The following is a 72,089-nucleotide window of genomic DNA, read 5'->3' on the forward strand; positions in this document are numbered from 1 at the left end:
ACTGAAGGAGTTAATTATGTGACTAAAGAGATAGTTTAATTTCTAGAGGACTAATATTTCAAACTTAGTTGTTAATTGAGTAAAGCTATTGTGGTGACCGATGTTTTGTGTAGGAAACCTTTATATTTATCTTCCCTTATGATTAGAGAGATGAATCCTTTTGGCTCAAATTAGAGATTTAAGTTTGGCTTATAAGGTTACCTTTAGTAGTGTAAGACTAAGTATGACTTGAGTAACGAATGGATTGTTGAAGAAAATTGGAGAAGCATAATTAGTTGATTCATTTTGGTGACAAGATATAAGGCTATAGGATAAGGTGATGGATAAGAGTATGACTTGGGTGTAGATGGAGTGGTGAAATTAGAGGACTGATATGAATACCGAGTGTACTTACGCTTAGGTGCTTAATCTTTAGAGATGATCATAGAAGTAAAACCAATATTGTGGCAGATGCCTTGATTATGATGACCTCTGGTATATTATTTTTGATGATTTAAGGGTTGGATTTTATTGAAGAATTTAGAGACTAATGCTTTGTGTGTAAGATTATCCTTAGGAGCATTGAATTAATTATGTTGAAAGTGACTAGTGAATTAATGGATGAGATTAGAGAAGCCTAGGAGTTAGAGCCTTTCTTAGAGAACCAAGTGGAAAAGATTGGTAGGAGTATAGACAACTTTTCTGAGTAGAATCGATGTTGTTTGAGGTGCAAGAACAAATTTGGGTACTTAGTAACCTTCAATTAAGAAAGATGATTTTAGAGGAGGACATTCATTTAGGAGCTACTGAGGTGTATCGAGACCTTAGGAGGATGTATCAGAGTGGTGCAGCGGAAGCATGATGGCCTAAGGTGAAGAGAGGAGTAGAGGAATTGTATACTCGTGATTAGTATGCTAGAAGTCTTTAGGAATTTTTGTAGCATTTAGACGTCCTATTTTGGAAGTGAGATGGTGAGGGGATAGACCTTAATTGTAGGTTTGTCTGAGACGCTTAAGAGATTGATTCTATTTGGGTTTTAGTGGATAGACTCGCCAAGTTTACCTGTCTTACCCTTAGATATTCTTTGGTGAAATTGATAGAGTTGTACATCAATAAGGTAGTGAGGTTGCATAAGAATTAGAAAGTAAGAAGCGAGGAGTCTACCATTACAAAAATTTCGGGGACGAAATTTCTTAAAGGAGGGGAGTATTGTAACAGCCCAATTTTCACTAGGCCAAGGGCCCAATTAGGGTGGATCAGTAGCCCGGAACGGGCCGTTCCAAATGACTAAATATACCTATGTTTGATTGCCCAGAACGGGCCGTTCCAAAAGTGGAACGGGCCGTTCCAAATGATGAAAATGAACCCATTTTTAAGTAGTAGAACAGGCCGTTCCAAAGTAGAAAATTTTCCTATTTGGGTTGTTCCAGAACGGGCCGTTCCCAAAGTGAAACGGGCCGTTCCGGAATAAGAAAAATGCTTAAAATATTTTAGTTGGAACGGGCCGTTCTAGTGGAAAATTTTGTGTATACTTGAAGGTTCCGGAACGGGCCGTTCCGCTTTCAGTACAGGCCATTCCGGTAGGTGAGCCAGAATTCCTATAAATATACCCTCATTTCTCTCATTTTCACACACCTTCTCTTCCTTCTCTCTTATGCTCTTCTTTCCTCTTCTTCTCTCTGAAGACCAAGAGGAACTCAGAGGATGAGGTTCTGTCCCAGTTTTAGTCCCGGTCCTTGTTTAAGGAAAGAAAGGAGGAGGTTATTCCATAGTTCCTATTTATCCAAGTACGGGGGAAAAGGGGATTATTTATATGTAGGGTTACATGAGGGAATTGGGTAGAGGAAGAGCCCTTAGGGTTATGAATAATTTTATAATTATTTCTGTTTGGAGAATTAATTGTCTTATGTGATTCTATATATATTTAGGACTACGAATATATGTTTAATTTGTAAAAATGATGTTCTGGGAGAGAGAACGAAATTATAGAAAAGTGCCTGTAAGTTAGGTTGTGAAAATTGGATGATTTCTGTTTGAGGAATTGAATATCTCATTAGATTTTGTATGTGTTGAGGATTATAAATATGCTAATAATTTGTAAGAATGATGATCTGGGAAAGAGAACGAAATTGTAGAAAAGTGCTTGTGAGCTAGGTTTTGGGACAATTGGGGATTTTACTATTTATGTTAAAATTATATTAAATTAATTCTATTATTTATTATATTAATTTATGAATGTTATTATTATATTATTTAATAAGAATTGATGATCTAGATGTGAATTGCTTGAGGGATGTGTAAACCCTTATTTTGTTAAACTTATCTGTTGAGTATGTGATATGGAATTGTGTATGTGATATGAAATCGTGATATGAGATGAGATGTTGTATGGACATGATTAAGAATGTGATTGCGATGTGTTTCCTCACACTAATGACTAGGGATGGCACGGCCCCTGGGTAAGTGGTGCTACAGGGAGGGCGTGACCCTAGCATGGTGTGGGATGAGTAAGATAGTTAACACACACCACTTATGTCGATTATGGAAGCCCTGGCATAGGGTTAATTGCAAGAGACTGTATGGATTGTAATGTGATTGTGGTTCCTCACACTCATGCTTCAGGGACGAGCGTACTCCTGAATGATCAGGGATGATATGAACCCTGGGTAGGTGATGCTTCAGGGACGAGCGTACTCCTGGATGATCAGGGATGATACGAACCCTAGTATGGTGTGGGTTGAGTGAGGCAATTAACCCGTATCACTTGTGTCAGATGTGGCGAGGTCTTGGCATAGTGTTCATTGTAAGATTGGCTTGAATTATGGATGTGGAAATGATATTGTTAATTGTAAAATTGTGTGGATTTTGATGGATTGATAAATTATGATACATGCTTGTATATATATGAATTATGATTTCATTATGATGTGGTTGTATGTACTTTGCATGTAGATATTTTCTTTTCTCACCGTATAAATTGTGGATGTTTTAGGTGAGGAAGATCTGGTTACGAGTGACATCTAGAATGCCAACAGTTGAATTGTGGGTATGCTCTGATATTGTGACATCGGGGCAGAGGATTTTTAGGACATAGATTTTATATGGATTTGGAATTGTAAATATGATTTTGAAAACAATTTGTAAACTTTCAAGTTTTATTTTCAATTATTATGTTGGTTATTGATAAATGAATATGAAGGTTTTATGTGATCCCTTTTACCAACGTTAAAAATTTTATTCTTTAGTTTATTTATATGATTATATTTATATATGTGTTGAGGTAGTAAGGGTGTCACATCAATGGGCAACAAACATCAAAATGCACCAATTCAAGCAACTCTGGCTTCCTTAAGGGAGGATGCTTATTAAAGGATACTCTAGTTTGTTTACCAGCCATGCAATGAAAAAATTTCTCCAACTCTGCACTTTTCAATCCCAAAAACACATTCTTTTTAGCCAAGCAATTAAGCCCTTTTTCACTGATATGACCAAGCCTTCGGTGCCACAAAGATGCCTCCATATACATAGCATTCACACTGTCCTTAGCAACCAAAGCTTTAGTCCAATACAATTTAGAATTTTTCTCCCCTCTATCCACAACCAAGTTACCTTTAATAAGTTTCCACTTTCTAGAACCAAAGTGGTTATCATAACCACCATCATCAAGAATCTGCACAGAGATCAAATTAAAACGAACATCAGGAGCATGTTTGACTCCTCTAAGCAACAACTGCATTCCCATGTTGGTTTGCAAGCAAACATCACCAACACCAATCACTTTAGACACACCATCATTACCCATCTTCAACACTCCAAAATCACTAGAAGTGTAAGATGTGAAGAACTCCTTCCTTAGTGTAACATGCAGTGTAGCACCACTATCAATAATCCACATGCTCTCATCTAATACAAGATTAATTAACCCATGGTCACTAAGAATAACAAGATCACCACAAGTAGTAGTAGCAACACAATCATCATCATCATGATCCTTCTCTTTCTGCTTACCCTTGCCTTTATTCTCCTTTTTTCATAGAAAACAATTCTTTTGGATATGCTCAGGTTTATTATAATAATAACACTCCACATTCTTGTATGTTGACTTGGAATTACTCTTGCTCTTCTCTCTACCACCCTTCGGTTCCTTTTTCTGACTTCTTCCCTTATTTTCTGTGATAAGTACCTCAGACTGAGATGAAGAACCCTGTGCCTTCCTTCTCATCTCTTCATTAAGAGCACCACTCTTTGCCGCTTGCAAAGAAACAACACCATTAGGGACCGAGTTGGTAATAGAAACTCGAAATGTCTCCCAAGACTCAGGTAATAAAGTATTTAGTAGCCATAGTCCCAAAACTTCATCATCAAATTTGATACCCATTTCGGATAGCTGATCTAGGAGCCCTTGAAATTCATTCAAGTGATCTGAAATGGAAGAACTCTCCTTGTACCTCAAACTCATTAGACAATTCAACAAATACAATTTATTATTCCCTGATTTAGAAGCATACAAGGACTCAATCTTCTCCCATAAACCTCTAGCATGTGTCTCATTTGCAATGTGATTATAAACATTGTCTTCTACAAATTTTCGAATAAAACCACAAACCTGTTGGTGCTCAAAGTCCCTTTCTTCTTCAGACATAGAATCTGGTTTTTGAGTAGCAAAGACGGGAAGATGCATTTTCTTCACAAATAACAAGTTTTTCATCTTGCCCTTCCACAAATGATAATTTGTACCATTCAAAGGAACCATTTTTGTACCACTTGTTGAGTACCAAGGGTTACCACACATATACACATGTCTCCACATTGGTGAGATATTGTCCGCTTTGGGCCCAAGCTCTCACGGTTTTTCTTTTGGACATCACCCAAAAGGCCTCTTAACCAATGAAGACAATTGTGTGTATATAAACCCATGACCATCCTCTTGTTTGAACGATGTGGGATTTTGCTTGCATCCCAACAAATCTAGTTCGTGTTTTTTCCCCTAACTTCCAACTTGCCAATTTATCTAACCATTTCTCCTCATTATCTCCTTCACAGACCTTTAACAAATCACACCACCAAATACAAGCTTATTGGTAGTAGTCCCTGAGCAAAGATTACAATACCCACCATACTTGGACATTAGCACTTTTCCCCCACAATGTATCTACTTGATGGAAGAGATTCTATTTCCACTTCACCAAAAGAATTGCATTGAACGCAATAATGTTTTTTAACCCTGAAACCTCCATAGATTTTTGGGTGAATTACTTTGTAATAGCTAATCCACAATATCTTTTCTTCACCTTTTTTACATCCTCATAAAAATCTCCTTTAAACTGACATTATTTGTCTTCTAATCAAATTTGACATTTTGAAGAAGGATAGGTAAAAAAGGCAAAAAAGTTATAACTAAGTTAATCAAGCATACCCTCCTAACCATAGATAAGGATTTATTTTCCATGAGGATATTCTTTTCTTAATTTTATGAATAATAAGCTTTAGGCCTTTTCCTTTATTGTGTTCGCACCGATGAAAATGCCTAAACAAGTAAAAGGTAGCTAAATCAATTTGCATCTCAAAAGGTGTGCAAAACTCTACAATAAATTCGTTTCGACTCCAATTGTCTCAAAGTTGTTCTTGAATTTTTTTGTTTACTTTTAACTCGGATACCACTTTAAAGCACCTAAGAATATTTTCTTATAGCAATTACATTGTCAAGGCTAGGTTCCCCCATAAATATTGTCTCATTCACATATTGTAAGATGTTGATGTCAACTTGGTCCTTGCCAATCTTCATACCTTCAAACAATTCTTTTAGCATTACCTTCCTCATCATACTTGTTATACCTTCAACAACAATATTAAAAAGGAAAGGCGTTAAAGGGTCACTCTATCTTAGACATCTTTGCATCTTAATTGAATTCTTTTATTTGGCTTCCATTGACTAAAATTGAAATATGGGTTAACTTAAGGTATACCTCAATCCATTATATCCATTTGCTAATGAACCCCAACCTCTAAAGCATATATGAAGGAAATTCTAGCAAATTGAGTTATATGCCTTTTCATAATCTACTTTAAAAAAGATATAACTTTTATTTCTTCTCTTTGCCTCATTAATAGCTTCATTTGCCACCATCACTATGCAAGAGGCTCCACCCTTCTAAAAATGCATTTTGTTTATTGGCAATAACAGAGGGTAATACCTTCTTTAGTTTGTTTACTAAAATTTTAGATAAGATTTTATACATGTAACCCACTAATGAAATAGACCTATAATCTCCTAGATGTTGTGCATCATCCTTCTTTAAGATAAGAATGATAAAAGTTGATTTTATACCCCTCAACAATTTTTCTTTAGCATGAAATTCCTTCACAAATATAATTATATCCCCCTTCTTGGTATTCCAAAATGCCTTTAGAAATTTGAAGTTGAAAGCATCTGGCCTTGGGGCTCTTTGAACTACCACATTCCTAAATTGCTTGCTTAACTTCCTTTTCCTCAATGTTAGAGATAAAATTATTATTTTGCAACTCAGAAGTTTGTCTAAAATGTACTCCATTCAAATTTGGCCTTTCCCAATGTTGCTCCTGAAATTTGTTTTGAAAAAATAATTTTTCATGACTATTTACCTCTTTTGGCTCATCCACCCAAGAACCGTGGATAAATAGCCCCCTTAGCACATTTTTCTTTCTTTTCCAATTCACCATAAGGTGAAAAAATTTGTATTTAAGTCTGTCCTTTTAGCCATCTCAGTCTAGACTTTTTAGATAAGATAAACTCATTACAGATAATTACCTTTTGAAATTCCTATTGTAGATCTATTTTCGTTTGGGTTTCTGCCTCAACTAACCCTGTCATCTCTTCTTTTTTATCCAACTCATTTATCCCTTCCACAATTTTAGTATGAATTTTTGTTGGCTTCCAAATTGTTAGATTTATGAGATTTTCCTTGGAGTTAAATTGAATAACTATGATGACAATGATTTAGGTCAAGAAATCAATGTGCAACAACTTGATGACATGGCTCTTCCAAAATCAAGTTTTTGAGTTCATAATTAAAGTTTGAGATATTCATGACAAATTTCAAAAAGGAATGTTAGATTTATCAGATTTTCCTTCATTTGAATTTTGACTTTTGAATAAAATTTATATAGGATATTTGTTATTATTACAGTTTTATCTTTTATATTTTATTTTCAATTAGTCAATATAATTTCAACATATAAAGTTGTTGGTAAATGAAATTTGTTAAAAATTTAAAATTGATTGTAAGCTTATACATAAACATCCTCTTCTATGAATTTTTATCGTATTTTTCATTTTTAATTTTAATTTTAATTTTTCTACAAGATCTAATTTTTCTACATTTTTCACAAAATATTTTCAACACAAACTTTACTGAATTACATTCTCTTATCTTGTGCTCAAGTTGTTTCAGCTTTTCTTCAAGAACATATGCGCCCCAATTTGGATGTTCAAACCCTTCCAGTTTCATTCCACAAACATCAAAAATTCTTTTTTCTCGAACATAAATGTTCATCACAATCGAACAATGATCTAATATGTTTCTATTTTGCACAAATTGTGTGCTTCCAAGACACTATATGAATCAATCCCTTGAGACCATAATCCTGTCAATTATGCTCTTTCTCTCCCATTTGGCCTATACTAGGCGAAGATCCTACCTTTCACAGGGACATCATCAAGTTTCATATAAGAATGAAATTATTAAACTCTTGTGTCAATTGCACCATAATTACCTCTATTTTAGCATTGTTGAAATCACCCAACAGGCACCCTAAGTTTAATGCTGCTTCTTTCTTCTTTTTTTTTTTTTTTAATTTAATTCCGCATTCTCTTTTGAGATCTGTCACTGTGTGTGCATTCACATTGACTATAACAATTCTGACTCATCTATCCTTCCATTCGCCCTCCATCCCTAGATATCCTCTTCCAACAAATTGAGTTGTTACTTCAAATTTGTCCTTGTTCCACACAGAGTGAGAACCAACATCCATTCTAAATTGCAGTCCAACCATTATTGTTAAGGATGAGAATCGGTCAAATTTTAAATATACAAGTTAAACTTATTTTATAAAATTAAAATCTAAATTTAACATTTTTTAGATCTGACCTGATTTTTTTAAAAGTATAGTTTAATCTATTAGTCTATTTTACTTTAATAATGTTAAATAGATAAAAAAAAATTAATTTTAAATAAGCTAACAAATCTATTTTTAATACACGTGTGAATCTTTTTTATTTAATTTTTGTGATAAAAATAATTTACTTTATTATTATTAAAATTTAGAGTTAAAAAAAAATTAATGCAAGAGAGACAACTCATGTACACCTATGTATATTAACATATACTCAATCTAATGAAAGAAAATAATCTTATAATTTTTAAAAAATATTTCTTATATTCCATTTGGAATACTATAAATAAACAATCATGAAGATGAAAGAAAGAGCATACGATCGATTTTCTATTTTTTATTTCTTGATTTCGTAGAATAGAGAATGCAATACGTTTAATAAAGTAAGTGAAAATGTCAAAAAAATATTTATAATTTATTTTTTTATATTACAAATTTATTTATTTATTTATTTTGTTAATAATGTAATACATATTATTTTTTATTACATTATATAGATAAATAGATTAATTTATCATGTATAATAAATTTTATTTAGGTATAACCTTTTTAAATAAATATTTTTTTTAGAAAAAATCTAAACTTAATCTTTTTATTAAATAAGTCATGTCAAATTTTAAACAAATCAAGCGATAATTTTTTTAAGCTCAAAATACCTCCAAATCTAAATATACAATCATATAATGATGTTCTCTACAATGGTAATCTGGACGAGTGCACATCCATGGAGGCAATTAGTTTCTCAAATGTCATAGAGACAATATATAATGGCTGAATTAATCTATAGAACCTAAAAATATACATGTTTGTAGCAAATACTTTGACAAAAGTCATATGACTCGCTTGTTAAGTCAACTCAACATCTCAATCTTAAATCCTAGAATCGGTCCAACATATCTTTAGAGTTAAAATAAATTATAAGATGAGGCTTTGTGAATTTAAAATTGAGAGTAAATTTTGGTTAAAAATAATTTATTTAACTAAAATTAATATTTAATTGATTTTTAAATGAGTCAAGGAAATAAAAATAATAATAGAAATCTTACAATATATACAGGTGTCACTTATCTATGTTTTAATCCATGTTTTTCATTCACGAATGTACTACTTAGCCCTTGACTATCACTTCACACATTGGCTAGTATAAGATTAACTTTTGTTTCTCATATCACAAACTACCAACTTATTCTCACCATACCTCTTTAGTGTTCCAAATTTACACAAATCAAAGATGAGTCGGGTGTCATTGATGGTATATCCATCTTGCAAGAGCGTAATGTATAAAACTGTACAACATATTCTGTTTCTTATATATGTTCTCATGATAAGTAGTTATCTTTCATATACTAGTTGTCATGTCTATTATATATCTTATGTTCTCCTTGCATCTTATGTGTCTTATCTATTTAAATATATGGATGCTACTCTTGACTTAACAAAATATGAAATTCTTTTGTAAATCACACCATTCAACTTTAGAACTTGATTAGATTCTTATTTTCTCATTTTTCTTAAGATATAAATTTAATATATAATATTATTCTATAAAAATTTCCTTATATTAGTAATGAAAAACACACTTTGTATCTTCCTAAAAAAATAAATATTTTTTTAAAATAAGTGATAGTTATTATTTTTAAAAAATTATTATTATTTTACATATACATTCTTTTTTTATTTTATCCTCAAATACATATTGGTGAAAAAAAATAAAATATAATTTGTCTTTAAAAATTAGACACTAAAAAGGAATATAACTCTTTATATATTGTTATAGATTCAAAATTCTTTTATTTTATGAATGGATTTATCACTCTAAAGTCTAAACCTATCCACCCCAAAAGATAAAAGGATAAATCATCTATTGTGAGCTAGCATGAAGTAGCAAACACCACATGTGTAAGGAGCCTATACTTGACAACGAAACCTAACTAAGAAGGGCTCGAATAAGATGGTTGAGTCAGCTTAGCCTTGGACAACACAACAACAAATTCTGTAGATGCTATAAAATGGAAGAATTTATGATCATGATGGCTACGTAGCATTTTAGGAGGTTGTCATTTGAGAGTTCCCCATCACGATCTCAATTTCAACAAGTTCCACGATGTTGTTCGACTTGGAAAATAAAGCTACCCAAAAACCTTTCATTTTATTGTTCGGATAAATCTAACACAATGACACGAAGGCTCAGAAAGTGTGTTGTTTTGTATGTTACATCTGTACAACAAAAATAAAGATTCGTGAGGAAGGGCCATTATTTCTTTGGAGATTTTGACCATTTGGTATCGTCTAAAATTTGTTCCATCATCTCCGAAAGCCAATAAATGGTTGGGCTATAACTTGCCTAAGAACTACGTAGGTTGATAAGACGTGAATCGTTGTCAATTGTCGATAAGGAATATTTGACTTAATTGGATGAATTTTGATTCCCTTTTCTATGCTAAAATCATTAACAATTTGAAAAGTGAAAAGTAAAACAAAAAGTTGAATATAGAAGCGGAATCATATTGGGACTAATGATGGGCTCTCATTTTGGGACTCGGATTCTCCCTCTAAGATGGCAGTTATCTATTAACATCTCACTTTCCCTCTTTTTCCTTTTCGAATATATTTCATATATTAATATTATTTAACATATATAAATTCTATATTACTAGTTTTATTCGATTCAATCATCAGAGTTTATCAAAATAAATTTTCTTTTAAGTTTGAACTTTAGAATTCTTTAAATATCTAACACCAAAACCTTTAATCAATGACATTAATAAACAAATATTTATTTTGGTATCCACATTTTTTTTATCCTTTTATCTTTTAATTAATTTGTTGAATTATCTTTTTACTCTTTAATTAAATTGTTTAACTATTCCAGTATTTTGAAATTAATCACACAATTCACTTTTATAATGATGAGGCATAGAGTGCCCAATTTCACTAATTAATAATATCCAGAAAGAGAACTCAAATATAATAACACAAATCATGTGTTTAAGGGAAAAAGTGGCATATATATCAACTAAATTTTTTTTCACATATATTATACTGAGGTTATTTAAAAGAAAAAAAATACTAAGATTACTTTTATTAGTTTTATAAATAAAACTAGCAGATCATTTATCATTTTATTTTAATTTTTTTTGTTTTGAAAAGATATTATTATTATTATTATTATTATTATTATTATTATTATTATTATTATTATTATTATCAATTACTAATTTGAGAATGTAAATGTAAAAAATAATTTCTTTTAATTATCCAATAACAACCATATTTAGCATATCAACTTCTGATGGAATAATTATAATAATTTATTTCACACTTTTTTGTTATTTATTTTATATTAACGGTAAAAGAGTACAAACTGGATAATAAGAATAAATTAAATTTTTGGTTCTTATATTTTATATTCTTTTGTCTAGTTCTTACATGATTTTTTAAATACATTTTGGTTTCAATAAAAAAAAATTATTTACAAATCGGATTGTCATTCGTTGAGGTTATGCTTATATATATGTTATTTTTTTTCATATAGGAACAACAACAAAAATATCTTAGGTGTGAAGGCCCAAATTTAGAGTTATTTTTATATTAAAAAGAAAATGAAACATAATATGTTTTTAGCTAAAAAGAAAATCATTGTTGAATGTAGGAATTGAATATAACAGGTCAGACTAATATTTACAATTCAATTTAAAAAATAATTTTTAAAATACTCTGATTTCTATTTTAAAGTTGAGTCTAACTACTAGTTAAGATTATCCTAATTGCTAAAAAGAAGGAGTTGAAGTAGATGCATAAAGATTTAGTTTCAATCTTCATTCCCATCTTTTGTAATCTTTTTATATGCGATAAAGAAAAAAGTTCAATCTCGTGCAAACAATTATTTATATTTATTGACAATTACTCTAAATAAAAGTGAATTAGATTTTGGTACTGTTGATATTATCATATTACACCTAAAATATGATAATATGATCGTTATCTTGATTTTGGCATGGATGATTACTTGATATAATCAAACATAGATTAACCGATGAAGAACAATTCACATGAAATATGATCCATTTAATGAATATACTGATTGGTCATTTTCTCAAGTTCCGAAGTTCAATCTGATTGAATCTAAAAGTTGTCTTTACCATGGTTAATTGTCTAGTGTAGAAGCTAATATTGATTAATAAAATAATATTGCATGATCTTATTAATTTTTTTTTAATAAGATATTAGTACAAAGCCTTGATTTTAGTCTATTACAACTCTAATTTGTTTCACGTATGATTAATGAAGTCGTTTGTGCTAATTTAGAAAAGAAGGAAACAATATTGCAAATAGGAATAATGAAACTTATCAAAAATGTCATTGTGTTATGGAAACCACTGCCTTGAAAGCAAAATCTGGCTAAATCCTGAATAATCCAAAATGTCGACTGCTTCCCAAGGTTAACCCAACGAGCCCATGAACACTTGCAATTGTGGTCTTAGGCTAAGGAAACCACAAAACAATTGCCCAAACAAAATGTGTATAAAGAACAAGGATAAGAGAGAAAAAAATATCATAAGAAAGAGAACACATAGCAAGGAGATTTGAGAACGAATACATTAATCATAGTATTAAAACACAAACAAAAAATTTAATAAAAAATTCCAATCAAAAAATGTATTTGATTCAATATTCATAAAATTGTGAAACACAATCACAATTTCACAATTTTCGTGAAATTCAAGAACAATGAGCAATTGATTTAATTGATTTAGATTATTTTAAGTCTAGATCTAAATCTAAAATTAATCTTTAAATATGTTCTGGATCTGATTAAAACAAAATTCATAATTATGAAAATGAAAATTAGATCTAAAGCGGAGAAGAAAATTTATATGGTAAAATTAAAATTGAAACTTAAATTTTACTACAATTCATGGAATCTTGAATAGATTCAACAAACAGGTCATACATATCCATCAAATTGTTTCAATTTTTCTCATCTTAACACCAAGAATCACATCAGCATTTCCTAAACCTTTCATATAAGAAAGTTAAGATAGAAACAATTTGATTTCATTTGCTACAACCATATTTGTCCAAAAAATCAACATGTCATCAACATAAAAACATATCACACATTCTTATCCAATCAATTTAGAGTATACATAAGAATCAGATGAATTCACAACATAATCATTGCTCGTTAAAGTTTGGTCATATAATGATTTTTTTTCTTCAATTTACACACTTTAATCTCTTGACCCTCAACCAGGTAGCCCTCAAGTTATTCCATATAAATTTCTTCTTTCAAGTCACTATTAAGGAAAAAAAATTTCACATCCATTTGATGTGCAATTAGTTGGTTTTACATGACAAGACAACAAAAGAATTATGGAGGGGGTGTAGATTTCGTAGAGAAACAACAATGAAGCCAAGTAATTTGCTTATGCACTTGAGTTTAGTAATTAAGCATGGTAGCTGGGGAGGTTTAGCATATAGGGAATATGAAACATCTCAATTTTTAAAAATTAAAAAAATATATTGTTTAAATAAAAAATTATATTATAAACTTAGTTAATTTAATTAATTGAATTTATAATATAAATAAATTATTTTATTAAATAATTTTTGAAACTTTGTATAAAAGGCCGATTTGTACCTTAATTCTTGGAGTTATTTTGGACTTATTTTGATGTTTATTTTTCCTTTTATGGTAAAGAGTTTTATTTATTTTTTTTGTGAACCCTTATACAATGAAGATTAATTTAGATGTTTTAATATATCTTTTTAATTAAACACATTTTATTATTAACCGTTTTAAAAAATATATTTTGGGATAAAAGAGTGTCAAAAAATATTTATAATTGTAGCTTCCTCCATAATTAATGTATATTTATTCACTTAGGAATCAATCTATATCACATTTTTGTAATACATTAATTAATTGTTCAAAATTTATTAAAAATTATAAAGTTTTGTGAAGTTTATTTTTTAAATAAAAGGTAATTTTTAATTTTATTTTATAGCTTTTTAATAAATTTGAACAGGTAAAATAAAATGAAATGGAATGTAGGAGAAAGTAAACATGTTTGAGGAAGGGTGAGGATGAAAAGAAATCCATTGAGAGCGGAATGGTGAAGTGGAAGATGAAGAGTGGTGAACTAGTGAGAAACAAACAGTGAAATGAGAAATGAGAAATGAGAAATGAGAAATAGATAGGGGAGGCATACATCAGTGGCAGCGTGGTCGACAGTGTTTGGCGTGGAGAGGTAAGGCCTTGCAATGTTCAAGGGCGTTGAGGAGGTGGGGGTCTCTGAACCCAATAAGGAATTGGGCCAGGCCCTCAAGAAAGAGGGCGGCCTGGTAAACACTGGTGGCGCTCATGATGTCAAGAAGGACGTTTCTTCTGAGCCGGTTGGCGTAGAGGAAAGCGCTAACCACCTCTTCCATGTGCTCCTTAAAGTCGGCGCCCAGGGCCACCTTCGCGGCGTCCTTGCGGTGGCGGGAGCGGAACCAATCGGGTACGACGCGGTCCACGAAGGCGTCTTCGGCGCGCTTGAGGCGGTCGGAGAGGGTCGGGACGATGAGGCGGAGGCCGCAGTCGATCTGGTCCATGCGGGCGGTGAGGGAGTCGGAGGGGTTGCGCCAGGCGAGGGCGACCTGCCAGGGGCGGTGGTGGGAGGAGGAGGCGTCGGTGTCGGTGTCGGTGTCGGTGTCGGAGGGGGAGTCTTCGCGGAGGAAGGAGCGGGCGAGGTGGGTGAAGAGGAGGGGGTGGAGGTCGCCGAGCCAGAGGAGGGGCTTCTCGAGGGAGTTGCGCCACTCTTGGGAGAGGAGTTGGAAGGGGTCTGAGGTGGTGGCGGCGTCCAGGGCGTAGTAGTACGATTGGAAGTGCTGGTGGACCATCTCCACGTGGGTCGAAAGGATCGTCGGGGACTCGCCGCCTATCGACCGCCGGAGAAGGGGGAGGAGGTTGTTCTTTAGCGTGCTTACCCACTCCACGTAGTACTCCTTGAACGGACGCGACTGCTTCTGCCGGCTGAACACTCCTTTCAGCATCTTCTTTCTTTTATCTTTTATCTTTTTCCCTTCTTGGACTCTTCTTTTGCTCAACACGCCACTGCTTCAACGGTTGGACTCCCACTCAGACTGTAAAATACCTATTAGTTTTATTTATTTATACATCTGCCTAACTCAACCGTTAGCCTGTAAAATAGATACATTATATTTAGATCTTACCGTATTATTACTATTGGTTTTCTCATTTATTCTACATTAAACCCTTATATTCCTCGACTCTCAAGACATGGGAAAAAAAATATTTTTATCCTTTTAACTTCCTTTACACTTTCCTTTCTTAAAAGCATTCTCATTTTTAACCAAACATTTTATTTTTAGAATAAATTTAAATATTTTTAAATTAAGTTTAAATATGTTCAAACTATCTTCAATTAGGTCAATTTTTAGATTATTACTTATTATTTTTTTTATTTTAAATACTTGATTAATTTTTTTTAATTTAATGACGTTAGTCTCCTTCCGTTAAGTAATGACGTGGCTGACGGACTGCCACATCATTACCCAATAATGCCCACCACGTTTAGGGTTTGGGTTGCCACCCAACAATGTTAACCGCTCCATCAAGTTCACCACCTTCCTCTCCAAGCTCATCGCGCTCTATGACACGTTAGCACAGGACCTCATCTTCAAGTACCAGCTCCCTGGCGAGGACCTCGACACGCTCATCTTCATCACCAACAACGACGACCTCGAACACATGATGCACGAGTACGACTGCTGCTACCGCCTTAAACTTTAAAACCATCAGAATGAGACTTTTCCTCTTCGCACTTTCCACAAATTCTAAGTCTTCTTTCTCCTTCGATTGCGACCTTGTCAAAACCTCTCCCCTTCCTCCTTCCAACATCGATTACCTCTTTGGCCTCGACAAGGTCGTTGCTCCTCCTCCCATCGCACATTCCTTCATCGACGTCAAGTTCCATGATCCTATTCCGAAGCCCGTCGCGCCGTCGTCGGAGTATCACCCCGCGCTCCCGCTCTACCTTCACCTCTCATTTCCGATCCCAACGTCAATACACTCAAAATTCACCAACAAGTGTATCAGGAGCATTAGGCTACGTGGCTGTTAGGTGACAACCTTTAGATGACGTGGTAGACACTGTTGGATGATGACATGACAGTCCGTCAGCCACGTCATCACTTAACAAAAAGAGACTAACGTCAGGTACTAAATTAAGAAAAAAATTAATCAGGTATTTAAAATAAAAATAAAAATTTAATAAGTAATAATTTGAAAACCAACCTAAATAAAAGTAATTTAAACCAACCTAAGAATTTTAATACAAATTTTAATTTCCTTTTAATATCACATCTTTAAAAAAAATTATTTAACCATAGTAATGTGTCTGACAGTTTTTAAATATGTAACATTTGCAACTTCTTTGACATGTCCATCCAAATCCAAATTTGTAAATGGGTCATCAAGAAAATGCAGATACTACAACTCCAACTCTAAATGCGATTAAACGTCATTCAAGTTAACATAATCTGGGTGTTATTTCTTATCTAACTTCTACATACATCATAGTTCACATATAAATTGAGTTGATTTCTTATTTGACTGCTACATGGATAACAATGCAAAACTAGTACAAGTTAATGCATGTTCGAATTTGTTCATTTTATATTTTTTTTAAATACAAACGAAATTAATGTGAAACCTGTTCAGGTTGAATGATCAAAAGTCCGAAAAAATTCAAATAATTAGAAAATTTATAGGATATCAAGGTTTGAAGAATGCACTTAAAAGAAAAAACATAATATGGAAAAAGGAATATGTGCAGGTCCAGGGAATTTATCGCTCTGGATCTTTAGTGTTGCCCCATAACATGAACTTAAATCACCGCTAGTTTGATAGCGGGAGAGAATTTCATATTTAAAAGAATTAATTATTTGCAATTCTAGAAGTGGAGCTCATACAAACAGGGTAACAATATTTACAAGAAATGCACCTAATATGGTCGGTCATTAACTGATGAAAGAAAAAGACAATGAGCTCCAACGGTGACCAAAAAAAAAAAAACAATTTTACAACAGTTTGCTATTTACTCTGTCCTACTATACCTCAAGATTTGATGGAGATTTTCACGACAGAATTAATGCTGCAAGTTCAAGAAAGCCCGTAGGATTTTTTCTGCGATCAACGCTCTTACAGAGAAGCCTACTTTAATAGCATGTTTATTTCTTTTCCTGCCGTCTCTGAATCACAAGCTTAGCTCACTCTAATCAGTTCTTCGACTCGCATCTTTCGGGCAAGCCAAGTCAATTAAATAAATTTACATTTTTTATAAATGCAAAGGATAATTATGTGAAAATTCAATTGCAAAGTGTCTGTCCATGAGTAACCCAGTGTACAAAAGTATCAGGAAATTCCTCTAGAACTTTGGACCCGGCATCACGGTAGGATAACTCTGACACAGTTCCCTCTCTTCCCTGAGAATAATACACGGAATTAGATCTGAAATAAAGACCAAGGCTTTTAGTAGTCACTCACTTTCAACTATTGCAGGACAAATTAGGGACATGGAACTCGTACTGATTTTAAATCAGAAATATTGTTCACCAAATACATTTCTACTATCAGATCACAGCATGTACAATACCACTCGTACTGATCCTAAATCAGTAATATTGTTCACCAAATACATTTCTACTATCAAATCACAGCATGTACAACACCACTTACTATCCAATAAGTCAATAACTGCTATTCCTTTTATTTTCAATAAGTATTTCAAACTCGAACTACAAATTATAGACAAAATCATAAAGGGAATGTAAAGCAGTTTTGATAATTGTAGGATGCAAGCTATAAGCTATTACATCAAAGGTCCATAACTCTATCGGTAAAGTAAGTTGTGAATGTGATATTATGTTGTGCTCGAAAGCACAAAACCCTGATATGAGCATGGACACGGACAAGACTAGGAGAAACACCAATATATATATATATATATATATAAGAACTCAGACATAGCACACATTGGTATATCTTGATATAGGTCATGTTCTTGACTTGTCATTTAGCAAGTCCCTCCCAAAAAACATGAAACCACAACTCTATTGACATTTAAAAAAGTAAAAATAAAATTCCTAAACTTGTCATAATAAAACTAAACATATACAAGCACAACAAAAACAATTTAATTTACTTCAAATTTTAAATGACTGTGTCGGAGCCATATCCCATCCCAAGTCTTAACTGGAAAAAAAAAAAAAAAAAAAAAAAAAGGACCCACGTCATTTATGCATCATATTCTGCTAGACACACACACAGCACCAAAGTGGTGTATCCGTGCTCTAATAAATACCATGTCAGAAGGGCTAGTACCTTGATGCTTGAGTCCAAATCACTTGTGGAGGGAGTATCTCCTCCCATAATAACTCCATTAATAACATTTTCTGAAGAAAGCCCAGCAATCGAAGAGTTGGTAATTGATAACCTGCATTAAGTATAAATAGGCCTTACAAAAAATATTTATTCGGAGATATTCTAGAATGTATTACAATGATGATAACACTGAAGTAGATCCACTATGGAGACTGTAAGATGTGTTATGAACGACATACACCCCAGTCCACAGACACGATATTCACAGCAAAAATTTGTAATGCTTAAATATATTTCTTATTTACTCTTCCTATCATGTCTTGTTGCTTCCATAACTCCCTATAAAATATTCTTGCAAGTTGCAATGTATAATTGCTTCACAAAAATGCAATGCAGAATTACCTCTCGAATGGATCTTCTTCAAATGAATTTCCGGAAGAAGACAGCCAATCCAGGTCAACAAAGTTGGAACAGCTGAATGAATCCCCATGTCCAGAAAAGGAATTATGGTCACTATCTAGGAAGCGCTCTCTTTGTGCGTCTCCCAAAAGTTGTCTCTGAGGTATTGAGGGAGTGTACCTACAAAAAGAAATTCTTTTTCAAGCAAGATAGACACAATGAAGCGGAAAATAACTGAATATGTCATCAGGCAAGAAATAGGCATAAGGTATTTGGTTTATTTTCTAATTTCATTTTCATTTCATGTATTTTTGTGAATAAATTAGTAATTTGGATTTTATGGTTCTTAATAAATTAGGAAGAAAAAAAAAATCATATGATTAAGAAAAGGATTGGTCAACCCAGAGTCATAAGATTTACCTTCCTATTTTTTCTATTTTATGGGATTCAAATTCCCCATGATAAAGGGATCTGTCTCCCTATGCTTTTCTTATTTAAGTTGTAATACTCATCTGTTACCATTTGAATCAACAAGGAAATTATTTCTACAGTTTTCATTATAATTACAATAGTCACCATTTATTCTACATGATGTTATCAAAGCTTTGTAAATGAAATGGTAAAAAAAACATATCCTTCACACCATTTCCTTCAGAAGTTTTGAAATCATAATACTGAATAAAAACAAGTAGGAATGCTTGTGATTGTGATTACATCAGAAACAGAAACCAAAAATCACCCTCTAAGTTGGCAACTAGTACAGTATGCGGTTGTTGACACAATTTAGCTTACATTATGCACCACTAGGTAGGAAAAGAGGTACTCTGAGCCTCTATTTTTTACAAAGTAAAAATATAAAAGAAATAAGAAGATCGATAATGGTGTGGGTGGTTAATTAAAGATTGTAATATTTATGGGGGAAGTAGGAAAGAAAGAGAGAAAAAACTAAATGAAAAAATGGTGGAGAGAGAGAGAGTGGTTTGAAAGGTAGTTATAGAGATAAAATTGTCCCAAAAAAAATTATCTCTTTCATATATAGTATAAATAGTCCGATCCTTTCAACATAAATGCCAAAGAGGGAAAAAGTGGAGACTTTCTCAAATAGAAGAACAAATCTACCATATTTTAGTCATTTCAGTTCTCATGCAAAAAGACCTGCTATGAGAAGACAAAAACATTCAGATATTCAAATCTGGGACATCTTATGGAAGCCCCATTTGGTGTATGTACTGTGTCAAGTTTCTCTTTCTGTATACCGTAACATATTTACATTCACATTAGTTAATTCAGATACAAACCTTGAATATGACATTTCACTCTCGGAAGTGGATACAGGCGATGAGTCACAAAAGGCCTTGCTTCCTTCCTCTGATTGGTCCTGCAAACCTAGCTTTGAGAAATTTTCAAGGTTTGGATTTGGGGCTGACATAGGTGTAGAATTGTCATGAATGATACTTCCATCTGAGAAACATCTTTTCACAAATGACCTAAAAAAACATTTTAATTTTGGGGTAAATGAGCACAATAAAGATAAGTTTAGTCATACACTAAGTTTCTAATAATAATAATAAATATTCCTGTTACTCCTATCAAATTAAAAGAGGTGATAATATATTTAATTCAAGCACTCTTTTCTTAAAACATAGTGGCAAGCAGTTCAGAATGTAAGTTGCCAAAAACACTAGCATGTCAAGCACACTCATCATAATCCATACTAGAGTGATGGACCAAAAATGTTCCAGTCAAGTGAAGAAAACTACACATTTCTTCAGAATCAGTTACCATGTTTTCCCTGTATAGATAATCATGAAAGATGTAAGCATGAACACTGAGAAAGAAGCCAAGTTCAACGCATATCAAAAGAAAATTGACACTTGACACTCATGCTGACAGCTAATTATCCCACACCTCTAAATAGTAAGTACTCTTTCTCTCTTAGGAACAACTGTATGAATAGTTACACCAGCATCCCCTTAGGCAGTAAGGCTAGGGGTCAGAATCTACACCTACTTCCTTAGTTATTTAGAAGGGGAAATGTCGTAGGAACTGCACCTAAAGTAGAGGGATGTATGTGTGTAGGAGTAATTTCTCAAACAAAGCAAAATGTCTAGAGTAAGAACAGTGCATCATAAAGGGGTGTAAATGTAACTTTTCAAATAGGGGTGTGTGTGTAAGTTGTGCTAACATCAAGGGAGATCTCAATGTAATTGCCCCAACATTATAAACATATTTGATAACTGATACTAGTTACATAATACACGATTTCTAAAATGTGTCTAAATATATATATTAGGTATATCTTGTCCATATTACCACACATGATTAGTTATACATTATGTGCTGATATTCTCATATTTCTGTAATTTCCAGAATATATATATATGCTGTGTCATGTCATCATGAAGCAGCACAAATGGGGTCAATTATAATTAAATATTGGTGTTGATTGGGTTGTTATTTGGGCCACATTAAACAGAAACTTGTCATACTATGGAGTCTTATCTAATATTTTTTTTGGTTTAATTGCAATTTTAGCCCATCCTCTAATTAGAACTACATACAACCCCCCCACCCTCTCCCACCCGGTCAAGTTTTTAACAAGCTAATTAAGGACCAAAAATACAATTATGTATATTTTTTAGGCTTTTAATTTTTTGTTTCATGTTAGTTTCGATGGATAGAAAATATTGGTTTTAAATTAATGTTTTTGTCCTATATAATAATATAAAGGAGCTTTGATGTGATGTAGGATAACTGGGAATGCAGCATTAAAATATTGGGTTTGAGACATTTCATATTTTAGGGCCTGTTTACTTCTATTTTCATTTTTATTTTTTTGTTTTTAATTTTTATTTACAAAATTGTCACCTTATTTTCATAATTTCCTGTAGAAATCTTATAGAACACAGGAAACAGATTGAAAAATCAAAATGACAATTTTGTAAATAAAAAATAACAAAAAATGAAAACAGAAGTTAATGAACCCTTCATTTTATTGTCCATTTTTTTTTATATATATGCTTAATGAAAATACTGAAGAGGTAGATGGCCTGGAAGTTGCAGATGGACAAACTACAAAAATCCCAGGTCTTCAATCAAAGACCAATTTATACAGGAATACAAAAAATAAAAATAAAAGGTGTTTCATTCCCCATAAATTAAATTCAAATACCTTGCATCATCATCTCCATGTCTCCCTATACCATAATGCTGATCTGAGCCCAAATCCCATAGAGCAGGCTTACCCAGTTGTGGCTGAAAATGCCCCAGGAATCTGTGCCAAGAAAATAGGAAAACTATTTTACGATTGGAAGAGAATAATTAGTTAATAACACCAAATAGACAACCTTTTGCAATCAGGAAATATATAATAAAAGTAAAATATTGAAATTTTAACTAGTATAGATCATTTAAATTGGAAATAGAATAATGTCGTGTTCAAGTGAAAAATAAGAGGATTTTGGCAGATCCAAAAACAGGTTAAGATTTGTGTAAGATAAAATAAGTTAGTAAATTTTTATATTGATAAAATTCATTTTGCTTAAAATTTGGTTAAGTAGTTTAACATTTAATGTGAATTACTAATTGTAACTAACCTTTAAGTACTTAAATCATACAAATTTTAGAACCACATAATGCTCAATATTTAATTTTACACAGATATTGGGCAGCATTATTGCGCTATTTTTCTATCTTTTTGTTTTTTGTTGAGCTAATGTCATTTGCTTTATCTGTTAGGAGGATGCCTTCCTTACAGATGTTCTTTCCATGCTTATTTTCTGATGAATTCTCTTTAGAAATCAATATTAAAATTAATGCTATTGCACCTAATTAAAATCCTAAAAACATTTCCCAGTGTAGAGTTTATATGGCACCCGACCATAAAATGTAGAATAAATGCAATGCCAGCGCAATTATTTGCGCAACTCACTTCAGACAAAGTAAATTCATTTATCAGGGATATATTATACAACCCTTACAAAGACTTCTCGACTCTGTCATATTTCTTTTCTACATCATTTCCCAGTTATGAGATTTTAAAGTTATTAAGGTTCACTATTTCTTTGATCAGTTTTTGAAGTTTTGATAGGAGCAAAGAAGGTAGGTTATATGGAAGTACACAATGTATGCTGTCTTTGGAGTTCAGCACACAGCGTTAACAGAGTTGATCAAAAGAGGAGCTCTTATCCTACAGTACAATCCATTATTTCCTCAAATAAAATTTCTTCCAATGTCCCAATAAAAGGCCCTTCAGAGGGACAGACATGCTATAAATCCAATCACAAGAAATAATATTACTTGTAGGCAATAAACAATTAAGAAATATATGACTGTGGCACATACAAGTTAATTGCATTTTGCTTCTCAGCATCCATATAAGCATTGCTGTAATAGCGTTGAAGAGTCCTAAAAAACTCCTGGGATTGTGTTGCAGCTTTCCATTGTCCCCTCCTCTCGGAGAATATCTACATGGAAAATAGCAACAGAAGTTAAAGATTATCTGTAAAGGTTATAAATAAAAATATTATTATACCAATACCAATGTACAATTAAATTAACATTTTTCAACATGAAAACCTTCTGACAGCAACTTTACCCATTTAACAACGAAGACAAATATAGCATCCAAGAATGAAATAAAATTGTGATTAGGCTCATTTGAAGTGCAGGGTCCAGTTTAGAAAGCATAGTGGAGAGTAATAATAGTTGACTGAAAAAATCAAGGTTTAATACATCATTTGGTCTCCAAACCTTTTAGGAATTTTTAATTAGGTCCTTAAACTAAAAAATCATATTTGGATCCTTCATCTTTTTATATTTTTATAATTTAGTCTTGAGGATTAGAGATTCATTTATAATCCATGAAATTCGACTAAATATTCTTTATATCACCTAGACAGTTATGTTAAATTACTATTTCATGCAGCATTCATGTGTATCATATTTTAATCCCTACCTGTTAAAATTTCCTACTATTCTAAAATTCTTATGATTAGGGAGATTACAAGAATTTTTACGGGTAGGAAGTAAAACCTAATACATATGGATGATGACATAGAATAGTAATCTAATGTGGTTGTCCCGATATAAAGATATAAATTATTTTGTCAAATTTCACATATTGTAAATGGATCTCTAAACCCAAGGACTAAATTACAAAAATATAATAAGATGAAAGACCCAATTAAAAAAAAAATAGTTACGGACCTAAAATTCCCAAAAAAAAATCAAGGACCACATAACATATTAAACCAAAAATTAATGGTTAAGGTTGTCATAAAATACATGTTCAACAAATTACAAATCTCAACCATTGATTTCCAATCAACAACTACAACTCTGCACTATACCCTCTAAGATGCACTTTGCACTCTAGAGGAGCCAAACCCAATATTTGGATGATTGACCAGTTTATAATGGAGTAACCCATTTTGATGAAAGAAAATTTAACTCTAATAGTGGTAATGAGGTTTATACGCACCCAAGCACTTGGGAAACCCTCCCTTAGAAACTAGCTGTCAAGGGGTTGAACCAAACCACTTAAGTACTCAATTGAGTAATGACAGAAGTGGCTAGGAAGCAAAATTTTGATGATAACATTGCCTCACTCGAGTGCAAAGATGTATTGTAATGTTTTTATGCATGCTTGGTGTCTGTTTTATTGTGCATGGTGATAATCTCCTTGGTTGAACTTTAAAAAATATCTCTTGAAATCAAAACTCTTTCAAATCAGTTTTGAAATTCTTTTAATAATGATTTTTTTACCGATTTAATCAATTATCTTAAGTTGTCATCAATTATTGTTAGTAGTTCAATTTTGAGAGAGAAAAAATAGAACTCATGCAAATAATTGATTATGTGAGCATATAATCAATTATTTCACATGGTTCATTTGAATGTGCACAAATAATCAATTATATGTTCTTGGCAAGAAACCCAAAAACTTGAAGAATAGATAATCAATTATGTATGAACACATAATTGATTATTCTTATGAAATAATATATTATACATTGAAATAATTGATTATGTTTGCCTATTTTTAAATAGTTAAAACTGAACACGTTTTGAAGAGTCTTCCTTTGATGAAAGTTCACAGCACAAAAATGGCGAGATCAGAGAGAAAATGGTGTTCAACAAAAGATCTTCTCTGGTTTTCATGGATCAATCATCAAAGACTCAAAAGAAAATCAAGATTCGAACAACAAGATCAGATCACCATTGTTCTATACAGGGTTTCGATTTTCATTTGTTTGTTAGTCACATACAGGTGATATCTTACCTTAATCATTCGTAGCAAAGATTCTGTGTGTATGCAAGATTGGTATATCTTATTCTAAGAATTGTATAAGGGTTTTACAATTGGGTAGCAAGTGTTATTGGTGGGTATCAAGAATCTTGTATTTGTTTGATTGTGTGTGGTGATAATGGAACTCTCAATCATTGATTAGGAGCTAGATATAGATCACAGTGGTGTAACCGAACTAGTATAAATCTTAATTGTCATTCTCCTCTTCCTTATTACTATTTTAATTTTGCATTTTAGTTTATATAATTTCGTATTCGATAAGTCCCTATATCATAGCACCCCCCTCCCCAAAAGTCAATATCAAGGCAATTGCAATTAGGTATAACAAAAAACCCGTACCCATGAATAGTCATGGGTAAAACCCGCTATGAATTCAAAATGGATAGTTAAACACATACTCGCTTATTAATAGGGTGAGGCAGATAGTAAGGCACTCATACCCAAGGGTGTCCACACTTTTAATTATTACTAAAAGTACTTTTAATTATATATGAAGTAAATTGGTCAAAGTTATTTTTAGTATAAATATATATTTCAAAATTATATTTGTTAAGTACAAATATATGTTATATCTGTTTTTTAATATAAATATGTTTAAAAATTATTTACTTTCATTTTATTTATTAGCTTTTTGTTAAAAATTTATATTTTAACAAATAGTCATGGATACATGTGGATACCCACATATATATACTCACAAAATGGGTACCCATATTAAATGGGGTGAGTGACAGTGGGGGCTACCACCCACACCCATTTCACCTCATTGTCATCCCTAGTTACACTTTGCAATGCGTCACTCAACCTTTCTAGTCAGTCTCCCCATAAGTATCCCTTTCCTAGACATTGACAACCAGCTCCATTACTAATTGATAAGCACCCAAACACTTGGGAAAGCTTCCTTTAATAGCCAGTTGTCAAGGGAGGAGAACCAAGCCACTTGAGTACTACATCAAGCATCACATACTACTTGAATGGGACTTAGACACACCATTAATACCCAAATCCTATCAGAGGTTTCTAACATTTCATAGATTATCGAGGTCATTAGTGGGAGTCACACTTCCAAGTTTCTTATGTATTTAGCAAGTGATGCATGAATGTAATACAAGACATAAGTCAATTCTCATGTCACAATATAAATGAGAAAAGCTAACAACCACTATTATATACCATTCAACTCAGATAATATAATAACACATTTACATAGATATGAACTGCTGTAAACCACAAAATAATTTTCACTGGCTGATTGATAGAGATGACTCCTTTTTAATATTTATTTCTTTTTTTTTTTTCTTCTATAAAATTTCTTTATCTTAAAAAATAAGATTAACAATGACCTTGTCCATTATAAAGTTTAAACCCAATTACAATGTTTATAAAAGCTTAATTTGAAAGACTTCAAAGGTAATCAAGAGAGAAAATGTTAAAGAAAAAATGTCTGTTCGCTAGCTAAATTCTAACTGCTAACTGAAGCAATAGCAAATATCATCAAAAGTAATCACCTTGTTGTGTGCAGCAGAACCACCATACTGGTGTGCAAGTGTGTCACCCATCCGCTCATAAAATCCCATCAAATCATCACTAAGAGGATCATCGAGGTCAATTTTCAGGTGTTCAATAATCCCCAGAGCATGAAGCTGGTGGCCGAGAGCAGCCAATCCATATGCATATTGTGCTACATTTGTGCGATCTAAGCAGTCTATACAATTGGTTCTGAGAACCCCCCTCTGGAACATGGGCGGCTTGACAAAATGGTCTCCATTAGCAAGGTTGTTTTCTCCACTAGGTTTCCTCTCTAAATTATTAGCATCTTCATTCTCAGGATCAACATGTCTTGTGGGTTGAAAGCTTCCCTTATCAATATTGCCGTAAGCAAAACTTAACATCAGCATAAACAAGAAATGTCAGCGGATGAACTTTAGGTATTCCACCTTTCCATCAAGCATTAATACCTTATTTGGAGTAAAATTTTACATTGTATTAATATTTTTTCTCAAGATTGTCTTGATACTTTTCTCTAGTCATACCACGATTGACAAGTATACACAATATGTCAAAGAAACCGTGAAAGGCATTGAAGGAAAATGAACAACTTACTTAATAGATGGCCATTTTATAGAGTCTTCAGATCTAGGAGATGGCGACACTTGGCAATATAAAAAACCTGTTAATGTCAAAGCATATGCAGCAACCTTTCCCAGAAGTAGCAGAACATTTGTAGCTTTGCTGGAGATAGAAAAGGTAAATAGAACATAAATTTAAGTCAGATTATTCAGAGAAAACTTATAATTTATTATTAAGAAAGACAATTATGTAATAAAAGACACTAACCTCTGAAAATGTTTTAGATCCCAATGAAGAAACCTCAGCCTGCTCTCCTCTGATGAATCTTTGTTAATGAAATCAATAGCATTACCAAACTCAGAACGAAGTATGGACTCTCGAGGCTTCCTCTCATATGACTGTTGGTTAAAAAGTAGCAATATCAATCACTTAAGAGGTCTTACCAACTTAAAAAAGACAAAGAAAGAAATCAACATCCTTTATAATATGTCGGCAAAAATACAAGAAAATTGCTTATTGAGGAAATTATATACATTTGAAATAGGGAAAAATAAAACCATTTCCTTCAGAAGAAGAAAAACAGAAATACCTTTATCAAATTCAAGATTATTATTGGATTCCCATATCTTTTGGCAAGATTTTCAAAGTGAAGTCTAGTGGCTTGATAGTTCTGATCTTTCTTTGACACTGGGGAAGAAAAAGTGATTACATAAGCAAACATAGTGGTTCATGCATTAAGTAGAGAAGATAAGAGAAACATAACTCTGCAAGGGTTACAGTGGTCGGGAAATGGGAAAACATACATATAATATCTGGCTTAAGATTTAGACGTGAAGTTTCCTGTGACCAGAAAAGAGGGATTGAACCCCGATTCTGGACAACAGAGCATATTTGGACTGGAAGACCTTCGGGAACATCCTCAAATACAATTTGTTCTGTCTCGACATCATTAGCTACTCTACCCTTCTCATTTACACCTCGTCTCAGATACCTGCATAACAATAACCATAGAAATGAAGTTGTGAATTGCACATATCATTTCTGTAAATATATAAACCTGAGTAGTGTTTGGTGAAATGAAAAACTCCACACTAAAGTAAAGCTGGTATATTAAGTAAATTGATAAACTTATGATTTATGACTAGAGTTTAGGAAGGTTTATTCTAGAAGGCAGAAAGGGGTCCACATGAGATAGGGAATTAGTTATTGAGCTGGCATTCTGTTACTGCAGATGTAGGAGAGGGAATCTATGAAGGTCAGGCATTAGTAGGTCAGTAGGGGAGATGATAGGGGTCATGTATTGAGTAGGTTACCAGAGTATCCGGCTCTAGTTATCATTTCCACTTTCTTTAAGAGCTCTAGTAGCTCCTCTCTGCATTCAATAATACTATATGCCCAGCGTTCATTTGAGGGTTTCTATTAAAATGCCACAAAAAATTCAAGCCAAGGATTTCATGGATCATTTCTATATAATTATATATTATTATACTAAAACTTCAATACTTCATAGGCATAGCAACAAGTCAAAACAACTAGAAAACACAAAAAAGACTAGGGCATAACACAAAATCAATACAAAATGGATATAATCATCATCAAAGCTATTTAATAGACTTTAAGGTTTGTACAGAGACAGTCAAATTATATATTCAGACAGATACACGTGGATAACCAACCAAAGCATATGCACAACATAATCACATTGGCAAGTGACATACATCAAAATGATTTTTAAAAAAAATGCATTTAATTTGTTTGGGAAGAAAATACAACGAAATTTACCCACCTAGTGCCAGCAAAATGGCGAGACCGTCTTGCAATGAGTGTAAGTATAAACTCCCGCCCAGATATTGAAAGTGTTTCCTAATGAAGCCACCAATAGACATTAGAAATTCAAGTGAGAGATGACACATACTTGAGCAGAATACAAAATGATACTCCCTCATATCCTTGTTATATAAGGCACAATTTAGAAGCAAATGGTAGTCCTTTTTATAAAGCATTTTATAATTTCTATAAAGCATTAATTTTATTTTTCATTTTTTGCCCCCAGTAAAGATTCAGTATATGTGCTTCTTCTTGTTGAATAATAAGAGAATTTGATAAATAAATGTTCTCTCACCTCTTGAACTTTTTAATCATCATTTATTAATCTTATTAGTATTAGTGCGTAAACTTTAGTATAGAGTAATATCTTCACTTCTCCCTTGACAATTTAATGATAAATAAAAAGGGTAAAATTGCTACATTATATTTCTTTTAAAATCAACTGAAATAACTACTTATATTAGTTTGTTTGATTTTATTATAAATGTCTTAATATAAGGACCAGAGGGAGTAGTACATAGGCCAAATACTTATTAAGATTCCCCAATCATTGTATACAATATCTAGTTCAAAAATAAAAATATCAAAAGCATGTATCGAGCCTCATAAATAGCTAGCCCAATCAACTTAGCCATGGGCCATGGGTTTGGAAGACATACAATAGGAGGAATGAAAAATAATAGTAGAAGGGGTAAAAGGGGAATTTATGCAATGAGGGACGGGGAATTGGTTACACTCTTGTGTATTTCCCATTTAGGGAGAAAGGAAGGGGAATTAGCAATTTTTGTGTGTATTCTGTTGGTAGAGGCTCAAGAGTTGTGCTTTGTGGGTATTACAGATTTTATCTCTGTAATATAGTTCGTCTTCAATAATACAGTATCTTTCAATTTTATTTCCTTAGTCTCTGACAATTGGTCCGACTTGCCAGATCCTTTGCTCAAGTCAACAATGAAAGAGTTTATGCCCAAAGGATATGGAAGAACCTCAACAACGATGGAAGGTTGTGTAAGCTCATTAGAGGTTATGATGCAGAATTTGGCGGAGACCCAAGCGAAATCCCAATCGAAATTGTAAAGTCTAATGAATAAGATGATGGAGGAGATGAGGCAAATGGACGTTCGTTTGTCACGAGGCTCGGGTGAGAATGTTGAATATGGGGTCGTCGAGCTCAAGTGAAAATGAGTTGCACAATCAGAAATCCCTGGAATTACAAATTCTATCCAAATTTTGCTCTATGAAAATGGAACTTCCGAGTTTTGACGACATCGACCCCAGTGCATGGGTATCAAGAGTACAGACGTATTTTGAAATTCAGGAAACTCAACCTAAGTTGAAGATGTGTTTGGCTAAGATTTGTATGGAGGAACCCATTGTGCATTGGTTCAATCTTCGGTTAGAAAGTGAATCTAGACCATCTTGGGAGGGTCTTAAAGTAGCATTATTGTAGAGGTTCAGAGGAGCGTTCGTTGAGAATCCTTTTGAGTCTTGTAGAGATACAAGATGGAACTATGGCCTCTTATATTGAGGAATTTGAGTACTTAGCCTCTCAAGTCCCTAAGATGTCGAAGTAGCAATTTATGGCCTATTTCATGCATGGTCTTTGGGAAAAAATTAGGAGGAAGTCAAGATACATAAACCTGACAACAAGGTGAGGATGATGGAGCTTGCAAGGGTGATTGAAGCTGATTTGCTTGAGGAAACTCACTTAAAACCCTTAGGTAAGAGGGGTTTGGGGGGAGCTGATGGGAGTTAAAACCATATTTTGTTTTCTCATAGGGGAATGGAGCATTCTGCGATGTTAGAATCTGGAGGCAACTTGGGTGATCAACAAAGGAGGGAATTTTGTCACGAGGAATCAAAGAATATCGGCTCTAGTGTAAGCAATACAAGTACTAGAGAAGGGTGATTTGGAGATGGTAGGGATCGTGGGGTGCGCCACTTATCTTATGAAGAATTAATGGAAAGGAAACAAAAAGGGTTGTGTTTTAAATGTGGACAAAATTTTCACCCAATGCATCAATGTCTCAAGTGCCAACTAAAATTAATCATTGTGGATGAGGAACAACTAGAAGGTGGGGAACATGAAGTATTAACTTTAGAGATGGAGGAGCAACCACTAGAAGAGCTCACTTGCTTGCTCCTTAGTAGCTATAATGTAGAAAAGAGGATTGTTTTCAGCCTAAAACCATGAAGATCAAGGGGGAGGTTAAGGGAATTTCTGTGATAATTTTAATTGATAGTGGAGCTTCACATAATTTTATTTCTATGAGGGTAGTGGATTTTTTGGGGTTGGATTATGGGCAGACTACAATGGCAACAATAACATTGGAGGATGGTAACAAAAAAAATGTGCAAGGACGTTGTAAAGGACTATTGGTGAAATTGGATGAGTTGCAAATAATCATTTATTCTTATGTTTCTTATGTAGGGGATGTGGATTTGATTTTAGGTGTGGAGTGGTTGGCTACTTTAGGGAAAGTAACCACTAATTGGAAGAAACAAACTATGGAATTTAACTATGAGGAGGAAGAAGATAAACTTGAAGGGAGAAATCAAGTCTGGGAGTGTACCCGAATCTTTGTTTTGCTTTCTAAATCAGGAGGTGCAAGAGATAAATAGGGTGGTGTGGCCTAGTAATATACAAAAGGCTAAAGGGTGTGGAGGTGAAGGATTAATGAATGATTAGGAGGGAAGGCTGCAACATATTTTGCAAGTTTTTTCAGAAGTGTTTTTAGAGCCTAAGGGCTTACCTCCTAAGAGGACCAAGGAGCATAAGATTGTTGAGGCAAGGGCCTAAACCTGCGAATGTGAGGCCCTATCGATATCCACATTATCAAAAAGAGAATATAGAAAAGCAAGTGGATGAATTATTGAAGTCTGGAGTCATTAGGCCTAGCACAAGTGCCTATTCAAGCCCAGTGATATTGGTAAGAAAAAAGGACCATACTTGGAGGATGTGTGTTGATTATAGGGCTAAAAAAGAGACTATACCTAACATGTATCCTATACCAGTCATAGAGGAATTGCTTGATGAATTGAATGGAGCTTCTTATTTCTCTAAGTTGGATCTAAAGTTAGGGTATCATTAAATTCGGGTAAGAAAAGAAGATATTCATAAAACTGCTTTTAGAACACATAATGACCATTATGAATACCTTGTGATGTCTTTTGGGTTAATGAATGCACTAGCAACCTTTCAATCCTTGATGAATGATGTGTTGAGGCATTGTTTAAGGAAGTTTGTGTTAATGTTTTTTTGATGATATATTAGTGTACAGTAGAGATTGGGAGTCTCATCTAACATTTGGAGCATGTGTTGTCTTGTTGGAAAGAACATGACTTGGTAGCAAATAAAAAGAATGTCATTTTGGTAGAAAGACAGTAGAATATTTAGGCCATGTAATTTCTAAGGATGAAGTTGCAATGGACCCAAAAAAGGTGAGAGTTTTGGAGTGGCCCATTCCTAAAGGGGTAAAAGGTGTTGGCGGTTTCCTGGGATTAACTGGGTATTACAAAAAGTTCATTAAAGATTATGAAAAAATTGCTAAGCTTTTAATAGATTTAACGAGGAAGGATTTCATTGAGGAGACCAAGCTCAAAGGGCTTTTGAGAGGCTAAGAAGGCTATGACAGAGGCACCAGTTTTGAGGCTACCAGATTTCACATAAGAATTAGTGATAGAATGTGATGTTGCGGGAAGAGGGTTGGGTGTTGTTTTGATCCAACACTATTAGGGAGACATTTTAAGGTTTTTTCTTGTTTGTAGCAATTGTTGGGGTAGAGAATTTCTACCCTTGATCAACGATGTTGGCTCACTAAATTGTTGGGGTATGATTTTGAGGTGATTTATAAGCCTGGCCCTCAAAATAAAGTTGTAGATGCTTTGTTTAGGAGTAAGGAAGAAGTGGAATTACATGTTTTGGTTTCTAAACCAAAATACTTGGACTCAAGTAAGGTGCAAGAAGAAATTCAACATCATTCTTACTTGCAGGGAGTGATTTCAGATTTGCACAAGGACCATACATCCAAGCCTGGATTATCTATAGAGCATGATATTCTTTTCTATTATGGCAGGTTGGTCATTTCAACAAATTCTTCTTGGATTCCAATTCTCTTACATAAGTTCCATAGCACACCTACCGATGGTCATTCCAGCTACTAAAAAGGACATATAGAAGATTGGCTGAAAATGTTTATTGGTGTGGTATGAAGAAAAGAGTTCAAGATTTTGTTAAGGAGTGCTACATTTGCTAACAACAAAAATATGAAGCCCAATGTCCATCTGGGTTGCTGCAACCATTAGATATACCAGAACAAATTTGGGAAGATGTAAATATTGATTTTATTACTGCACTTCCTAAGTCCAAGGGACTTGATACTATACTAGTGGTGGTGGGTCGACTCTCTAAATATGCTCATTTTCTTTCCCTTAGACATCCATTTACAGCTAAAAAAGTGGTTTGTTTGTGAAAGAAGTGGTAAAATTACATGAGATTCCCAAGTCAGTGACAGGGATCCCTTTTTTCTCGGACATTTTTGGACTCAGTTATTCAAATCCCAGGGTACCAAACTAAGGATGAGTTCTTATCATCTTGAAACTAATGGCCAAACTAAAATTAGTAATAAGTGTTTGAAAACTTATCTCAGGTGGTTTTGCTCTGAACAGCCCAAGACTTGGGTCAATTGGTTGCATCGGGCAGAATGGGGGTATAACACCACTTTTCATGTCACAACAGGGGTCAGTCCCTTTCAAGCAATATATGGCAGGAAACCTCCTACACTGGTGCAGTATATTACGAGTGAAACCAAAGTAGAATCTATTGAGAGGGAGCTTATTGATACGGATAAGGCACTTAGGCAGTTATAGTATCATCTATAGCGAGCTCAAGGACATATAAAGAAGTATACAAATAGGAAAAGGAGTCATCATTCCTATGAAGTGGAAGATTGGGTCTTTCTCAAGCTGAGACCACACAGACAACAAAGTTTGGCACAAAGAATTAATCCTAAATTGGTTGCTCGGCTATATGGGCCTTACCAAATTGAGAAGAAGATAGGGGCGGTAGCATACCAATTAAAGCTCCCTTTACATCCCAAAATTCATCCAATTTTTCATATTTCTCAACTCAAGAAAGTTGTTGGCAATTATCAAAAGACTGTGGACTTACCTGCAGGTTTGGAAGCAGAAGTGTCTGACAACATTATGCCTGAGCAGATTTTGGCAGTTCAGCAAAGACAGAAAAATTGGGTTCTTGCTCCATACTGGTTGGTCAAGTGGTGTGGGAAACCTGCTGAGGAGGCAACTTGGGAAGAAGCATTTACTATTACAAATCAGTTTCCTGATGTATGCCTTGAGGACAAGGCAGTTGTTGAAGGAGAGGGCAATGTCAAGCCTCATAAAATAGCTAGCCCAGTCCAACTCAACCATGGGCCATGGGTTTGGAAGACATACAATAGGAGGAATAAAAAATAATATTAGAAGGGGTAAAAGGGGAATTTATGCAGTGAGGGACAGGGAGATAGTTACGCTTTTGTGTATTCCCATTTAGGGAGAGAGGAGAAAGGGGAATAGGCAGTTTTTGAGTATTCTGTTGGTAGTGGTTCAGGAGTTGTGCTCTGTAGGTATTGCAGATTTATCTCTGTAATACAGTTCATCTTCAATAATATAGTATCTTTCAATTTTATTCTTTGGTCTTTGACAGCATGTCATCAAGTTGTGTTGTACACTTGTACTAACAACAAACAAATAGAGCATATTTTAATTGTCACTTGAATAAGTTATAAAAGAATACCATTCACTTCATAACAAAAGCAGAGTCCAACATGGATCTCTCTCTAAATGTTTATTTGTGTGCATGCAAGGAATCTTACAAAAATTGCACAAATGAAGGGGGAAATAAATAGAAAGTGTGAAAAAATGAGAAAAGTTTATTAGATATTCTTGCAATGGCATGAAGAGCCATTTTATAATCACCTGTTTGAAAAAGCCGTACACCAGTGCAACTGTCCAAATAGTACTCTGCAGGTGATTCCTAATTCCTCGAGTCAAAAACTCATTCCAGACAAACATGGTCTCATAAAGGACATGGCCAGTTTCACTATCACACAAATTCTTTTGAAGACTGCGCATAATATGGTATGAGTAGCTGAAAAAGAAATCCTTTGTAAGGTCGACCATGCATAGGAGCCTCTTGTATCTAAAAAGTAAATGAGAAAAAAAAAATTAATACAAAACCTGAAAATGTTAAGAACAACAAGAGTTGTATTAGACCACAATATTGTGTTTAAATCAAAAGATGGTTGCAAGTAGCAAACATTAAGAATAATCACTAAGTAACTCAATTTTAAGCCACATTTCTATCGGGAGAAAAATCTGATGAACATTATGTTTTCAACAATCTGCAGACTCTTTTTTAACGAATAAAAAAAATCTGTTTACTTTTTAACATTTTTTTTATTTAAGCCAAAGAGAAGGTATGCAACTTTACCCAAGATTACCACAAACTTCCATATTAACTTTAAAGATATAGTAGGCACTTAAAATAATTTAACCATTATACAGAGAGACAGAGAAGAACTGAAAGATAATGCAAATAAGAATAAATCTGAAGCAACATTCAATTTCAAATTATTAAAGGAAACAGCAGACAGATGTCAGCATTCAGAAATAGTAAATATAAATGCAATTATATGATAAGCATTCCTTGGGCTAACATTCAGTTTGTCTTTTGAAGTACAAAAGTAAAATCAATATAACATCCAAGATAGCAAAACCTGTTTTCATTTTTAGAATCGATGATGTTAGAATGGACAGAAGAATTTTGCAGTGGAACCATCTCACACTTTGAGACACCATATACTGTATGACCACAGATTGCACCAATTTTCCTTCTTTTTGTGATAAGCAGCATGTAGTAAGGCCCCAAAAATTTTATGAACCCTGATGCAGAATAACACATCAAGAGACAAACTGGTAATTTGTCGAAAATCAACTAAAAATACACATTGGATCTACATACCAACAATTCCATAACAAGTTGTAAGAAATTTCAGTCCACCTGTGGACCTGTTTCCCTCGTGTATACGCCTCAACAGGTCAGAACATTCCCTTTCTGTGTATGTGGTGGAATCTTCAAGCACATTCAGCTCGGAGGGATCTAGTCGCTCAATCTTTAACACTCTCCAATGAGTCCTGCTCTTGTCCCTTCCTATCATGTAAAATTTCTGTGGCATACACAAAAACAATTGCACAAGGTTAAAAACTTTTAAATGAAGAAACATATGATAAACACAGCAACTTCAACAATGTCCAATCATGTAATCAATTTTCTTAAACAGGATATCCAAAGTCTAATATACACATTAGATTACACAGGCAAGATAGTTCAACTGCCCAATTGTCAAATCCCTCATCTAAAGCGTAACAGAGGCCGAAGGACAATGCACACTTTCAAAGTGAAGGCAAATCCCACTCTGTAAGGTAAAATGAAAATATGAAGCATCCGCAGAGAAGCTCACATGGTAAACCACAAAAATCACATTCAGATTCATTTCTGAAATGTAAATAGCCATAAACAGAGTAAGTAAAGATTAAAGCATAATGAATCCATGGAATGAGTTTATGAAGTTAACCACTTCTATCTACAAACTAATTCTCATACTTCAAAACAGCGAACCAAGAAAAACTTTACACACACATATAGCCATCTACATCATCCAGGAAATCCAAAGCTTTGGATTATAAGTTAGTTTTCTCTTTCTTAAAAAAACTTTTAACATTCCTATTTCAGAACAAAGATGAGCCACCCGAGATGTTGAGTGATACAAAAATCGGAAGATACAAATCTTATTACATTGCTCAAGATCCCTCGACGATACGCATTTCATCACTGTACACGAAGATGAACAAGAAAGAAGCGTATTGACCTTACTTTTAACCTGCAGTTGAGATTATCATAGCCCCTCATCTCAATTATAAGCAAAAGGAAAAATAAAATCACTAACTTATCTTCTTCTACAATAGTAACAAAACGACAACACAGAACGAGCAAGTCAACCAATAAGCAACCAAGAAATAAACACGTCGGGATAAAATTTAGCCAAAGCATTCTTCACACGAAGTGATCAACAGCGAGAAAATCAAAGAGATCTCAGTGGAATCAGAGTACAGAACTTACTACAACTAAAAAAACAAAAAATAACCAAAATTGGAAAGTAGATGAAAAACGCTTAATAAAATACACACCGAAAGAGTCTGATAGAGCCTGAACTTGTGCATACACGCATGTGCAGGAGGAGGAGAGTGAGAAGAAGGTTCATTCTCCGACGACGCCATGGCTTCTCCTTCACCCAGTTATTCAGATCCCCCGAGCCTCAGGCTCAGAGGGAAACCATCAAAATCGCATGCAAAGAGTAGCCACTAAAATCACCCAACGCTTCTCGCACACCACGATCACCACCACCTAACACGAGGCACCACAACACGAATGCACCAAAACGCACAACTCCATGCTGTCAAAAACCCTAGGTTGCTTCAAATACAGCATTCTCCTCCCGCCAAAATCATCGACCTCCCTCCCCCGTTCCACCTCCCCTTCCTCCGCCTTCACCAACCACCACCGCCTCCGCCATCGCCTGCGACCGCCGGAGCTATTCCCCCTCCGATCACCACTCAACCTCGCCGCGAATACTCCCCACGGCGCAGATCGAAAACTCGCGAAATACGAATTGCGTGTTTATATAACAACGAAGCGGACCAACTTGTGGCGAAAAAAGCACGCGCGTGGTTTCAAAATGGGAACACTAAACGCAGCGTATTGAGATGAGATCGAGCTGAGAAATTGAAGAAGAAGAAGAAGAGATTTCTGCAGAAGGAAAAGTTTGCGAAGCACGGGAACGAACGGGAAGAACGAACTACCAACAGCTAATAATTGATTCAATTTTTGTTTATTTTATATTTATATTTATATTTATTATTTAAATTTATTTTTTGTGAAATTGTAGTTTATTGACAGCTCAGTGCTCGCAGATCCAAAGGAGAAAGAACAATGAAAGCCACAACTTGGGTGACCGCATCGTCCACACATTAAAAATGTCAACAAAACAATTAAAAATCTGAAATAACCATGTCAAGTTATTTTCAATTTATTATAATATTCGACTGGATTAGATCAGAAAGATAGTTTTGCAATAATTGTAACTATTATATGTGATTTTTCCTATAGCCTTAAATCTGAATTGTTGTTTGTTTCAACCACCGCAACAACGTAAATGTGATTGTGAACTAACGTCTCATTTATTAACTTTCTTGGCCACCCGGATGGAAGAAAAACCCTCTTTATAATAGTTAACTCGCACGAACCAATCTTTTGCATTACATAATATTATAACTAAATTACATTTTTCTCTCTTTATTTTTCTCTATTTATAATTTTAATCTTTTTATTTAAAAAAATATATATATTTCTTTATTTTAAGAATATAAAATTTTACTTATAACATTAATTTAACATTTTTCAATGACGCTATCACTTAAATAACGTGATATAATAATGTGATGTATAAAGATAAAAATTAAAAAATAATATATAATAAAATATTGATTTATATATTAGTATTTATTTTATTAATAAATTTTATTTATATGATTTTATGTTAAAGTTTAATAATTAATAGATGTCAATTTATTTAAAGGACTAAAATTTCATATTTTTTAAATTAAAAGAATTAAATTTTTCAATTTTTAAATAAAAGAACCAAAATTATTGATTGATAAAAATTGTAACGATCCAGCTGGTCACTACACTCGGCACAGCACACCGGAAACACCAGACAGATAGAACAAGTATATAGATATAGGATCTAGAATATAAATATATACAAAGTTCCAATCCGACTAGAGTTAGAGTGTGCACAAAATACAACAAAGCTATTACACCCAGTAGCTAAAACAACAAAACATCTACACCAATCAGCTCCGTCTGCCAGCTACAGACCTACCGCCAGCCACCAACCTATCCCTGCTCTGCTCCCATACATAGTATGATCATCGCAGTCCAAACATCATGGAAACAACAAAGGGTAAGCTAGTGTGAAGAAATCAACATACATATATAAATATGTGAATAAAATAAAATAAAAAAAAATAATAATAAAAAACATCTACAGCTATCAGCACGTCCGCACAGCTTACATTACACCACAACAATTCAGCAATATCAGCACCGCTCAGCGGCTACAACAGCACCACAATAGTGGCTAACAGCACCGACTTAGCGGCTATAACAGCACCACAATAGTGGCTAACAGCACCGACACAGCGGCTATAACAGCACCACAGTAGTGGCTAACAGCACCGACGTAGCGGCTATAACAGCACCACAATAGTGGCTAACAGCACCGACATAGCGGCTATAACAGCACCACAGTAGTGGCTAACAGCACCGACGTAGCGGCTATAACAGCACCACAATAGTGGCCAAACACAACATATAACTCAGCAATAGACAGCACAACAAAACAGCTCACAACGCAGCACAACAAAAAAATAGCATACGACACAGCTAAGTAGTATTCAAAACAGCTTACTACTCACAACTCAGCTCATCATTCTAGAGCACAATCATATTATAAATCAGCATTTAAAATCATCAATAACAGCCCAGTTCAGCACAGAGATATACATCTATTACAGCTTAACATCATTTTTCAGCTTTTACATCTAGTCAGCACAACATATTTATCAATTACATCTCAGCTCAGCAATTTCAGCATAATTCAACAACTATCAGCATATAATTCAGCTCGACTCAAACAATAAAGTTCAGCATTAGCATCACACAACACAACTCAGCGTTACATCATTAACAACATACAGCACAACACAACTTTTCATCACACGACATTGGCAGCATTAATCAGCATAAACAACATTCAGCACAGCTCAGCTTGATAACACAACCTATCAACTTACAGCACATCTAAGCATCTTACAGCAATATACACCTAACACAGTTCAACATCATCAAACAGCAATTTCAGCTAGTCATCACATCATATTCATCAATTTCGGCTTAGTTCAGCATAAAATAATATTATCATCAAATTTGGCATATAACTTCACATCCTCATACACGTCCGGCGCACTCATGGTCGCGCCCGGCGTGGCACAACCAGAGGGCTCCAGGGCCAGCGCGCCCGGCGCAAGCGTATCTGCGCCCGACGAGACTTATCCAGAGAGTCCAAAGCCCTCTCTCGCGCCTGGCGCAATACCCAATTGCGCCCAGCGCAGGCCAGACAGAGACTCCAAGGACTCTCACACGCCCGGCGCGCCCCAACCCGCGCCCAGCGCAGGTAAGGCAGAGACCTCCCTTGGTCTCGCGCCCAGCGCAAACCAAATTGCACCCAGCGCCCTCGAGGCAGAGACTCCCAAGGAGTCTCACGTCCAGCGCGACAAGGGTCGCACTCAGCGCAGCACATCAATATCATCATTCAGCTTAATAATCATTCATCACTAACAACTTAAAACAACATGATCAACACCTAATACGACCCAAACATCTTGTTTATAACTCATCTATCTTGTCAAATTACTCACCCAAACAACAAGAGTACACCTAAGCACCTAAAACAACTTTCAAGTTAACCAAATTCACTAAATGTGAAATGGCAACCATCACAGCAAACAGCGCATCAGGAGTTATACTACTCCTATCATGCTCATCCTTATCTCATATGAAAGATAATCAAATTTCCTACCACTCTCATGAAGACACCAAGTCTTAATTCCTTCGTCTACCATGCTAAAAATGATAAAAACCGCAACAGCTATAAACAAAGCTAGCAGCTCGACCCCTCTTCACTAAAACAGCCATATCTAGAGTTCTAAAACTCCTTTTTGAGTGATTCCAGCGCCATTGGAAAGCTAACATCCAAGGCTACAACTTTCATGAAGACTATAAAGTCAAATTCTGAAAACAAAACAAATGCGCGCCCGGTGAGTTAAAAGCGCGCCCGGCTCAATTCTCAACCAGAGACATATAAAGGTCTATTGCGCCCGGCGCGGTTCTCCCCGCGCTTGGCGCGATTCACCCAGAAATTACCCAGTTCAAGTCGCGCCCAGCGCGAAGAACTGAGCCCGGCGCAAATTCAAATGGAACCCTTACCAGCTTCAAAAATTTCATCAAAACCTGCGGAAAATACTAGGAAAACAACATGCAAACCATCCAAAAGTTTACACTTCCATCAAACCTCAAGAAAAACAGCTCATTTGCAACATGCATCCAAAATCAAGGGAAAACCCCAAAATTTCACCCAACCCCGAAAAACCCCGAAAACTAGTTTTTCTCAAATCTCAGCCAAAGATCAACCACCAACGAACAGCAGATGAGTTTCTAAGACACATTCTCAACCAAAAACAACAAAGTAACTAGCTTCCCTTACCTCAGTGCGAAGATCCGAGCTTCCGGGAAGAGAAACGGAGAAGAAGAAAAAGAAAGCTCCACGAAGAAGAAGGAAAGAAGCTCCGCACAGTTCAACACGAAATCTAACCTTCACTCAGCACCTTCAATCCAAAAGAGCACCACCCAGAGAACAAAATCAGCCACAGTAGAAGAGTAAAGGAGAAATGGGTGAGAGTGAAAAGGAAATCCGGGAAGGAAGAGAAAAGGGGGAAGGGTCTCACAACCTTCCCAACAACAGGAGTTTTCGTCCCCGAAAACGGACTTACTTGGGAAAAGAAACGGATACCGCTCCCTGCACTGCTGCTCCACCTCCCAATAGCCTCACCAATAGCTGCATCCCACAACACCTTCACCAAAGAAATAAACTTGCCCTCAACTCCTTCAGCTTGTGATCAACCACAGCTATCAGCAACTTCTCAAACGTCAGATTCTCCTTCACCCGCACATCATCTAGTTCAACCACATGACCAGGGTTATAAACATACCTCCTCAGTAGTCTGTAGGATTAGCTCCGGTCCCACAACCACTGACTCACCATCTCGATACCAGCACAGAAGAGTTATACATCTCCTGCCATACATGGCTTCAAACGGCGTCATCTCAATACTAGCATGAAAGCTATTATTGTATACATGAACTCAACTAGCGATATGACCTCCTCCCCAGCTTCCCAAGTGGTCTAACACATCAGCCCTCAACAAATCCTCCAACACAGCTTTCTTCAGCTTAGCATCATGAGGTAGGCAAATCCTGCCCTTGCACCTCAAGATTCCATCTCCGCCCAGCTCAAAACCAACGGCCTTCTCGGTACTCAGCAACCTAAGAAGCTTCACCAGCTCGACATCTTGCAACTGTTTCGGTCCAACCTGCCTCAAGAACTCACTAGTTATGGCAATCATCCCACAACTAATGTGATCCTAAGCTAACTCCGCACAGAGATTCAAATCTCTGAACTTCTCCACCAGCTCCAGCTCTTTCACCATCATACCAGACATGTGGATGGATTTCCTACTCAGTGCATCCGCCACAACATTGGCCTTACCAGGATGATACATCAACTGGAAGTCATAATCCTTCAGAATCTCCATCCACCGCCTCTACCTCATGTTCAGCTTCTTCTGATCAAACAAGTACTTTAGACTCTTGTGATCACTGAAGACGCTGAACCGAGCACCATAAAGATAATGTTTCCATATCTTCAAGGCAAACACCACAGCTACTAACTCCAAGTCATGAGTGGGATAATTCCTCTCATGATTCTTCAATTGCCTTGAAGCATATGCCACTACTTTCCTGTTTTGCGTCAACACGAACCCAAGATCCTGGTGAGAAACATCACAATACACATCAAAGGGCTCACTAGAATCCGGCAACACCAGCACAAGAAAAGTAGCCAACCTCCTCTTCGGCTCATCAAAGCTCCGCTCACAGGCATCGATCCAAATGAACGGCTGCTCCTTCCTCGTCAGTTGGGTTAAAGGCGCCACTATCTTGGAAAATTCCTCAATGAACCTCCTATAGTAACCCGCCAAACCCACAAAACTCTGAATATCAGTGACAGTTCTTGGACGCTCCCACTGCAACACTGACTCCACCTTAGTCGGGTCAACAGCAATCCCCTCAGCTGAGATCACATGTCCCAAGAACTTCACCTCACTCAACCAGAACTCACATTTTGAAAGCTTAGCGTACAGCTGCCTTGCCTTCAAAATCTCCAGCACCAACCTCAAGTGCTCTATGTGCTCCTCCGGGGTCCTTGAATAAATCAAGATATCATCAATAAACACCACCACGAATTTATCCAAGAACGGCTGGAAGATCCTGTTCATGTACTCCATGAACACTGCAGGGACATTGGTCATTCCAAACGGCATCACAACATATTCATAGTGACCATACCTAGTCTTGAAAGCAGTCTTCGGTATGTCACCCTCCTTCACCCTAATCTGGTGATAGCCTGACCTCAAGTCAATCTTCGAGAAAACTGATGCTCCCTTCAGCTAATTCATTAAGTCATCTATCCGAGGAAATGAATATTTGTTCTTAATGATCAACTTGTTCAACTGTCGAAAATCAACACACAGTCGACTACCTCTATCTTTCTTCTTCACCCACAACATGGGAGCACCCCACGGCGATACACTCAGTCACACGAACTGCTTCTTTAACAGATCCTCCAACTGACCTTTCAGCTCAACCAGCTCAGCAGGAGCCATCCCATGGGGATCCACCAATACTGGCCCCGCACTTGGAACCAAGTCAATGCTAAACTCCATCTCCCTAACAGGAGGCAATCTAGGCACCTCATCAGGGAACACCTCAGCAAAATCCCTCGCCACATCAATCTCAACAATGACCCTCTCGGTCTCCACACTCATAGCAGCAAGCAGAAGACAGCACTCTGCTCCATCCCTCAAAAATGATTCAGCTTGACCAGCTGAAATCAACAGCTCCTCCTCCACCTGAGAAAAGATCAACCGCCTATTGGCACAATCTATAAGGATGCGATTAGCAGACAACCAATCCATCCCTAAGACTATGTCAATATCCACCCAAGGTAAACAAATCAAGTTCACCTTGTACCCCTCCACCAATGCTCAGCCTCTCCAACCAGCATGTAGACAACATATGCCAGCCTCCTCTCCTGAGAACATCCCAACACAGTGAAGATCTTCTCCATCTCACAGATCTAGTGGTCAGCTACCTCTGGGTCTGCATCTCCCTCGAACTGACGAGGACGACATTTTCGGAACTCAGCTAGATCCCAGCTCTCCTACGACCCCAAGGGCCTTGCTGCACCAGCTGCAGCTCTATCAGCGTCCATCCTAGCAAAATACGCATTTTGCTACTGCATAGCCATAACCATCATCTCGATGGCACGTGCTATCTGCCCATTGGTTCTAGTCATTGTCTACAGAAGTAACAGCATCTTCAGTATACAATAACTAAACCAAACAATTATCAACAACACAGCAATCAACACCACAGCAAAACAACACAGCAATCAGCACGACAAACAACACAACAAGACTACAAGAAGTCAGCACAACACAGAGTTCAGCACAACAAAAGCCTAAAGGAACCACCCCCAACGAGTGCCCACTAGACTCGAACTGCTCTGATACCACTAAAGTGTAACGACCCAGCTGGTCACTACACTCGGCACAGCACACCGGAAACACCAGACAGATAGAACAAGTATATAGATATAGGATCTAGAATATAAATATATACAAAGTTCCAATCCGACTAGAGTTAGAGTGTGCACAAAATACAACAAAGCTATTACACCCAGTAGCTAAAACAACAAAACATCTACACCAATCAGCTCCGTTTGCCAGCTACAGACCTACCGCCAGCCACCAACCTATCCCTGCTCTGCTCCCATACATAGTATGATCATCGCAGTCCAAACATCATGGAAACAACAAAGGGTAAGCTAGTGTGAAGAAATCAACATACATATATAAATATGTGAATAAAATAAAATAATAAAAAAAAACATCTACAGCTATCAGCACGTCCACACAGCTTACATTACACCACAACAATTCAGCAATATCAGCACCGCTCAGCGGCTACAACAGCACCACAATAGTGGCTAACAGCACCGACTTAGCGGCTATAACAGCACCACAATAGTGGCTAACAGCACCGACATAGCGGCTATAACAGCACCACAGTAGTGGCTAATGTTGGTCCCTACGGTTAGAATCTAGAAGGGGGGGTTGAATAGATTCTATGTTAGTTTTCCTTTTCTTGTTTGCTTTCTAAATCTTTACCAAACAAATCTTGATTTAAAACAAACCTTTAAACATAAAAAGTAATTCAGAGTTATATATGCACAGCTTATCCAACAAGATTTGAATAACACAATTAATACAAGATATGTAAAGATTGAATTTATCAATTACCAAGAATCTTTAAAGTTCAGTTTCTGCAGATAATGTTTTTCTTCATACAACATTAATCAAGAAACTTATACAGAATGTAAAGAGTGTAAGAGTTAAGAAAATCATGCACCAAGATATATACTGGTTCAGCCATCCAAAGGCCTACATCCAGTTTCAGATTTAGATACACCTCTAAATCCAGTCAAATCCACTATTGATATTCTTTACATGCACCCTGCACAAGCAATATCCAATCAATGAATTTAACAAGCAAATCTTGACACCCACAAGATTAACAAACCATTTCTTGACTCCACAAGAAACATATAACCCAAGAATATTGATCCCACAATATCCTACTTGAGAAAAACCTATCTCAAGATTTCTCTTTACACAACTCTTCCAGAGATTCTCTAATCTCAAGAGTTAAAACCATTCAAACAATAACAAAAGATCAGAAACGAGTACACCTGTTCGTGTAGATATGATCTTCAACAACGTAAACCAGTTTAGAATGAATTTTCTATATGAACTTCATCTTCTTGAATTGATCTTGCACACTTCTTTTTCCAAAAGTTGATTTTCAGCAGATATGTTCTTTCTTTCTTTTTCAGAAAATCTTTTTCTCTTTTGCAGTAATGTGTATTAAAAAAAAAATCTCTCTTGTTCGTGTAAGTATTTCTCTTCTTTCCGTGTGTGAAAATTCTCTTTTAAAAGCTTCAGTTTTAATCTTATTTAAAGACAATTTTCATGTGCAAGGAAACAGTTATTTCAGTTATATTCATAACGGAGATAATCTATTACCTGTGATGGTAATCTATTACCACGAGTTAGAATAACTGAACTAATTATTTCAGCTCCTGTTTTAATCTATTACCTAACATGGTAACCGATTAACACGATGCCAAAATAACACAAAACTCACATTTGGAACAGAGGTAATCGATTACTTTAAAGAGATAATCGATTAACACGATCCTTTTTCCTCTTGAAATCATCAGAATCAGTTTGGTAATCTATTACCACACATGGTAATCGATTATTCCAGTATCAATCAGTTTTTCAACATGAGTCAGGTAATCTATTACCAGTTCAGGTAATCTATTCCTTAACTCAGAAAATTTCTGATGTTTTCAAGTTTTCATTTAAAGTATCAAACACTCAGTAAATTAATACTTCATGTTCTCAACAATGAATGAAATAAGAAAAATGAGTATTATGATATTTTCACCTTCATGTTAATTACTAATTTTTAACACATAACAAACAAACACATACAAGCCTAATCTTTTAAACAATCAATACATTATCCTTTTGACATAGGCTTAAAATAAAAAGCAACAAGAGCAAAACATCAAAACTAAAACTTCTAGGGAACATCTTCCAGATGTAGATTCTTCAATCTTCAACAGCTAACAGCACCGACGTAGCGGCTATAACAGCACCACAATAGTGGCTAACAGCACCGACATAGCGGCTATAACAGCACCACAGTAGTGGCTAACAGCACCGACGTAGCGGCTATAACAGCACCACAATAGTGGCCAAACACAACATATAGCTCAGCAATAGACAGCACAACAAAACAGCTCACAACGCAGCACAACAAAAAAATAGCATACGACACAGCTAAGTAGTATTCAAAACAGCTTACTACTCACAACTCAGCTCATCATTCTAGAGCACAATCATATTATAAATCAGCATTTAAAATCATCAATAACAGCCCAGTTCAGCACAGAGATATACATCTATTACAGCTTAACATCATTTTTCAGCTTTTACATATAGTCAGCACAACATATTTATCAATTACATCTCAGCTCAGCAATTTCAGCATAATTCAACAACTATCAGCATATAATTCAGCTCGACTCAAACAATAAAGTTCAGCATTAGCATCACACAACACAACTCAGCGTTACATCATTAACAACATACAGCACAACACAACTTTTCATCACACGACATTGGCAGCATTAATCAGCATAAACAACATTCAGCACAGCTCAGCTTGATAACACAACCTATCAACTTACAGCACATCTAAGCATCTTACAGCAATATACACCTAACACAGTTCAACATCATCAAACAACAATTTCAGCTAGTCATCACATCATATTCATCAATTTCGGCTTAGTTCAGCATAAAATAATATTATCATCAAATTTGGCATATAACTTCACATCCTCATACACGTCCGGCGCACTCATGGTCGCGCCCGGCGTGGCACAACCAGAGGGCTCCAGGGCCAGCGCGCCCGGCGCAAGCCTATCTGCGCCCGACGAGACTTATCCAGAGAGTCCAAAGCCCTCTCTTGCGCCTGGCGCAATACCCAATTGCGCCCAGCGCAGGCCAAACAGAGACTCCAAGGACTCTCACGCGCCCCAACCCGCGCCCAGCGCAGGTAAGGCAGAGACCTCCCTTGGTCTCGCGCCCAGCGCAAACCAAATTGCACCCAGCGCCCTCGAGGCAGAGACTCCCAAGGAGTCTCACGTCCAGCGCGACAAGGGTCGCACTCAGCGCAGCACATCAATATCATCATTCAGCTTAATAATCATTCATCAGTAACAACTTAAAACAACATGATCAACACCTAATATGACCCAAACATCTTGTTTACAACTCATCTATCTTGTCAAATTACTCACCCAAACAACAAGAGTACACCTAAGCACCTAAAACAACTTTCAAGTTAACCAAATTCACTAAATGTGAAATGGCAACCATCACAGCAAACAGCGCATCAGGAGTTATACTACTCCTATCATGCTCATCCTTATCTCATATGAAAGATAATCAAATTTCCTACAACTCTCATGAAGACACCAAGTCTTAATTCCTTCGTCTACCATGCTAAAAATGATAAAAACCGCAACAGCTATAAACAAAGCTAGCAGCTCGACCCCTCTTCACTAAAACAGTCATATCTAGAGTTCTAAAACTCCTTTTTGAGTGATTCCAGCGCCATTGGAAAGCTAACATCCAAGGCTACAACTTTCATGAAGACTATAAAGTCAAATTCTGAAAACAAAACAAATGCGCGCCCGGCGAGTTAAAAGCGCGCTCGGCTCAATTCTCAACCAGAGACATATAAAGGTCTATTGCGCCCGGCGCGGTTCTCCCCGCGCTCGGCGCGATTCACCCAGAAATTACCCAGTTCAAGTCGCGCCCCGCGCGAAGAACTGAGCCCGGCGCAAATTCAAACGGAACCCTTACCAACTTCAAAAATTTCATCAAAACCTGCGAAAAATACTAGGAAAACAACATGCAAACCATCCAAAAGTTTACACTTCCATCAAACCTCAAGAAAAACAGCTCATTTGCAACATGCATCCAAAATCAAGGGAAAACCCCAAAATTTCACCCAACCCCGAAAAACCCCGAAAACTAGCTTTTCTCAAATCTCAGCCAAAGATCAACCACCAACGAACAACAGATGAGTTTCTAAGACACATTCTCAACCAAAAACAGCAAAGTAACTAGCTTCCCTTACCTCAGTGCGAAGATCCGAGCTTCCGGGAAGAGAAACGGAGAAGAAGAAAAAGAAAGCTCCACGAAGAAGAAGGAAAGAAGCTCCGCACAGTTCAACACGAAATCTAACCTTCACTCAGCACCTTCAATCCAAAAGAGCACCACCCAGAGAATAAAATCAGCCACAGTAGAAGAGTAAAGGAGAAATGGGTGAGAGTGAAAAGGAAATCCGGGAAGGAAGAGAAAAGGGGGAAGGGTCTCACAACCTTCCCAACAACAGGAGTTTTCGTCCCCGAAAACGGACTTACTTGGGAAAAGAAACGGATACCGCTCCCTGCACTGCTGCTCCACCTCCCAATAGCCTCACCAATAGCTGCATCCCACAACACCTTCACCAAAGAAATAAACTTGCCCTCAACTCCTTCAGCTTGTGATCAACCACAGCTATCAACAACTTCTCAAACGTCAGATTCTCCTTCACCCGCACATCATCTAGTTCAACCACATGACCAGGGTTATAAACATACCTCCTCAGTAGTCTGTAGGATTAGCTCCGGTCCCACAACCACTGACTCACCATCTCGATACCAGCACAGAGGAGTTATACATCTCCTGCCATACATGGCTTCAAACGGCGTCATCTCAATACTAGCATGAAAGCTATTATTGTATACATGAACTCAACTAGCGATATGACCTCCTCCCCAGCTTCCCAAGTGGTCTAACATATCAGCCCTCAGCAAATCCTCCAACACAGCTTTCTTCAGCTTAGCATCATGAGGTAGGCAAATCCTGCCCTTGCACCTCAAGATTCCATCTCCGCCCAGCTCAAAACCAACGGCCTTCTCGATACTCAGCAACCTAAGAAGCTTCACCAGCTTGACATCTTGCAACTATTTCGGTCCAACCTGCCTCAAGAACTCACTAGTTATGGCAATCATCCCACAACTAATGTGATCCTAAGCTAACTCCGCACAGAGATTCAAATCTCTGAACTTCTCCACCAGCTCCAGCTCTTTCACCATCATACCAGACATGTGGATGGATTTCCTACTCAGCGCATCCGCCACAACATTGGCCTTACCAGGATGATACATCAACTGGAAGTCATAATCCTTCAGAATCTCCATCCACCGCCTCTACCTCATGTTCAGCTTCTTCTGATCAAACAAGTACTTTAGACTCTTGTGATCACTGAAGACGCTGAACTGAGCACCATAAAGATAATGTTTCCATATCTTCAAGGCAAACACCACAGCTACTAACTCCAAGTCATGAGTGGGATAATTCCTCTCATGATTCTTCAATTGCCTTGAAGCATATGCCACTACTTTCCTGTTTTGCGTCAACACGAACCCAAGATCCTGGTGAGAAACATCACAATACACATCAAAGGGCTCACTAGAATCCGGCAACACCAGCACAAGAAAAGTAGCCAACCTCCTCTTCGGCTCATCAAAGCTCTGCTCACAGGCATCGATCCAAATGAACGGCTGCTCCTTCCTCGTCAGTTGGGTTAAAGGCGCCACTATCTTGGAGAATTCCTCAATGAACCTCCTATAGTAACCCGCCAAACCCACAAAACTCTAAATATCAGTGACAGTTCTTGGACGCTCCCACTGCAACACCGACTCCACCTTAGTCGGGTCAACAGCAATACCCTCAGCTGAGATCACATGTCCCAAGAACTTCACCTCACTCAACCAGAACTCACATTTTGAAAGCTTAGCGTACAGCTGCCTTGCCTTCAAAATCTCCAGCACCAACCTCAAGTGCTCTATGTGCTCCTCCGGGGTCCTTGAATAAATCAAGATATCATCAATAAACACCACCACGAATTTATCCAAGAACGGCTGGGAGATCCTGTTCATGTACTCCATGAACACTTCAGGGACATTGGTCATGCCAAACGGCATCACAACATATTCATAGTGACCATACCTAGTCCTGAAAGCAGTCTTCGGTATGTCACCCTCCTTCACCCTAATCTGGTGATAGCCTGACCTCAAGTCAATCTTCGAGAAAACTGATGCTCCCTTCAGCTAATTCATTAAGTCATCTATCCAAGGAAATGAATATTTGTTCTTAATGATCAACTTGTTCAACTGTCGAAAATCAACACACAGTCGACTACCTCTATCTTTCTTCTTCACCCACAACATGGGAGCACCCCACGGCGATACACTCAGTCACACGAACTGCTTCTTTAACAGATCCTCCAACTGACCTTTCAGCTCAACCAGCTCAGCAGGAGCCATCCCATAGGGATCCACCAACGCTGGCCCCTCACTTGGAACCAAGTCAATGCTAAACTCCATCTCCCTAACAGGAGGCAATCCAGGCACCTCATCAGGAACACCTCAGCAAAATCCCTCACCACATCAATCTCAACAATGACCCTCTCGGTCTCCATACTCATAGCAGCAAGCAGAAGATAGCACTCTGCTCCATCCCTCAAAAATGATTCAGCTTGACCAGCTGAAATCAACAGCTCCTCCTCCACCTGAGAAAAGATCAACAGCCTATTGGCACAATCTATAAGGATGCGATTAGCAGACAACCAATCCATCCCTAAGACTATGTCAATATCCACCCAAGGTAAACAAATCAAGTTCACCTTGTACCCCTCCACCAATGCTCAGCCTCTCCAACCAGCATGTAGACAACATATGCCAGCCTCCTCTCCTGAGAACATCCCAACACAGTGAAGATCTTCTCCATCTCACAGATCTAGTGGTCAGCTACCTCTGGGTCTGCATCTCCCTCGAACTGACGAGGACGACATTTTCGGAACTCAGCTAGATCCCAGCTCTCCTACGACCCCAAGGGCCTTGCTGCACCAGCTGCAGCTCTATCAGCGACCATCCTAGCAAAATACGCATTTTGCTACTGCATAGCCATAACCATCATCTCGATGGCACGTGCTATCTGCCCATTGGTTCTAGTCATTGTCTACAGAAGTAACAGCATCTTCAGTATACAATAACTAAACCAAACAACTATCAACAACACAGCAATCAACACCACAGCAAAACAACACAGCAATCAGCACGAAAAACAACACAACAAGACTACAAGAAGTCAGCACAACACAGAGTTCAGCACAACAAAAGCCTAAAGGAACCACCCCCAACGAGTGCCCACTAGACTCGAACTGCTCTGATACCACTAAAGTGTAACGACCCAGTTGGTCACTACACTCGGCACAGCACACCGGAAACACCAGACAGATAGAACAAGTATATAGATATAGGATCTAGAATATAAATATATACAAAGTTCCAATCCGACTAGAGTTAGAGTGTGCACAAAATACAACAAAGCTATTACACCCAGTAGCTAAAACAACAAAACATCTACACCAATCAGCTCCGTCTGCCAGCTACAGACCTACCGCCAGCCACCAACTTATCTCTGCTCTGCTCCCATACATAGTATGATCATCGCAGTCCAAACATCATGGAAACAACAAAGGGTAAGCTAGTGTGAAGAAATCAACATACATATATAAATATGTGAATAAAATAAAATAAAAAAAAAAAACATCTACAGCTATCAGCACGTCCGCACATCTTACATTACACCACAACAATTCAGCAATATCAGCACCGCTCAGCGGCTACAACAACACCACAATAGTGGCTAACAGCACCGACTTAGCGGCTATAACAGCACCACAATAGTGGCTAACAGCACCGACATAGCGGCTATAACAGCACCACAGTAGTGGCTAACAGCACCGACGTAGCGGCTATAACAGCACCACAATAGTGGCTAACAGCACCGACATAGCGGCTATAACAGCACCACAGTAGTGGCTAACAGCACCGACGTAGCGGCTATAACAGCACCACAATAGTGGCCAAACACAACATATAACTCAGCAATAGACAGCACAACAAAACAGCTCACAACGCAGCACAACAAAAAAATAGCATACGACACAGCTAAGTAGTATTCAAAACAGCTTACTACTCACAACTCAGCTCATCATTCTAGAGCACAATCATATTATAAATCAGCATTTAAAATCATCAATAACAGCCCAGTTCAGCACAGAGATATACATCTATTACAGCTTAACATCATTTTTCAGCTTTTACATCTAGTCAGCACAACATATTTATCAATTACATCTCAGCTCAGCAATTTCAGCATAATTCAACAACTATCAGCATATAATTCAGCTCGACTCAAACAATAAAGTTCAGCATTAGCATCACACAACACAACTCAGCGTTACATCATTAACAACATACAACACAACACAACTTTTCATCACACGACATTGGCAGCATTAATCAGCATAAACAACATTCAGCACAGCTCAGCTTGATAACACAACCTATCAACTTACAGCACATCTAAGCATCTTACAACAATATACACCTAACACAGTTCAACATCATCAAACAAAAATTTCAGCTAGTCATCACATCATATTCATCAATTTCGGCTTAGTTCAGCATAAAATAATATTATCATCAAATTTGGCATATAACTTCACATCCTCATACACGTCCGGCGCACTCATGATCGCGCCCGGCGTGGCACAACCAGAGGGCTCCAGGGCCAGCGTGCCCGGCGCAAGCGTATCTGCGCCCGACGAGACTTATCCAGAGAGTCCAAAGCCCTCTCTCGCGCCTGGCGCAATACCCAATTGCGCCCAGCGCAGGCCAGACAGAGACTCCAAGGACTCTCACACGCCCGGCGCGCCCCAACCCACGCCCAGCGCAGGTAAGGCAGAGACCTCCCTTGGTCTCGCGCCCAGCGCAAACCAAATTGCACCCAGCGCCCTCGAGGCAGAGACTCCCAAGGAGTCTCACGTCCAGCGCGACAAGGGTCGCACTCAGCGCAGCACATCAATATCATCATTCAGCTTAATAATCATTCATCACTAACAACTTAAAACAACATGATCAACACCTAATACGACCCAAACATCTTGTTTACAACTCATCTATCTTGTCAAATTACTCACCCAAACAACAAGAGTACACCTAAGCACCTAAAACAACTTTCAAGTTAACCAAATTCACTAAATGTGAAATGGCAACCATCACAGCAAACAGCGCATCAGGAGTTATACTACTCCTATCATGCTCATAAACAACAGCTATAAACAAAGCTAGCAGCTCGACCCCTCTTCACTAAAACAGCCATATCTAGAGTTCTAAAACTCCTTTTTGAGTGATTCCAGCGCCATTGGACAGTTAACATCCAAGGCTACAACTTTCATGAAGACTATAAAGTCAAATTCTGAAAACAAAACAAATGCGCGCCCGGAGAGTTAAAAGCGCGCCCGGCTCAATTCTCAACCAGAGACATATAAAGGTCTATTGCGCCCGGCGCGGTTCTCCCCGCGCTCGGCGCGATTCACCCAGAAATTACCCAGTTCAAGTCGCGCCCCGCGCGAAGAACTGAGCCCGGCGCAAATTCAAACGGAACCCTTACCAGCTTCAAAAATTTCATCAAAACCTGCGAAAAATACTAGGAAAACAACATGCAAACCATCCAAAAGTTTACACTTCCATCAAACCTCAAGAAAAACAACTCATTTGCAACATGCATCCAAAATCAAGGGAAAACCCCAAAATTTCACCCAACCCCGAAAAACCCCAAAAACTAGTTTTTCTCAAATCTCAGCCAAAGATCAACCACCAACGAACAGCAGATGAGTTTCTAAGACACATTCTCAACCAAAAACAGCAAAGTAACTAGCTTCCCTTACCTCAGTGCGAAGATCCGAGCTTCCGGGAAGAGAAACGGAGAAGAAGAAAAAGAAAGCTCCACGAAGAAGAAGGAAAGAAGCTCCGCACAGTTCAACACGAAATCTAACCTTCACTCAGCACCTTCAATCCAAAAGAGCACCACCCAGAGAACAAAATCAGCCACAGTAGAAGAGTAAAGGAGAAATGGGTGAGAGTGAAAAGGAAATCCGGGAAGGAAGAGAAAAGGGGGAAGGGTCTCACAAAAATAAGAGGTACCAAAAGTACAATTTAACCAATATTTATAAACAAACATAAAGAAAAATAAAATAAATACAAAAAGTTATATGAAATTATTCTATTAATAAAATATGTTATAAGAAGATGTTTGGTATACAAAAGAAAAGTACTTTTCTAAAAATCTAACGTTGAGAATATTTGATTTTTTATTTTTAAAAAATAACATTCCTTATTTATATTTTAGAAAATATTTTCTATGAAAATATTTTCAAAATGAAGGTCAAAATTGAAAAGAAAAAAAAATCATTTTTAATAATTTTTAACAAAATGAAAATGTAGTGATATAAACCATTGTTACAACCGAAATCACAATAGGACTAACGCAAGAATTAATTTTTAACGAGGTCGTCACCAATATTTATTTTGAGGGAAAAAATATTGAAAAATCCTTAGAAAATATGGTCATTGAAAACAAAGTTAGATTCATAAGTCAATTACATGTAAAGAATGTATTAACACCCTTATATCACCTGTTAAAAATAGTACCTTTAACTAATAGCGTAAAATTATATGTGAAATAGGCTTCATTTGTATTTTTTTTAAAAAAAACTTGAATAAGAATTTAAACTAGTAAGGGACTAGTCATTAAACTCTCAAATTTGATAACATTAAAGATAGAACTTGCTATTCAATAATTATTATCGTTGATTTTTCGTAAAAAGACAACTTTTATTTTATTTTATGCGTAAAAACTTGTGATAACTGGAATGACTATTCTACAAACTTTCATGACTCATGATATTAAAAGCAGGAATGTTACTCAACTAATATTGTCAACCATTGCACGAATTAAAACAATTTATAGGAGGAATATACTCTTTTAATATTTTAGTTAAAGAAGCAAAATTTTCATAGAAATTTGAGTTAGTAAATGGTTAATCAATAAACCCTTACAATAAAATTAAAGATAGAATTGTTGTTCAGTTAATATTATTGATATTTATTTTTTGATATTATATTAAAATAAAACTTTCATATTTGTACATTTTATTTTATTTTAAAAAAACTTACACAAGAATTTAAGTTAGCAAATAACTAATCATTAAATTCTTACAATAGCAATAAAATAGAATTGTTACTCAATTAATGTTATAGATAACTATAACCATTAATTTTCTATAAAATACAATTTTTATTTTATCCTGTGCGTGAAAGTTTACAATAAGAAATATTATTCTATAAACTTAAACTTTCATGATTTATATGATATTAAAGGGAGAAGTGCTACTCAATTAATATCACTAGTCATTGCACAATTTTTTTAAAACCACTCACGTGAAATATGTTTTTTTTTGTATTTTCAATTAAGGAAAAAAATCTTGTATAAGAATTTAAGTTAGCAAATGGCTAATTATTAAACTCTCATAATAACGTTAAAAATATAAATGTTATTCAATTAACATTATTAATTGTAGTATATTTTCATTTTTTTAATATTTTGAAAGATAAAAAATTTCATATTTTGTGCATTTTTATCTGAAAGAAAATATAATTGTACAAAAATTTAAGCTAACAAATGACTAATTATCAAATTCTCGCAATCAAATAGTGTCAAAGATAAAATTTTTATTCAATTGACACTACTGATTGTTATTCATTGAAATAAAATTCTAAAGAATATTTTTTATAAGAAAACAAACTCTATTTTTCTCTAACATAAAAATTAACGATAGCAAATGACTATTTTATAAATTCTTGTGATATAAGTGATAGTAATAGTAGAATTGCTACTCAATCTATTTTACAAATCAATGCACGAGTTAAGGTAAATATTTAATTTAAAACTTCAAATACCATGATTGATTTTACATAATAGAAATACAAATTAAATATTTAAAAATTATTCTACTTTTGAATAAAAAAAATAAAAAGTAAAATAAAATCAAAAACAAAATCAATAAATAAAATGAAATTTATTTAATAGGTAACTCCCATTACTCACACAAGATTAACAATTTTTTGTAGTTATTTATTTTATTCCTAAAACATGCAAATAAAGTTATTTGTTTGCACGATCCATATTGGTGATCATATATTTCTTACTGTACTAAAAATTACTATTAAATATATCAACAAATAAATTAACAGATTAGATTATTTATTAATAAGAACAGTAATTTAAAATCTAATGTTTGTTATTAAAAAGTAATATGATGAATTCCAAAAAGTGTTTTTAAGGTTTCTTTTTAATATAGAAAAAGGGCTGGGTAAGAATCAATAATAAAAAAATAAAAAATAAAAAAATAAAAAAAAAATAAAAAAAACTTTTACGAGATCATTGTTTATTGTATATAAATAATTGATTTGAAACCCAATATTGATCGGTGAAGTATTCATGCGGATGTAGGTAATCAATTTCAAAAAGAATAAAATAAAAAGAATTGAGGAAACTAAAAATATCATGCAACACTACGATTATTAAGTATACAGTTGTCAATGAATATAATACTTTTACCGACAAAATCAAATCATGGTTCAATGAAAGAGGTAAAAGAAATAATAGCTAAAAAAAAACAAAACTAAAACTTTAATAAATCCTTGAATGTATAGCAGATGAATCCACGAACCACGCGCTACGCACGTCCACGAAGCTAGGAAATTGATTTGTTGCAATCGCCTATAAACAATTGCACATTTATTCTCAAAAAAAAATCCTTTCCTTTGTATACTCTCTAAATAGGTGTAAAAAAAATCCTCCTTCCTAACAATGCGAGTCCCTTTTTATAATCCATTTTGTTTGCAACCATTACCCATTATCTGCAGTCTTTCCATCTTTTTTGCTAACAAAATTTATTCAGTCTTTGTATCTCTCTCTCTAAATCTTATAAATTTAAAGATTAAGACTAAGGTGATAGGTGGTCTATGGTAAACCATGATTTTTGTCCATTGGATTAATTTTATTTTATAGGTGATATCCTATATTGGTCTTACTAGCTTATTCATACTTCCATCTTTATAATTCTTCACCCTCTGAGACTATTCTCTCCTCCTCAAAAATCCCAAACAAGGTCCCTTCCCTCTTCCTCAATTCCCAATCCATGCACTTGTGAAATCTATTTTAGAAATCTTTTTCTACCCTATATGGTGTGGCTAAGGAGGAGTGTCTAATGGCCAAAAGAACTTTACCATTACCATAGCAAAATCCAATGTACTATGGTGTTTATGATTAATTGGTTTCCTGTACTAGATAAAGATTGGGCAAGCCCAAACCAATGCCCCATATTTGAGAATAATGTTTGGGCCTCTTCGATCTCCCCTTTCAACCTCAACTGTAACGACCCGGCTGGTCACTACACGCGGCACAGCACACTAGAAACATCGCACAGAAAAGAATAAGTGTATACATATAGGGTTTAGAATATATACATATACATGTTCCAATCTGAACAGAGTTAAAGTGTACAAAAATACAATCAAGTGCTACTACCCCAAGTAGCTCAACCACAAAACAATCACAAAAGAGATCAGCTCCGCCGGTCCGCTGAAGACTCACCACTAGTCACCCACCTATCCCTGCTCTGCTCTCATACATAGTATAATCATCGCAGTCCAAACCACATGGAAACAACAAAGGGTAAGCTAGTGAACAGAAACAATATATATATATATATACATATATATATATATATATAAATATGTGAATAGTAAACAGCTACAACTATCAGCACATCAATCAACACATCAATCAGCTTAACAAAAATAGCTTAAAATACCACAACATTCAGCAATAACAGCACCGACATAACGGCTATAACAGCATAAACAGCAGTAAAACATACAATGCGTCGTCACGCATATCAGCTCAGAGATCTCCTACAACAGCCCCTATCAGCACGGAGCACAACACTGCATAGCAGCCATAACAGCACCACTCAAGTGGCTATAACAGCACCGCATAGCGGCAATAACAGCACCGACTTAGCGGCTATAACAGCACCACAATAGTGGCTAATAACAGCACACAACTCATCATTATACAGCACAGCCAAACAACTCACAGCCCAGTTAACACAACTCACATCACAGCACAGCAATATCAACATACAGCAATAGCGGCTTACAACTCAGCTAAACAACTTACAGCACAACAATATACATCTATTACAGCTTAACATCGTATTTCAGCATTATCATCTAGTCAGCACAACATATTCATCAATTATAGCTCAACTTAGCATAAAACAACATTTATCAGCAATTTCAGCATTATCATCTAGTCAGCACAACATATTCATCAATTTCAGCTTAACACAGCCTAAAACAGCATCTATCAAAATCATCACTCAGCTCAACAACATTCAACACAGTTCATCTTTTCATCATACGACATTAACAACATTAATCAGCATAAACAACATTATCAACAACATGATCTACAACTTTACAATACACAACATACAACATATTCAACACATAATACGGCTCATCCATCTTGTTTACAACTTATTTATCTTGTCAAATTACCACCCAAACAACACCAATCAACCTAAACACCTAAAATAAGTTCCAACTCAACCAAATCACTAACTGTGAAATGGCAACCTTCACCTAAAACAGCGTATCAGGAGCTATGCAACTCCTACCATGCTCATCCTTATCTCATATGAAAGATAAAAAGATTTCCTACAACTCTCAAGAAGACACCAAGTCCAAATTCCTTCATCTACCTTGTTAAAAATTCTAAAAACCGCAACAGCTATAAGCAATGTTGGCAGCTTGACCCCTCTTCACTATAACAGCCATATCTGGAGTTCTAGAACTCCTTTTTGGGTGATTCCAACGCCATTGGAAAGCTAAGATCCAAGGCTACAACTTTGATGAAGACTTTAAGACCAAATCCGGTCATCAAGACCCACCGCTGCAGCGCTCAATCCAGCGCTTTAGCTGCAACTCTCTGCCAGTTCAGTTTGCCTTCCACAGCCATGGCTGCAGATCCACGGCCATAGCTGCAAGTTTCTGCCACTTCAATTTTTTCTCCACAGCCTTGGCTGCAAAACCACAGCCATGGCTGCAAGTCTCTGCCATCACGTTTTTCCTTCCCACGGCTATGGCTGCGAATCCACGGCTATAGCTGTGGGTTTCTGCAAGTACATTTTTCTTCCACGGCTATAGCTGTGATTCCACGGCTATAGCTGTGGGTTTCTGAACTTCCAAAAATCTCCATGGATTTCACCTTCATTTTCACTCAAAACCTCCATGAACTTGCAATCCAAGGAGACCCAAACCATGCTACAACTTAAATGCAATACTACCAACCACATGTAACCCAAAAACCTCAAGAATCACAACATGCATGCATCCAAAACCCAAGAAGAAAAATCATCAATGTCCAACCTTCCATCAAGAAACCAAAAACCCCAACTTTACCCACATGCAACCAACACAACCAGAAAATCCCTGAATTTTATCCAACCCCGAAAACACATTTTCCTTCAAGACAGCCCATGAATCAGCCAACATCAAACATCTCATGAGTTTCTAAACTCATTTCCAACCAATCCAAGCGAAAACTAGCTTCCCTTACCTCGGTGCGAAGAATCCGAGCTTCCGGGAAGGAGAAACGAAAGAGAAAATGGAGAAGGAGAAAAGAAAGCTCCGCTCCTCAGCAAGCTCCACGAGATGTGCACCACCTAAGCTCACAGCTTCAGCTTAGGGAAAAAGAGAACAAGATCAGACCAAAGACAAGGAGAGAATAAGGCAAAAATGAGAGTGAGTGAGAAAAGAGAGTTGAGAGGGAGAAGGGGGGGACAGCCACGGGTCTCACATCAACATCTTGTTTTTAAATCACCACCCACATTGGAGTGCAATGTGTAATAAAATTCGGTCTAAGTGCCCTCACCACACTACAATCTTTCAGTTGATGTGGCTTTTGGCATATTTCTTAAATTAACAACTTATTATAATGCATTTTGTTGCACCACAAAATGATATTAAAAAAAACCAAGGCTAGTTTTACAAAAGCTAAATTTTTTTTTATCATTCTATAATGTATTATATGATGATACAACATTAAAAGTTGATATTTTTTCGAATGTGGTCTTGGTAATCGATGTGCACTTGCAACATATAGGTTTTCCACTTGGATTACCTATCATTTACCTAACTCAGTGATACAGGTAAGCTTCAATTTTGTGTTGTAACGACAAAGAACATGGGGACGAGGGAGAGGGAGGGGGAGGGGGGAAAGAGAGAAATAAGAAAATAATAAAAATTTGGTAGAGAAGGTATATGATACCATGTAGATGAGATGAATCTAAAGGTAGTTAAAAGTGGTACACCATAAACCACTTATAAAGATGGTACACCCTAGAATTCGTTAAATTTAAAAATGAAAACTACTTTAAAAAAATATAAATAATAAATTAAAATAAAAAATGTTTGCCTAAACCAAACAACTTCTAATATTTTTGGATTAAAAATAAAGTTTTAATGCGAGAAAAATGTCACTTTACCTTTATTTGTTTATTTAACGAAGTAAAAATCTTTGATTCCTAAGTAATATTTTTAAACATTCTAAAAAATATTCATGACTAACCAAACAAATTTTCATCTTTCTTAGGAATCATGATTTATAAGATTTGTAATTTTCATGAATCATGAATCTCATAAATGAAAATTTTAATCATGTATTAAACGCCTCATAAAGATATTTGAAATCTTAATTGTAAAAATAGTGTAATTAATATCAATATTCCCTAAATTGAAGGATAAGGAACTTAATTGACTTTAAGTGAAAATTTGAATTTTTCTTTTAATATAAGGTTAAAATATTTTTTTAGTCTTTATAGTTTAACTTACTTTATTTTTTAGTTCTTATAATTTAAAATAAACCTTTTAAGTCTATATACTTATATTTTTCAATCATTTTTAGTCCTTGTTGTTAATTTCTTTGTAATATCATTCTTGTGTTGATGTGAGAGAGGTATTTAACTTTTTTATTTCTAATGTCGAATCTATTTTGATGGAGTTACCCTATATTAGGTTTCTCAACACTTTATGTCTCTTTCTTACTCTCACATGTAATGCTCATTGCTAAGACACTCATTGTCCATGACAACAACATGTCCTTCCATGCATAAGAACCCCAACCCACCATGTTCCATCAAAGAAAGACGATAATAAGGTTTTTTAATTGCTTGTTTCATGAGCACATTGACAAAAGAGAGAAAAAAACCTTATAATTAAAGACTCTTCATTTTTTCCCACACAAGCAAGTGACACATCATTGTCTACAAAATTAAATATATCACTACCATTTGGATTTAATAAGCTCATATCACTTATATTGAAACAACTTTACAAAGAAATTAATGACAAAAACAAAAAAAATGTAAGTATAGAAACTAAAAAAATTTATTTTAAACTATAAAGACTAAAAGATAAAGTAAGTAAAATTGTAGAGATTATTAAAGTTTTTCTTTGTATATATGAGACATGGTTAGCCACTAAGCATCCTTTAAAAGTAAAACAAAAGAATACACAAGAGGTGTAGATAAAATGTGAAGACCAACATCATAGCCATGAGCTAGACATGCTAAATTATTAGCCACAATATTTTTTTCCCTATAAAATGAGAGACTATAACCTCCCAATTCTTTGCAATCCACCACCAAATTGTATCAACCATGGACCTGAAAGGGTATCCATTCTCCATACCTTCCAAAACAAAATTAACAGCTCAATTTCAATTGTCCAAGCTACTTGAAAAGCATATAATATAACCCATAATTTTTTACATAAGCACATTAAAGAATCCAAGGTTCCTAACAAACCCCTTCAACCAATTCCCATTAGCATGCCTAAACACACCAACACATGTGGCTTACTAGTTAGGACTCTTAATAGAAGCATTTGTGTTCACCTTATACCAACCCATAGGTGGTGGATGCCACACCAAAACCATTTATTGTTTCCTTCTAAGTAACCCCACGTTGATTTAATTAATTAATTGATAATGGATTAAATTAAATGGATAGGATATTGGACTTGTATTGGGCAAGCCCAACAAGGAGCTAGATTAGGTCAATGACAATCTATTAATATGCAGGTTAACATAGTCATAGCTACACCTTTTTTACCTAAAAGAGAAAATTCAGAGATTCTCTAAGGGTTTTTTGTCGTCTCACAAAACCCTAATCTTGTCTACCTCGTGGCTAGCACTAAAATCCTTCTCATACATTACTTGCATGAATTGATTAGAGACACCACACTTTTTGGTGCTTAGTGATCCAATAAAAGAAGGTGTTCATCCTTCAAGCACATTAAGGACTCTCTAAGTATGGTATAAAGTACACTACAAAGGTAAAATCTCAAAACTTATAGACTGGTTCTTGGTAATGTGTGATCCATGGAAAATGATTATTCTACTCATGAAATTATTTTAATAAAATTATTTTGAAAACTACCCATGAAACCTTAACAAGCAAGTAATAATGCATTTTGCTTGTAAGGGTCCTTTCTCACAATGCTTGAAGGAATTTTTAGAGATAATTTCAACAACATTTTGGACGAATTTGTGAGATAACTAAGGAATATTTTTCTTTTTATAAGAATTGAGGACTTTGAATGTAACCTTCGCGTGTCCCATTCTTAAGGTCTATTGTCTCTGTCAGACGTTTATTAGAGCTATACTTATGTTAAGAAAGTGTCTTTCTAAAATGATTGGGACCTCTTCATCTGCTTGCATGACTAACACCATGAATTCAGTAGGAAAATAAACTTTCCAACCTTTGCCAAGTTGTCTTTTATCACTCCTCTTAGATGTACAATGGTCTTATTTGTAAGCATGAGAGAAATGTTAGTAGGTTGGGATTCTCCCATCCCCAACTTCTTAAAAACAAATAAAGATATTTAATTAATGCTAGCTCCTAAGTCACAAAGTGATCTTTTAAAATATAAATTGTCCATGATACAAGGAATTATAAACTCTCAGATCTTTTAATTTATGAGACAACTTAATTAAAAAAAAAACACTTTTCATTTAGCTCAACCATTTCAAATTCCTCAAGTTTCTTTTTGTTAGAAATAATTTCTTTTAAAAACTTGGCATAATTGGGCATTTGAGAAATGGCTTCAATAGACAAAATATTTATTTGTAGCTTCTTAAAAAATTTCTAAAATTGATTATCTTTATGTTCATCATTTACTTTTTGAGCAAAATGAATACTTACCTGAGGAGGAGGACTGGGTGTACATACCTTATTCCCTTTAGCTTGCTCTTTAACTTGGCTCCTTTCAACAATAACCTTTTTTCTTTTGTGGAGTCACCTTTTTCATGTCTATTTTATGTTCTTCCAGTTGCTTGCAACTTCTGAGGGTTACAACTTTAACCTTTTCTCTAGGGTTTGGCTTTGTTTGGTTTGGTAAAGCACCTTGAACCCTTTAAGTCTTCAAAGTAACCACATTGACTATTTGATTCTCCATAGAATTCATCCTGCTCCCCTCACTTTTGGTCACACATTGCATCATAATCTCATGCAAACTAAGCCATATCTCTTTTTGCTTATGATTTTTGGGATCGAGTTTTCCTCTGATGTGGCTTATAATTGTCCTATCGATGATTAAGCCCCATTGGTTGTTGTTGTGATCCTCCCTATGAGAAGTTTGAGTGGTATCTCCATTTATAATTAAATGTTGAAGAATATAGGTCATAATTATTTTTGTTGGAGTTACTCACTTAGTTAACCCCCTCATAAAATTGAGTGAAGAACTTAATCATTTGAAAATTTTTCCTTCATGTGTGGATTGACCATATTGATTGCAAATTGGAGGTGGTGGTGGTGGAATAAGTTGAGCTTCAGCCTTTTATCATGGATCCCATTTATTTATTAAGCGCATCTAATTTGTACTTTAAGGATGAGCTTAGTCCTTCTTGTAACATCCCAAAATTTATATAATGATTAATTATTATTATATTTATGAAAATTATTTTTCTATAGTTATTAATTAATAAAAAATGGGTCTTTTATGTGGAATATTTTAGAGATTTTAATACTTGATTATTATGTATGAGGATTATTAAAGGAAATTTTATAATTAAAGATAATAAAATAATATTATTCTGGTATTTTGAAGGCTTAGAACGGGCCGTTCCCAAAAGTGGAACGGGCCGTTCCAAATTTTCAAAAAGGCTTGTGTTTGTTGGCACGGAACGGGCCGTTTCAAAAATGGAACAGGTCGTTCCAAAAGTGAAACGGGCCGTTCCACAGTAAGAAAAATGCCTAAAAAGTTAAGTTGGAAACGGGCCGTTCTACTTATGGTCAATCAATGTTAACACGAACCCCAGAACGAACCGTTCCGATTTTAGAACGGGTCGTTCCAGTTGAAAAATTTGCCTATATTTGAAGGCACCGGAACGGGCCGTTCCGGGTACGCCAGGATGCCTACAAATAGGAGGCAGGGGGTGAAAAAAATTATAACCGAGTGAGAAGTGAAAATCTTAGAGAGAGAGAGAGAGAGAGAGAAGAGAGAGGGAAAGAAAGAGGGAATTCAGAGGAAGAAGTTCTGCTCAAGTTTTAGCTCCTGTTTATCTAGGTAAGGGAGAGGAGAACTTTATCTCTTTAAAATTTTATATACTACTATGTTTATTTATTTATGTTATTTTTTATGTATATTTATTTAGTGAGGTGTCCCTAACCTGATTTCTTTGCTTAACCTATGATTATTTTTATCCATAATAATTATTAAGGTGTTCATATTTTATATTGTTTAATTATTATATAATGCTTGTCATTTTTATTTATATCATTGGTACTCTTAATATATTCTTTTTACGTAAATATATTTATTGTAAATATATTTATAATCAACTATGATATAGTTGTGATATCTTGGACTCGTCTTGTTGTTATTTCTTCACGTATTTATGAAGATAAATATTGTTCTATGGCCATAGAAGATAAAGTTTGAATTATTTGTAGATGGAGGTTTGACCTTGGGGATTTAAATGAGTAAGGAATGAAGGTGAAATATCCTATTGTTGGTTAAGGTGAAATATCCTTTTGTTGGTTGGTGTTATGATGATGCTCATTTATCCTGACTAGTCACTACAAGTATAATTCAAATTTTATTGTATCATGAAAATCTAATATATGATATATATATAAATTTTTAAATATATATATATGTTTAATATTGATTATAAATAATTTTGTGTATTCTTTTTAATTATTGTATTTATTGGATATTGTTCTTACTCCTCTCTTTTCTTTGTTTTTAAAATTAAATATATTATAAAATAGATGGATCTACTTGGGATTCCAGATCATTTTGCAGTTGTTATAATTGTTGTCTTCTTTGGAAGGAATTGGAATGTGGAGGCTATTTGATGAATCTATTATAATTTTATTTGTTATTGTAAATTTATTCCCACAATCAATGTAAATATTGTAATAGAAGAGGAAGAAAGAAATAATGTGTAAAATATTACGTTATTGTAAATATTTTAGAACGATATGTCATGTATTAAATTCACAAAATATTCTTTTTCTTTATCTTTATCTTCAAAAAAAAAAGAAAAAAAAAATATTGTTAATGATATAATTGCAAAAATATTATATAAGAAAATATATAATTATTATTATATAAATCGGGCGTTACACTTCCACTTTATGGACTCTAGCTAGTTTATTTAGGATATGTTTATCATTATAATGGTCATGACAATTGTTAAAGGCTTGATCATTAAAAACAAATAAGCCCTTGGAAAAACTTTTTTTTTAATAGTAACTTGATACACTACATCACTATTCGACGTATCAAAATAGGACAAACCATTATAGATTATCGAGATCTATCACTCCAAATAATATATACAATAAGGACATTTTCTCAATAACTCCTAAAATCTCTCTCGAATTTCAAACAAGAACTCTTGCTCTTATTGAAAAAAAAATCCTTATCTTCCCTTTTAGTTGATTTGTTCGTGTAGGAAAGAAGTACTTCGTCAAGAAATTATTAGTTCAATCCTCCTCTTTTGGTCATGCTAAGGTTTGACTTAAGAAAGCTTTTGACACAAGCGAAAATCACAATTGGAAACTTATTTAAGGTTTGGTCATGTAAAATTCCAAGATTCAATTGTTTGTTTAGGTCTACCAACTAAATTAGGTATGATCGTTATGATTTAAATGAATAAAATTACAAGAAAAAATTGGTCATATCTCAATAGTTATTATGAATAAAAAAATAAATTTTAATTGATAAAAAAAATAACAAACCCAAAATTGCATTAGGTTTAGCTCATCTAACATGACTACCATAACCTTAGACTAAGAAATTAGTTCCTCATTAAAAAGGGGGAAAACCATAGAATACAAAAATTCATAAAACCTTAAAAGAGGTATGATTGTTCCTCCATTAGTGTTAAGAAGATTCTTTCTTGTTTCAAAGTTTCGATCTTTTCAATCTTGAGTGCTAGAAAATGAGATGAAAAATATCTTTAAAGCCTAGAAGGTTTAAAGAATAACAACCCTTGATAGATGGTTAGCTTTTTCTAATATGGGCATTGGCTTGACCAAGCATGGTTGTGCTTACTTTCACATGATTAGTTGGAAATCATCATGCTACTTTTCAAAAAGTGTAACTCTAACTTTTGAGCATGACAATGCTTATTCAACATAATCATGTTGTTTTTGCTATTTTATTAGTATAATTGTACTTATTCAAATACAACCCTTTCTACCTTTTTCTTTGACAACCTTTACAGTTATACATACATACACCTCAACCAGGACAAAATTCTTAAATAATTCAACAATTAACCTAAATTTCAACCCAATCTCAATGTGTAAGCATAACAAAATATAATTAATCATACAACCTAAACCAACTCATCATTGATCATATTGTTTGGTTCAAATTTTTAGAAAAATTATACAAACTCAACCGAACTAAATCTATTTTGATCAATTTAAATAATGAGTTTGATACAATTCAACCCAAAATAGCTTGTACTTGAATATGTACCCCTATAATTTGATGTACTTTATAATAGTGTCATTTTGGTTATGTCTGAAGGGTGTTTTTGATAAAACTTATGGTTATTGGTGTCTTCTGATACACCCTTATACCTTTTTGGTGCACCTTTTTAATGACGACCTTCTAATTTAATTCTATTGGTTTCAATCGATTCACTTTTATAAATGTGCCATTTTACTTATTAAAAGAAGAAAGACTTCAATATATTTATATTTTTTAAATATTAAACTCAATTTCTTTTTTATTTAATATTTGAAGAATTAGTAAAGGATATAACATTACTCAACAAAAAATACATATGACTAAGAGTATAAACAATTCTATTACTATTTATCCATACATTTGTTTCTTTAAAATCAATTAAAGTTAAATGATTTTAATCAATATTAAAAAAATATATATATTCATAACTTTTTTTTCTCACCTTTTGGTCTCTTCGTCCCATGGACTCAAGACTAAGGGGTTGTGTACCCTCATAGGTCCTTTTCCGACCTTTTAGTTTCTTTGTCTTATGGGCTCCAGACTGAGTGTATCCTCATGGGTCCTATTTTGACTAAGAAACCATATAGATCTCCTATCAACTAAAATATCATATTGACCTGGTTCTCTTACAAATTAAGGAATCTTATAGATTTTCTACCAATTAAGAAATCTTATAGGTCTACTACCAACTGAGTATGTCATTTATTTTTTCCTAAAACCTACTTCATTTACCTAAGGAATGTGCAATGAAAATATAATCATTCTAAATTAAGATGTCCTTAAGATTTTTGAGATTCAACGATTGTAGTGGAAAGACAAAGCATTGAACTATATAACTATTATTTAGTCCTTACATTCAATGTAAGAGACTATAGTAACAAGAGATGATACATGGATAAATAAGGCACACTTAAAATATCAAACTTTAAATTTTAATAAGTATATTTGATCAAAGAGTTCCTTAATTCAACTAGTGCTCCACTTGCAAGTGTGGATCTATAGCCTAACAATGCCACACACTTAGCTCATATTATGAATTTGTATATATCATGCAAATATTCAAATTTCATTTGAGGAATGAGATCAGTAGTGAAATTGTTTTTTTTTTTTTTATTTTAAAAATGAGCTCAATAGTGAAATTGTTCTTGCTGAGTTTTAGGGGAATCAACAACATCAGCAATAGTGAGTTCGATCATCTCGTCGTTGTTGGAGAATAAGTTCTTTAAATTGTAGGGTCCTACCGAACAAAGTGGTCCATTCCATAATGCCTTAGCGAATTGCTCATGGATCTTCTCTGTTGGGTGGAAAGAATCCCACCATACATAGTCTCCAACGTTGTCACATAAACTGAACTCTTTAACTTTCTTTGTACCCCCGCAAGTGAAGACACCACCATATGGTCCACTTCCACAACAAGCATTAACTCCATCCTTGAAACCTTTCATAAAATGCAAAATTTTATTGGTTACGAATTGTGATTGACATTAGTGGCTGTTAGGAAAATTAATTTAATTGGTTGCAAATAGCAATACATACCATAATTTGTGGGGTTATCTATCCTATCACGAAGCCAATCATAGAAATTTGAGTTAGAGTACATGAATCCTTCATGGTCATCTTTGAGATTTCTGAGAACAAGATTCAAAGCATTATTATGTGCTAGAGCAAGAGCTGAAGCTGCTTCGAAACAACCACCTTTGTTGGCTTCCGGGTTTAGGGCTCTAAGAGATGGCAAGCAACCCAAAGGAGACAAATTTAAGAACCCAAAGTTTCTAGCCCCTTTCTCATATAGAGTCTGTATGTATACACAATGGGATCAACTTGTTATATTCGTAATTAATAAGGGTCTAGGATCTAAGTTTCTCTATAAGCACTTTTTAAGAATGAAAAATAAAAAAATGAAATAAATTAATTGTATATAAACTAAAACTAGTTTAAGTATAAATTAATTTGTAGAAATTATATCTTATCAGTTTCTGTAAAATTTTGTTTTTAAATTATGCATAAAGTAGTTTTACCTTATAAAGAAGTTTATTTAAATTTTTCTTTCTATTTTTTTTTCTATTATTAGAAGTATTTATGCAAAAAATTTATCCAAACAGACTCTAAGAAAAGTTATTTGGTATTTATTTAGGATATATTTAGATGATTTTTTTTCTAAAAACACTTTTAGGATACAAACTAATTTTAAATTATTAAAAAAAAACTTTTTTTTCTCTCTTAGAAGTTAGGCTTACTAGGATTGTTCGGGTCAAGTTTCCAATGACCATCCAAACATATTGTTCAGGATTGTAGCTTTCTTGAATTTTTGGGTTACCCAGATAACCACCCATGTAATCGTTGCTTCCTATGCTAATGAAATAAATTGCTTCCGCGATCAATTCCTTTGCCTTCTTCTCTCCCAGCTTTTCTGATAATGATTTTTCCACTTCTTCAAAGTGGATCAATTGTGTCTGAAGATCAATCACCTACATCAATAGCAACTTATTATAGAGTTCTGAATAAGCCTGGCTCATAACTCACATTATACAGGGTGGAATATGGAATAAGTTGATGTAATAATGAATGATGTTAACATATCTAATCTAAGATAGCAATCGCTTCAAATATGAAATATCGATCACATGCTTGTTCAATGTATTTAATAATTTACCAGTCCCTGATTGGTTTCAGCAAGAACACCGGCCCCACCAGAAGCAAAGTTCACACCGTTACTATAATCAGCATTTGGTTGCAAAAACGGAGGAATTAATGGCAGCTTAGCATATTCAGCTGCATCAATAATAAAACATGATTTAACACACATACCAAGGACAAAGTATAATATTAACACAGTTAAGTAACCAAAACATATATCATAACACAGTTTTCAACAAAGACTAATCAATATTTCTAACTTTAAATACTTCATCATATCAATATTATAATTATATAAATAAATAAAAAACATATATGGTGACATATATTACCTATAAAATCTACGATGACACGACCATCAGAGAATCGTCCCGTGGGTTGTTGGAAAAAACCGTTTTGTCCATATGGTTTGTAATCTGCTTTGTTCTCAGGAATGGTATTTATGTAATTGTTGTTGCCAGAATCTACGGTGGAGTCGCCAAAGATGAAAAAGGCCTTAGTGGTGGTACTTGAAGTCTCGTCTACGTGGCTTTGTGATGTGCTGAAACTCGTAAAAGCTATGAACTGAATTAATGTTAAACAAGCAACAGAACGACCCAGGGGAAAATTTTGTTTTGCCATATCTTGAAGACTTTTCAATTAATCCACCATTTCATGTTTCTCCAGTGTTTTTTTTATATAGAACAATGTGCTTTCAACGGCGATACAATCTATGCAATGATCATCACGATGAGACTAGTTTAATTTTAGGCCGTTTTGTTTAGTTTTTGAAGTTTTAAGAAAGCATTTTAGTCAATTTACGTGATTCTTTTATAATCCACTAGCTTATGAGTTACTTACGGCACACACTTGATTAATTTTCTTATATATAAAAAATTCAATAAAGATTTAATTTAAAACTTTAGTGTACTATCTCAACTTGGTTAACTTTAATACTATTTCCGTTCTCTAATAACTACAATTCTAATAACTTTAAATTATAATTATTGAAGGATGGAGAAATAGTTCACAAAATTAATTTAGTTACACATAATTAATTGCATACAGATGGGTCGACTTGGTAGCTACTGGGATAATTCTCCGAACTAACTTTAGATTTTTTTCTTAAAATAATGTGTAATTGTAAATCATCTCCATACTTTAAAATATAGTATAAAAAGTTAATTCAGCCACAAATTTATATATATATATATATAGTCACATTAATCCAAAATTAATATTATGATAATTTATACTATTATATGAAGAGAATTTTTTTAATAATCCCTTTTGGTCTTTATTCTTATATGAATCTTTTTTACCTTTTTTTTATTTTACTTACAAATCTAAATCATTCTTTCTCACTCAATAACTCTCTCTCTCTCTTTTTTTTTTAATCTCAAATCACATATTCTATTTAAGTAATTATCCATTTCATGATTTTGATTTATTTTAGAAAATAAAAAAGCACAAAGCGTCTCTTTTTTTTATGGTAAAAAGATAATATAAAGACCAATTTAATTCAACTGAGACAATATTTCATTTTGTC

At 35.1% G+C, this 72,089-nt stretch overlaps 3 protein-coding genes and 1 long non-coding RNA gene across 8 annotated transcripts; all 4 read right to left on the reverse strand.

The window, feature by feature from the left end:
* Positions 1 to 12,411: 12,411 nt before the first annotated feature.
* Positions 12,412 to 15,369, reverse strand: INP1 (transcription factor). Of its 2 annotated transcripts, none has more exons than XM_020384825.3 (2): positions 14,346 to 15,369; positions 12,412 to 12,615 (listed from the first exon to the last, which is right to left on the reverse strand). In XM_020384825.3, the coding sequence occupies exon 1, from the start codon at positions 15,169 to 15,171 to the stop codon at positions 14,347 to 14,349; it is 825 nt and encodes a 274-aa protein (XP_020240414.1). In that variant the 5' UTR covers positions 15,172 to 15,369; the 3' UTR covers positions 12,412 to 12,615; position 14,346. The 2 variants fall into 2 exon arrangements, with proteins under 2 accessions (XP_020240414.1, XP_082916173.1); XM_083060047.1 differs by lacking the exon at positions 12,412 to 12,615 and adding an exon at positions 13,290 to 13,430.
* Positions 15,370 to 17,022: 1,653 nt separating this feature from the next.
* Positions 17,023 to 38,064, reverse strand: LOC109819187 (phosphoinositide phosphatase SAC3). 4 transcript variants are annotated; one of them, XM_083060044.1, is made up of 17 exons: positions 37,374 to 38,064; positions 36,148 to 36,352; positions 35,903 to 36,068; positions 35,103 to 35,325; positions 29,089 to 29,165; positions 28,106 to 28,293; positions 27,892 to 27,989; positions 27,570 to 27,700; positions 27,336 to 27,464; positions 26,741 to 27,116; positions 23,267 to 23,388; positions 22,095 to 22,196; positions 20,221 to 20,409; positions 18,926 to 19,102; positions 18,524 to 18,635; positions 18,345 to 18,394; positions 17,023 to 17,625 (listed from the first exon to the last, which is right to left on the reverse strand). In XM_083060044.1, the coding sequence occupies exons 1-16, from the start codon at positions 37,461 to 37,463 to the stop codon at positions 18,353 to 18,355; spliced, it is 2,427 nt and encodes an 808-aa protein (XP_082916170.1). In that variant the 5' UTR covers positions 37,464 to 38,064; the 3' UTR covers positions 17,023 to 17,625; positions 18,345 to 18,352. The 4 variants fall into 4 exon arrangements, with proteins under 4 accessions (XP_082916170.1, XP_020240406.2, XP_020240405.2 ...); XM_020384817.3 differs by lacking the exon at positions 18,345 to 18,394 and having other exon boundaries at positions 26,741 to 27,086; positions 37,374 to 38,063; XM_020384816.3 differs by lacking the exon at positions 18,345 to 18,394 and having other exon boundaries at positions 37,374 to 38,063.
* A 6,715-nt stretch (positions 38,065 to 44,779) lies between these two features.
* LOC145953949 (uncharacterized) lies at positions 44,780 to 49,495 on the reverse strand. Its single transcript, XR_014431166.1, has 2 exons — positions 48,982 to 49,495; positions 44,780 to 44,967 (listed from the first exon to the last, which is right to left on the reverse strand). It is a non-coding gene; the product is annotated as an uncharacterized LOC145953949 (long non-coding RNA).
* A 19,237-nt stretch (positions 49,496 to 68,732) lies between these two features.
* LOC109819193 (GDSL esterase/lipase 5) lies at positions 68,733 to 71,323 on the reverse strand. The gene is made up of 5 exons (XM_020384826.3): positions 70,894 to 71,323; positions 70,578 to 70,696; positions 70,162 to 70,392; positions 69,461 to 69,719; positions 68,733 to 69,362 (listed from the first exon to the last, which is right to left on the reverse strand). Exons 1-5 carry the CDS (start codon positions 71,180 to 71,182, stop codon positions 69,052 to 69,054), a joined length of 1,209 nt encoding a protein of 402 aa, XP_020240415.1. The 5' UTR covers positions 71,183 to 71,323; the 3' UTR covers positions 68,733 to 69,051.
* Positions 71,324 to 72,089: the final 766 nt, after the last annotated feature.

This window comes from Cajanus cajan, chromosome 1 (genome assembly GCF_000230855.2).
Source record: "Cajanus cajan strain Asha chromosome 1, NIPB_CcT2T_4, whole genome shotgun sequence".
NCBI lineage: Eukaryota > Viridiplantae > Streptophyta > Magnoliopsida > Fabales > Fabaceae > Cajanus > Cajanus cajan.

Excerpts from the sequence above, each read along its gene's own strand:
- LOC109819187 (XM_020384816.3), bottom strand. The coding sequence starts at position 37,463 with ATGGCGTCGTCGGAGAATGAACCTTCTTCTCACTCTCCTCCTCCTGCA. Across the intron at positions 35,326-35,902 it reads GATTCTAAAAATGAAAACAG|ATACAAGAGGCTCCTATGCA; the intron begins GTTTTGCTATCT and ends TTTACTTTTTAG. Across the intron at positions 27,990-28,105 it reads TCTTAAGCCAGATATTATAT|TGTCAAAGAAAGATCAGAAC; the intron begins GTATGTTTTCCC and ends TTTCTTCCCCAG.
- LOC109819193 (XM_020384826.3), bottom strand. The coding sequence starts at position 71,182 with ATGGCAAAACAAAATTTTCCCCTGGGTCGTTCTGTTGCTTGTTTAACA. Across the intron at positions 70,697-70,893 it reads TGTCATCGTAGATTTTATAG|CTGAATATGCTAAGCTGCCA; the intron begins GTAATATATGTC and ends TTATTGATGCAG. Across the intron at positions 70,393-70,577 it reads CTGAAACCAATCAGGGACTG|GTGATTGATCTTCAGACACA; the intron begins GTAAATTATTAA and ends CTATTGATGTAG.
- INP1 (XM_020384825.3), bottom strand. The coding sequence starts at position 15,171 with ATGCTGAAAGGAGTGTTCAGCCGGCAGAAGCAGTCGCGTCCGTTCAAG.